Raw genomic sequence first — 67,454 nt, 5'->3', positions numbered from 1 at the left:
TAAGAAATACTTCAGAGAGCAGCTGCACATCGAGAGTACTAACAGGAGGTGAGGACATGAACTTTGTTTTAATGACAGCCAAAAAGGAACAATACCTTTGAAGCTTAAAAAGGCTATGTACTAACTCACTTTCTACTCTTTTTAAGTTTTGATAATGCTTTATAACACAAGTCAGACTTGAAACCCCACAAGAACACATCACAATACATTTCCTATTTAAGGCATTTACAAAAATTAAAACTCAAGTCTATTAATAGACATTGAACTAACACTACAAATAAGCTGCTGCTACAAAAAAAACAAGTTTATAAACATCCATTCCTTTCGGAGCACCCGTAAGTTAAACTTGATATAAGCACAGTCAAAAAATTCTTGGCTTGATGCCCATCCACACCACTCACTGGTGCACTTGCTGCCACAGAGCTGCTGTTCTGACACAGTTTGCAAAGAGAAGCATCAGCTGCAAACCCAGTACAGTCCAAGGAGTGACACGGTGATCTGGATACAGATACAAACATGCTGAATGTCTTTACTCCCATCCTGCAGCACTAAAAATCTCTTGGGGCACACAGGGCTAGTTTAGGGACTAGTTAAAGGCTTCACAATCTGGTCCAAAAGTGTAATGGAGACAGATCTCAGATACCACTGTAGCTTCAAAATCCAACACTTTTTTTACTGTGGATACTCCCACCCCCTGTTAGGGACAATGCACATCAGGTGCCAACAATATTTTAAGTATGAAAACCACAGGGTTTTAGTCACTTTTCCCCTGCAAGCACTTTCTCCAGTTACCATAAGCATATCAGGCAGGAGAGAACCCCTGCGAGCGCTTTCTCCAGTTACCAGAAGCCTATCAGGCAGGAGAGAACCCACATCACTTCACAGGGCAAAACGTGCCAACCAAACTGCAGAACTGCTTCCCAAATGCCCAGCACAGCCTCCAGTTAGGGTGAGCACACAGGCTCTCAACACCGAACCGTGAGCATCATCTGTTGGTGGAGCTGCACAACTGCAGGCAAGGACTTTTAAGTCAACATACTGGCAGATAGGAAAAGAATGGCAATGATCTGGTTAAAACAGCTGAGTTTTTGAATTAGCTATGGATCTATAACATGCACTAGTGAAGGTGGTATTTAATACCTAAGGTGAATTTGTACCTTATTTCCGTTTAACTGTTCTATTCTTGGACTCTAAGCTATCAACATTTACTGGTGTTCACACCAGTGCCAAAATACCACCAGTGTAACAGAGAAAGATGCAGCACTCCTACTTCAGGCTGGTTGTGAGGGGGTTTGTTATTATTGGTTGGGTTTGCTGGGTTTTTAATTACTTCATATGCCATTTCATATAGATCCAAAGCATTAAGCAGTTCCAGTCAGAAGAAAATATTAAAAGCAATTTCAGCAAGACTAGGAAACCTACATGGAAAATAATATCCTCACCCGTTTATTGTTGATTTTACCACTTGGTAACGCGGCTGTTTGGAACTCAGTGTGAATACAATGAGGGTTTGCAGAAAATCACACACCAGTATTTTTTTCACATGTATCAAACACATCTGAAGTTTAAAATTTGTGTGCCTTGACTCGCTCCTCATTTTATAATGCCTCTGTAGGTTTGTCCATTGTCACTGATCCGATAAGAGTCCCACTCAGTCTCTCCAGTCAGGTGACAGACAAATTCAAAAGGTGTAGATTTCCCAAAGACGGTCTTCTCTGTAGTGCATTGTGCTAGTGCATTCAACCAGTGTGTCAGTGTTCAACCAGACAAGCTCGGGGTTGGTTGGTTGTTGGTTTTTAACTACACAATACAGAAATATAATTTTACATGTAGCTTTGCATGCCTTATGGCTGCTTTGCCCTACTATAGGACAGTGCAATAAATACAAATATATGCACACTAAAAAAGATTTAACTGCCGTGATCTACATCTCCTTTATGAGTACAAATTTACCTAGTCAACAATATGACAAATTTAGCAGAAAAAGTGGCAATGGCAGTAATATTCTACTACAAAAACAAGGCTAGAAGCAAAGTGTTCTCAAGCTACAGAAAACTTGCTACCTCCTAATATATGATGTAGGGCCCAGTTCTGCCAAGTGCAGAGTCATGATCAGTAGATTGCATCAGAACATGCTTTTCCCCCCATTTAACAATGAATACTTCTACAATTTATTTGGTTTTGATAACTGTTTATAAATAGCACACTATAATGACTATTAAACTATACAGCAACATGACATTTATAGCCTAATCCTGAATACAAAGTTCAAAGAACATGACTACAAAGGCCAGAGAGCAAATGTCATCAACTAAAAGCATTTCCACTTCAGAATTTATTGAATGTTCTCTTACACAAACACTTCTCGATCGTGAAACCAGAGGAACAGGATTTCCTACTCCCTCTCTGCCCCAGTAGTAATTTAGCCACACATCACCCTTATAAATTAGTGATGGATTTTAACAGGTAGCCCCTTGGGGCTATATATTTTATATACTTTATATATATGCACATTTACTTTGAATTCTATGTAAAAGTTGAAAAAATGTTTGAAAGAAAAACTCAGAATATATCACAGCATTTTCAGCGAAAAAAATACAAATTAGTTTTATAACGACTATTCAATTTATCAAACTTTTTTTTTTTTCTGAAGTATTGACCTTTAATTATGTACACATTACAGGAAATAAAACTTTGTCCACAAACATTCTCTAAGATGACAGTTATCAATAAAATGATAGAATAATAGCAGGAAGAATATTAAACAAATGGGGGTGATCAATTTCTGCTTCTAAAAAGTAAAAAGTCACCATATAATTAAGTACAAAAACCTGCATTGAATGACAACTGCTGGTGTAGTAACTTGATCAGGTATGGAGACCAAGAGTATAGTAAAGCCCTATGGTAATATTTCTGTAGCATTTCCACTTGGTATGTATATACTAAATGTTGGCAAAGTTTCTGTAGCATTATCTTATACAAACATAGGAGTCCTCAGTCTGCTGCATAAAAGGGAACAAGTGTGTTTTAATTCTCCTGAAATGCACCTGAAATCCAGAGTGTCACTTACAAACTGCATAATGAAACTTTTCTTCAGAAAAATATCTGTTTGGCATCTCCAGGGCTCTGTTCCATTGGACAATAGGGGCATTTTAATCTGGGGACAAAGACAACGTGTTAGAATTGGGGCAATGTGTGACAACAGAGCATTAAAGGTATTGAGTTTTCCCCCTGTAGCATGAAACAACTGCACTCTTTAAGCCACAACACTTTACTCAGCTCCACTGAAAGTCACCTTTAGCTGAGAGAGGACTTACCATGCTTTTCCTTCTAGTTATAATCTTCTTCATCTTTCACCCACAAGCCCTTGAATTATTAGATTAATTATAAAGAGCAATTTCTTTGTAGTTATAATTTCTACTTCTGTATTCGCTTGTTGCATTTTAGAATCACAGAATGGTTTGGGTTGGAAGGGACCTTAAGGACCATCTCATTCCAACCCTGCTGCCATGGGCAGGGACACCTTCCATTAGACCAGGTTGCCTGGGGCCCCATCCAGCCTGGCCTTGCAGTGATTTTAAATCAGCTGGTAGCTTTCACTGTGACTTCCTCAATATCCAGTTCATTTTAGTCCCTGGTTCCCAAAATGCTGTCATTTTCCAACCCACTTAGATCAGCTCTGGCAGGCTATAACTGAAGGATCTCCCTGTTGAGGTCTCCACTGATACAATCGTACCTGCTTACAATATTTTTTCTTTTTAAACAAATAGGGTTTTTTTGAAGCATCGATCCATTTTACCCCCCATCTCATACATTTGGGTACTTTACTTTCTCCCCCCACCCCAAGTTAATACTGTCAGAGCTGTGCTGTCACTAAAGCTGGTCAATGAAAGCATCAGGACTGAGTGATCAGGGACAGGAACAATGTAGCAGAAACTTTACTGCTTAAAATGGCTAAAGTCACCCAAAGTCACCCACAAAGGCATCCCTTAAGGCTTTTCTAACAGGGCACAGAATGCAAACATCACTTGATATTTTCATTCATAGCCTCACTTACTTTCACACTGGATTTCCCAGAATGACTTACAGCTCTAAATTAAGCTGACAGCCTCCACAGAAGCTGTATATATTCAATCCAAATAACCACTGTTCTTCCTCAAGAAAATCTGTATAGCTTTCTCTCTCCCATTTCCTGCTTCCCAAAAGCCTGAAGCACCCCACGGATATCTAAGGAGGAGTATTTCCACAGTTATAATCCCCCTCCTTGCTCAATTACTAAGCCATATTTCCCCCAGAGGTTTGATTTTATTTTTTAAGAGATTTTTCATGCATTACTAACCTTGTTCCTAAGGAAAAGCTGTGTGTAAAGCCTTCCAGTTTGAATTTAAGACAACACAACGGTGGTTACAATGTGAAAAATTACTCTGCTCACTGCATTCCTTCACGCAAGCTCACTTTCAACAACATCAGAGGGTTTATTATGCTTTTCTCCAGTGCATCAGCCCAGCTTATCCAGCTTTTAAGCCATTCTCCAAGATTAACAGGCTTCCACCAATAACATAATTATGGACTCAGTTTTCCCAAAACACAGTATTCTAGTTTTAAGATTAGTCCTTGTGTATATGTTGCTTGAAATAAAAGAATGGTACTTACTTGCTGCCATTAAACATTTTATTCAAAGCATCTCTTGATATAATATGACCACAGACTAATTTCATAGGTGGATTATTATCTGTTGTTTGCTGACGAAGAATGGGACAGGCAAATATTGAATGATACCAGCACTTTTTACCGAGGTCCACTTCAATCTGTGAAAGAAATTAACACAAAAATTTATCTTGGGAAATTTGATTTCCAGATAATTATTCCTTTAGGTCACGGCCCTTACTTAACAGATTTCACAATTCAGCTGTAAAAGCAATAAAATCCATTGTGTGGATGCCTGACAATTTCCCAGCCAAAAATATTTAATTGTGATCTTAAAATGGTGATTTATGTTGGGGATGGGGAGTAACAGCAAAACAGCATATTCTGCCAAGGGACAAGTCCAAATTTTGTTGCAGATCTATACCCTGGCAGGAAAACTGAGCTGGTGACCCAACAAGACTTTCTGGAAATTACTGGCTAGGAAATAAAATGTCACTTATAGATTTCATTTTAGGGGGAAATTTAAAAAGAGAAAAAACCCTTGGATCGACTCTGTTCATGTCCTACAGCTTCTTGAAAGGCTCTGCCAACACCTTCATGTCATGTAAATAATAAAGTGTATCAGAATCACTAATTTCCAGTGCCAACACAGAAGATACTTGTGCAGCACAACTCTTGCCATAAGGACAAAATTATTTCAGAAAGGGACATGTAACAGAGAAGAACAGGCCTGTGGCTTCAGTAATTAACAGGGAACTGCAAAAATTACAGCTTGTGTACCTAAAGCACCTGGCTCTGACCAGTCCTCTGTTCCAAAAGCTTAACCTTCAACAAAACCTGACACTGTGACCTTTTCATGCTACTTAATCTGTCTTTGCACCATGAAAGTAAAGTTTCCCACCCCCATACTGCCTTAGCAGAACACACTAGAGACCCTTCAGTTTAGAAAATGCAAGGAGACACACGTGTATTATTAACTTATTTGCATGGGACACCAATCTTTTTCCAAATGCTCCCTAGCTATTCATTCCTGGCTGGACAGCACAGCAGAAATCTGCCACACTTGGAGGTTACACTCTCAGCATTACAGAAAACACAGCTGGGAGAAAACTCAGCACTCATCCATACTCTATAAATGAATCTCTTCCAGCTGCAGTCGAAGGGGCTAACTCAGTTCATGCCCAGTTTGCACTAAATAAGTTTCCTTTCCAATTCAGGAGCAGGTCACTGGAGAGCTGCACTCGCTCGGTAAGAGCTATAAAGGGAAACGGGGGTTTCATAACAACTGAACTTCATTTCAACTGATATAAATGAGACGTGCTGGAAGCATAATGCACTGGATCCCAATTCCCATGTCCCCAGATGCAGCACTAATTCTTTCATCTCCTGTCTGCCTGATAAAGAGCCAGTGCAATGCAAGCTCTGGACTGAGCTCAAGCCTAGCTAGGGGAAGTGAATGTTTCTCTGTGGGATCTATTTTCTTTCCAGTTATACAGAAACATCTCCGGGTAAGTGGAAGGTGAGAGCATCATTTTCTTTAAGGTCATTTATCAAAGAGCTTTGCAATGCAAAAGGGGGATAACAAGGGAAAGGGGGAGCAGCAAACAAAACTGAGAGGTACAAACCTGACAGACAAAAAGAATGGAGACAAAAACAAGAAACAACCTTCACGGCTACACTGAGAGGTCACCAAGAAACTGCAACCAAACCCGGACTTTGCAACAGATAGGAATCTAAACCTGAGGGTCTCTGAGGAGAGGGGGCCAGTAGAAGTATACAAACTGTAAGAGAAAAGTGCAGGGGAAGGGGACTGGGAAGCAACAGCTGGAAAAGGGTGTAAAAGGGGCTAGAAGGGCCATGCTGTGATTGAGGACCCAGGGGCACGTGTTTACCTTTGAATCTGGAGTTTGTGCTTTTACTGGTGAATGTCAATCATTTCCAGCCAAGGAGAAGGAAGGGATCTGGGCTGACTGTACTTGTGTTTTGTGCAAGTCCTGTGTGGGAGCTGCTGAGGGCAGTGCTGTGTCTGCGGCAGCCTGTGCGGCCAGTTGGGTCAGTGTCTGGGTGTGTGGGGGTATCTGTGAGCCCCAGGGCCCTGGGAAGCAGAGAGCCACAAGCCCCAGAGCTGCTGGAGGTGGTGGCCACATAAAACATCCCATAACATGCAGCACAAAAGAAACCTGAGAACAGCATTTTGCTGTCAGAAACCTGCCCTGGGACAGCTCAGCATCAACTCACCGGGAGTTCGTCCTTCTGGTTCCAAACCCCTGTGCACTGCCTTTGCTCAATAACTGCCTTGATATTAATTAGAGCTGGTAATGCTACACAACCTGCTGAAAAACTGCAGAAAAAGGACACATTACTACAAGGTGCATGTTAGGAGACCATTTTTCACATTTCTACTTTAAAGGTTAACTGGAACACACGGGTTTTCTATTTTTTCATTCACATTTTGTTCTTCTTGGAGGGAGCTTAGAAGTATAGACAAGCAAGAGTTTTGGGGCAGGTTATCAGTTATCCTGTATTTTAGGCTGGGGCCCTCAGGTACTACATTCTGGACAGAAAACAACAGTTAATCGCTACTCTTATAATTAATTGATTTCTTCTACCACCTACTTTGATTTTGAGCTGTACATGAAGAAGACATCACGTTAGTTTGGTTGCTCTCAGCTATGGTAGAGTATGTGGAGCCTAAGAGTTTCCATGTAACCCACGCATACACACAACCCATAATCCTTTAATCACACATAATTACCATGTAAAGAAACATGTCTTTCCACATTTACCTTAAACCATGAAAAGAAATGTAGAAAAAACAGGTAGGTAAGGGAAGGAAGGAAACCAGGGCTTGTGACAAGAACAGCAGTATAAAACTGCCCAAAGTCTGTGTCCCAACAACCAGTTCAGCCTTCTCTGGGATTTACCCACTACCAGAATTTAGCACATTATTTGGAAATACTTCAGTGTGTTACAAAAGAAAGTATGACACAGTTTCCACAAGTTAACAGATGATTTGATGGGTTTAAGTCTAATGACAGTACTGCAAATCACCAGCAACAGAAACAGGATTTGACCTTGGTATCAGCCTGCTCTGTTTGTTTGGCAGATTATTTTACTCTTTGTGCAAGTTTTATTGTCTACATAAGTCATGCCCTTCCTCTGCCTGAAATCTGTGGATCTCTTGCCTAAGCTAAAATATATATATAGATATATGTATAAATAAATTATATATCTCATCTCCAACTGGCCATTTTAACCCTTACACTTTGCTTTTTTGTTATTTCAGCCCTGAGTGTAACTTGTGTTAACCCTGTGAAAAGTTTAGACAAATAGTATCTGTGTGAAAACATCTCTGAATAGTCCTTTCAGAGTATAAAAACTCAAGTAAATAGTAAATTCAAATTCCTGTAGTTCTTCAAGACCCTGAACCACAACCTCCATAACACAAGAGTTTTTCCACTCTCTCCACACAGTAACTCAGACCATGAGGCCTGTACAGGATTAGATAAATACTGGAGAAGCCAATCAGCATTAAAAAAGTGCCCACTACTAATGTTTTAGTAAGCAAAGTATTTTATAGCAGGGATTTCACTTCAAGCTTGTTTAATTCCTAAAGGATCTGCAGCACTCCAAGGTCACACCAATTTAGAACAGTCTTGTTTATGATAAGAGCATCAATACCACCTATACAGTAAATACATTTCAGCACAATCAATTCCACACCAGGAGCAGAGCAAATGTCCAACCACTCCAAACATCAGTAACAGGGATTTTCCACTTCACCGAAAATCTCTTGGCCATTTGCACTGAAAACTGCATTGCAGCACCAAAGCATGAGCAATGAAAATCTAAAGGACTGCTGCTAACTTGAATGAAACCAGAGGAAGATGAAAGTAAAAACCAGAGATTTAAGCTCTAGATACATCTAAAACTCTCAAACTGAAACTTGAAAATTTATTGTAGAAAAACAATTAGTCTGAAGTGCTCCCTTTGTTGTTTCTGTTGTATTTTGTGACAGGTACAAACAGGAAAAGCAGAAGGCTAACAATTTAAGAGCTCTAAACCAAGCACAGAAGTCTAACAACAGTGAATGGAAACGGGGGGAAAAAAAACAAAACAAAAAAACAAACAAACAAACAAAAAAAGAGGAAGCAGTGAAGCTTCTGCTAAGTACCAAATCCAGCCTAGAAAGATACATATAAATTATTTTCACTTTAACATCTGAAATGAAAATGAGAACATCAGGGGAGTGTATTGGGGGGATTGACATGCAAAGGCTAAATAGCAGCTGATCTGTTTTATCTGCAGAGAAGCTCCAAAGAGATTAGGTTGGGTTTTCTTCGTATTTCCAAGCCTCCTACAGATTTGCATTTTGTCAGATTAGCTACTGAGCTTAAAAGTGCCTCTTTCTTCTTTGTAAATGAGGCCCAGCAGACAATTTAGAAATTTTAGCAGCTGAAACCACAACATAGCTCTTAAGCATTCTTCTAAGAAGACCAATAATGTGTGGATTAAAAACCAAAATTATCAAATGCTGATGTAATCATGGCCACGTTTTTGGGGTTGTTTTTCAGTTAAACAGCAGGGAGAGTTCTCACACATTTGCTGTGGGAATAACTGGCTGATTGCCATCCTCATCTTTCGCACTTATGTCTGAACTATGGAAGATAAATTTCACCCAGGAATGCTTCCTCTTGAGCTGCAGTGGTGCAGGGTGAAGCCCAGCACACAGGAACCTCTGGTTATTAATCTTTGCAGATACCCTGTATTTAATGTAAGCTAGATGAGACTACTTAAGAGCCACTTCTTTTGTCCTTAACAAGAAATAGGAACCAAACCACAAAGTACCTGGTCTCAAAAGCAAGAGAAAAGCAGCATACCTAACACTGAGAGGGGATTCAACTGAGAGGCCCAGGAGAGCACAGGCATCCCTTGTGAAGATGTCACAGATGTCAGCCCACTGGTTTGCATCCAAGAGGTGAACGTACGGGGAGTTCTCGATGCCTTGCCGCAGGTACACCAGGCTGCCCATCAGAACCTGGATATCTGGGAGGGACCAGGAACAGCAGAGTTTGTGCAACAAACAAAAGCTTGTGGCTCCAGCTTTCACATGGAAAACAGGCAGATACACCGGATCAACAGCACACAGCCTCACCTCTACAAAACACAATTACAGCCACCACTGCCAGGAGAGCTCTGCTCCACTAAGGACTGACTGGGGAGTTGCCAGGGTGTGCTGCCTGGGAATTTGCTTCTAGCAGGTTTAATTTTTTTTGTAAGCTTTCTGACACACACAGTACCCTAAAAAATATGCTTTAATGGATTCAGCTTGAGATGGTTCATTTAATTCACATGTTCTCCATTTTCCAAAAGTTTAATTTCTCTTTGTATTACCCCATGCAGCAGAAAATAGCAGATGACTATTCCAAGAACATTCCTCTGCATTTTTAGCACTTTACTCTGGCAGCAGGCCTATTCTGGATGTAATCTACATTTTATTTGAAGAGTCAAAAACCTTAAATTTACGCAAATGTGCAAACATTCAGATATTATTTTTGTGCCCTCTTGAAGAAAAAAAAAAGAGGATAACTCAAAATGTAAGGATTTGGGTTATACATGTTAAATACAAAAAGAAGAAGCCTTTAACAAGCTGAAAATAATGGAGTAAAACATATTTGGAACATGATTTATATCTTACTACAAAGTGCCATATCCCAGTGCTTTAAATCCCCTTAATGTGACCAAAAATTTACCTTTCTGATGATTTAGGGCGAACGGCTGGAAGTTTTTCGCATACTGAAGTGCTTCTCTTTGATTTGCTGTTCCACCCATCAATAAACTAATGAAATATAATCTGTGCAGTTTAAATTCCAACGAACTGTTCTGTGCCATGAGCATCTCTCTGTTGGATACCGCCCACCTGGAAGAAGCGAGGAGGTACAATGGGACATGACACGAGAGTAATTAAGTGTCAGCCCACACCACATGAAATCATTGCAATTATCTATTATCTACCATCTATTTCAAGGAAAGTGTGACTGTTCCCTGAACTTCTGAGAGCCTCTACAGAGCACAGAAAATGACAAGGCCCTTTACAAGTAATGGAGCTACACAGGGTGCCCAAAATGTGGACGATGTTAATTCTGGTGCTGCTGTAGAGGTTAAGCACTGCAAAATTCAACATTCGCTGGCTGAAAGACAAGACTAAATTAGGCACAATATAAGGCAGAAATAGCTCAAGTCTATTGTATTTCAATTAATAGCACTCTGAATCTTAACAATTACTGACAGTTCTTCAGCTGCATGTCGAGAAGTTTGACCAAGAACATTTTCCAACATCCTCATTCACTAAACATGTTGTCCAAGCCACTATGTTTGTGTGTGTGCATCTGTTGCCCTGGAGAGGGGAATTGCATCTACAGGATCTCCAAGACCGACATTATCAAGATCCCACAGTGGGGGAAAGAAAATCAGTTTTAATATCATACTTTACCCTGCTTAAACTTTGCTTTCTGTGCTATTTTCAACTTGGACAACAGAAATATTTTTCACGTTCCGTCTCTCATTCACCATGACAACACTCATGTTTGGCTGCTAAATAACATGAAAGAATTCTTAAACATACATAGAGTAAGAGGAACTAAAATTTTCAAAGCATTTTATACAAGTTTTTTATTATTTAGAATTTATCCATCCCTTTCTTGGTTTTTTGGAAGGTTTTTCTGGTGCTGGCTTTTTTTCCTTTAATTCAAATTAGACGGGCCTAAATCAATCCAATCTTTCTCTTAAGAACCTCAAGTTTCAATGGTCTCCAGTACATCTGTTTCTCATTAGTGTTAATTAGTTCTACTATTTTCACTGTGGAGGCCCTATTAAGCAAAAAGCTTTTCACTTTTTAGCAAGGAAGTGAGGAAGCCTCTGTTCCTTAAAAAAAACAGGGTATGTGAGGCTTCTTTTCAATCAATACTAAAATGAGAAAATTTAGTATTCTTACAGTATTGGGAAGGCTTTCAAAGCAAGTCAGCCTTCTGCATTAGGATGTAGCATTAATGAGCAAGTATCCACTTTCAGTTTGTTGTGGTGGAAGTATCAGGAGTCTGACTTCACTGTCAAGGCTTTGTAAAGACACAGTAACCTTTCAGTCAGAAACAGTGACAAATGGAGCCTTTGAACTAAGAACAAGCCCTACTGTCCCCAGTTTCAGGCAGTTTCAGTTGAGCAGCCCCAGAATCTCCACCAGGAGGGAGGAGCACACTCACTAACCATGGGTGGTGGGTGGGTTTTGGGGTGGTTTCCTAAGTTTGGGGATTTTTTAAATTGTATTTTATGATCAGTGTGCACAGTTTAAACAGGATATAGTGGCAATAAAGTTCAATCCCAGCTACAAAAGCAAGAGCCTGAAGTTTAGGCTCTGAAGTTTTTTATGAAAACCATAGACTAATAAGTAGATGAAGGACAAAAAGCTATTATAAATAAACACTAAGACTAGTCCCACAGTGCCCTCAATGAGATATTAATCTCTATTGCATCAAAAGAGCCTCCATCCTCTCCCTGCCAATATTTGCACCCACATGACAGAGTACTTCATCTTGCTGAGGTCGAGTCTATTTTTCCAAATTAGCTTTTAGGCAGGCTTTCCATTTTTAGTTATTTGAGTGGCAGCACAGATTTGTATCAAAAGAAAGCAACCACAGAGGCAAGGCCTGAGGTGCTCGGTCTGGGACATGCTGTTCCTGTTTCCAACAGAAAAACAAAAAAACCAGCAAGGGAGGTTTAAAACACTCAACCCACATATTCTCAATGAATGTCCAAAATTATTAGCAATCACATCACCTGTCTTTCTACCTCCTCTCAAAATGACACTCTGAGTGTTTTCACTTCTGAGACTCAAATCCATCTGAATTTTTTTTAAGTTTACACTATACTTTGCAAACCAAAAGTACACAGAACTCTCTTCAGCTCCCACATGGGATTTAGATGCTAAAATTAGTTTAACAAACCCTAGTAAAGACTAAATTTAGATCATACTCCAAGGACCCAGCAAATACCAGAACCTGTGCACCTTGGTGTTTACAGGCAGAAAAAAAAGCACCTCTTTCCCAAATTACAGCCAAAGCTTTGAAACCTCCAAGTCATTTCCACCAGGACCTCACCTGGGCTCTGAAGGGCCAGAATACACCCAGAAAAATAACTATGGATTTCCTTTTCCCATCACCAAATCAGAGTGAGAAAAGTCACTGGAAATTAATGGGATCTTGCAGGCATACAGAGATTACACATTTTAGAGTGCAGGGCCACACCAGGCATCTACAAAAGCACACCCCACAAGGGAAAACAAAAAAGTTATGGCCAGTTGCATTCTATTGAATCTGAAAGGTCGTATTTTTAAGCATTGAAATTTGTACGAGAAAGAAAACCTGGACAACAAAAACAGTTAGGGTCTTTGAAACACAAATACTAATTTCTATCACCTCAGCAGGGCTTTGAAAGCCTTTTTGAAAAGTCATTAATCTGACAACTACCTTCCCGTGGCAGTGACCAGGAGCTACCTGTGTTTGTTTGGTTTCCAGCACCGAGTTAAGCTGAGCACAAGCACAGAGTGCTGGCAGAGCCAGAGAGACTGGTTATCTTTTAATCTCAACCTTTCACAACTTTGCATGGATAAAACCTGCTACACTCCATTTTCTGGTTCAGGAGACTGTAATTAACCAGCCTTGTGTGACACTTTGCTTCAACACCACTGTCAGCAGCCTGACTCTGCAATGGGCCCATCTGGGACTGCTTGATGCACCCCTGAAGCTTTATTTACTAATGCCAATTTTAGCCCAAGGAGCACAATGCCACTGTCTCTCTCTGTCACAGGGAGGCCATTCACACAGGAGCAGTTTCCATCCCTCCTCCTGTACAGTCATGTGTGCTAGGAAATAAAAAGGGAAATACCTTCACAAGCATCAGCAGTTCTGTGGGCAGTTAAGGCATGGGTTACCTCCTAAACCAGAGAGGTTAAACCGTGACATTTTGTCACATGTTGACCATCCTCCCCAAGAGCCATGGTTTTTACATCAACAGCACCACTATAAATAAGGCCCCTGTGTGCCCAGCAGCAGCTAAGAGAGGCAGACAGCTTTTGCACTGTCCAGTTTAAACAGAATAAACATTATACACAGAAATAAGATGGGGAAGGAGCAGACCAACACACAAACTGTGCTGACAATACACCCTATTGTCTGCCCATTCAGCTGGCAAATAAAAATTCCTTTGAGGGACAACCATGCCTTGTCCTTTGTTTGAAAAATATTAAATAAATTGCAGAAACTACAAGATACAACTCAGTAGCAACAAGTAAGGCCTAAAGCACTCCAAACTGGAGCTGAAACGAATTTAGAGATTTCAAGAGAACAGACATAACAGCAAGTTACTGTTCCTCAGGGATTATCCTTTACAACAGCTCTGTTATTATTTGAACTACATGAGATACGTGGTGTAGCTGACAGTAAATCTTGTTTCAGTTGTAACACCAGTGCTGTTTCCCTTCAATTAGCCAATTCAACAGCAATAAACCACCCCAGCTTTCCACCTGTGTAACTAGATTCAAAGACCAACTATTTAGGTCAAACTTTGCATGACCCAGAGGCATTACCCAGGATTTAGTCAATGAACACCAGGGTTTGAATATCAGAGTGTCCCCGAACTTAGTTTAGATGCCAGTTAAGTGCTCAATTGACACACCCATGTTGCTTCATGTTAAAGGGAAAAGAAAATGTTGTTAATATGAAAACGTACTTAAGTGAACAATGCAAAAAATTCTATCTCAAGTATATGATTTATGCTCTGGAATGAAAAACAAATTTTAAATTTGTTTTGGTTTCACTGTTTGTATTTTTAAAAGGTCACTTTAAAGTTGGTTAGGTTGTTTTGTTTGGTTGGTTGTTTCTTGTGTTTTGATTTTTTTTTCTTACTTTTGAGACCAATCTTACAAGAGTTTAAAAAAAAACAGGATGAGGGGGTTTCAGGGGGATTCTTACTGTTTTTTTCAGGAGGAATCCCACTAACAAGTGTCACTGTCAGCCACAGGCTCTTCCCACCCTCTGGTCCCTTGTCTGGAAAGGGAGGGTGACTGGAGGACAAGAGAGAACTTTGATCCCAAGTCAGGTTCTGCTCACCCCAAAGCCTTCATGGTACCCAACATCTTTACAAAGTGCTGGTATCCTTCACAATGGGACCTTTTAAAAGGTTCACTAATGATTCAATAAAAGGCCAAGCACCATCACTGGCAGACAACTTTTCTTCCATGTGATGTTTCTACCTTAAATCAGCACCACAAATGATTAAGTGAATCCTTAATCTAAGAAAGAGACCCTCAGTTAAGCACTTCCTATGGGGAGTGACACAGAGGGGATGGAAAAGGAAAGGTCCCCTCAGTAACTACCCCTCTCAAAGGACAAGCAGGGACACATCAGAATATACTAAAGTGAGTATTGAAAGTGAAAAACTGAAGAACTGCTGAAAAAGTGATGAGAAAAAAAGAGTAAACTCACTCTAGTGCAGGTCTCAAAACTCTAACTTTTAATGCTTCCAATATTCGATTTAACTCCACAAATGGTTCTTTTTGACTTTGATCTATTGATAGACCAGATTCCTGAAAAAAAAAAAAAAAGGTGCTTTTTAGTTAAAGCATGAAAAACAATGGGTTTTCTGACAGTTTAAATATTCACCTGAAACATTCAAATAAGGAAGCTAAACACAAAGCTAACACAGTGGACAACCTTCAGCATCCACACTTATCATTACCTGACAAAGCTCCTCAGCTACATCCAGCATTCCCTGCCGGAAGAAGTGCTCCACCATCACCTCATTGAGGATTCTCTGGCTGTCAGCCTGCCAGCACCCATCTATCCCCACACTGCTGATGTCCGAGTCAAAATTCTGAAACACACAAATTAACAGTTAATATGCTGGAACAAATCATCCCACATCATTTTTCTTTAATTATGCAGGACACCTGAGTCTCCACCCTGATGCCTTGTGCCTATGACTCAATTGGCCCTCTATTATCTCCAAAGGGTAATAAATATATGTCAGCTTCCTTCCTTACCTCCTGTGTAGGAAGAAGAAGAAATCTTTTAGCTTGCTCATTTCAAGTCTGAATATTATTCACTACAAGGAATTACACCAACAAATTACAAGTCTAGCTAGAAAGTTAGAACTCTATTTAACTAAGAAAGGGGTTTCCAGCCCATGATGCATTTCTAAAGGAAGCATCTGCAGAAAAGGCTTTTTCCACATGTGAAAACTGAAGACATATAGAGAATAGAAGATAAAATCACACTAGAATCAAAGCACCATTATCAATGCATCTCTGTTACTACAGCACACCAAATTACAAGCAAAAGCTTTAACCCAATAATTTTTTACATAGCTGGGTGGTAGACTGAAAAAGCAAAAGTTACTTCTCCCCACACCCAAACAGTGAAACTGAAATCTCTGAAGACCTCAACATCCCAACAACAGGATGAGCTTTGAAGGTCCAAGAGGTCTTTTTTAGATCCAACCCAGATGATCCCAGTGCCATGTATTTTTAGGCCAGTGGCCTACGGACATATTCCAGGAATAACTAAAGATACTGTCACGCTGACTCCTTGGTAACACTTGGCACTGCTTGGCACTTTGCCTCTTGGCAGCAGGAGAACAACATTTATTCTAATCCAAGATATAAAGTAGGATTTTTAACTGCTAACATGTTTTATGATCAGGGCAAACAGGTTAATTTTAATAAAAATCCACTGCTTAAAACAAACCTCTTGCAAAATAAAGAGTCTAGAAGTCAGTGCATTGCTTGCTGCCTGATCTGATGACTACGGATCTCCCTCAAGGACCTTCAGAAATCAGAATTTCAGCGAAAATAGCAGTGATTCAGCTGTGGCTATGTGAGGATCCACAGCCCTGCACAACATGGGAACACCAACCTCACACAAACACAGGCTTCTGTCACAGCAGGCAGGGTAGATAACACCCAACTGGTACCAGCTATCTTCCCATGCAGAGCTCAGCTTCACACTGCACCTTCCTGTTACTCACCACTTACTAATTTCCTTCATCAGCACCCCTTTGATGCTCCTCTTTGTCATCATGAGAAAGGTGCATCCCTGCACACACAGCTCCAAAGCCACTTCTCCCTTCAGGGCTCCCAGCAAACTTCCAGTAAAACATTAACCTTACTCTACCAAACTGTCTCTTCCATCCTTCTGAGATGGTGGAGCAAGGTGAGCATTTAAATTATTGCCATTGATTCATGTCTCACATTTAACAACATTTTCACTTGGGTGTCTTAACCTGTAAACTCCTTGTCATGCTGTTCATCTCTAAGCTGTATCTTGAAAAACTTAAGCATCCTGAAGACTAATACTGTTCTTATTTGTGCCACCATTTGAATCCTTAAAGGTTCACCACCATTTGCTGACTCTGGTCTCAGTGTCCCACCACCAGCAGCAGGTAACACAAACTCACCAACAAAGCACTAAAGTTGTCTCACAACTATGAGAGACAAGATTCAGAATGCACAAGCTTGCTTTTATTACCCAGCTTCCAGGGTGGAGATCATCAGTAATCTAAAAATAATCGACTTTAAGTTATTCTTCATGCAATTCCAAGTGCCAGCAACGATACAACCCCCTAAGCAGAAACTATCCTTCTGGGCAGTTACCAACCATTAAAGCTGCACCTATGCCTCAAACACCATCACGTCATTCTTAGTGCTTGGGGGCAGAGGGGGTGTAACTAATCAGCTCCGTGCTCTCACAAAATGCTCATTTTCTTCTGAAACAGCAAACCTTGTAAATCTTTACAAAACCTCACCGTTAGATCTTTTCAAGTCACATAAAAGAAGTTACCAAGTTCCATCATATAACCTGAGGACCTCGGTCATTCTCTGACCATCCCAGTCTTGACCATGTTCTCATTTCAATAATTTTTTTTTTAGTTTCTTTTAAACGATTCTGAGGTCTGTATTATATGTGGGATTCTACAGCTCTGCCTCCTCTGGATCCCGAGAAGTTTCAGAAACTGACTGCACAGATTACAGTGAGTGACTGCCACATGTCAGAACAAATTATCACTTGCCTTTGGCTTATATATTTCACAACTGTCACGCGTACAGGATCTGCTGGTGACTGCAACCCTCAGTTTTGTTTTGTAAATGCTAACAGTATGCTAACTGACAGCATGTGGGGTTAGATAAGATTTCAAAAGTTAAAAGAACTTCTGGAAGTTAAAAACTCCAGAAAGCTTAAAACCCAAAAACCACAAAATAACGCCAAGTGTCAGTTAGTGTTCCTGAGAAACACATCTTTTTTAAAAGCTTAACTAGCAAGCCTATGGCCAAAATGTAGAGTATTATGTGCTAAATACACCAATGATACAATGTACAGCACATTACCAATAGTTGCTAGAATGTGATAACTTCAAGATGCTCACAAACACAGGATGGACCTTTTTAACCAACATACAACTCTCCATGTCATTCATAACAGGATACAAAGAAGGATGATGATTAAGGACAGTTCCATTCCTCAGTTACTCAGGTGAGATTATTTTGTGTGTTCCTCCCTTCTGAATTCTTACCCAAAATACAAATAAAACATTTGTTTACCTTCTCTATTCAATCTGTTTACATGTAAGATAAAGCTCAACTTGCAAGGACTCTGTATTTATGTAGCCCCATTTTTCAAAGCAACACAAATTATGTTCAGCAAAGGTTTTTAGTGTTTCATATACAAGTTTTTACATGAAACAAACACTAACTTAGGCAAAAGTTTGCTTTCCCAAAACAAAGACTGGATTAAAATGTTGGCCTTATAACAGATACAAAATTCAAGGGGAAAATGGAAGGAACTTCACTCTGCTTACTTTCCTAAATGAAGGCATTTAACCAGTACTCAGACAGATTGCTGCTAGAGGGAAAACATTTACCAGCCCATCAAATATACTTTGAGATGAATTCAAACCATTCTAGAGGAGTGACTGATTGACAGGGACGATGCTGAGTCTTGCTGAACAACGGCGACATGATGAGTTCTGGAAGCAGAGCAACTGCTAGTACAATACAGAAAAAACTGGATGCAAACACTTCCTTTCAAAGGAGAAAATGCTCTTGGATCATGGATCAGAAGCATGGAATCCACATAGAACTACCACAAAAAAAGGTTTAGCTTATTAGATAAACTTTCCAAGCAACACACAATGCTCTGGCTTTTCAGACTTTAATGTACTTGACGCCAAATTTGAACTTCATTTTGCTCTAAGGGTTTCTGTTCTCAGAGTGGACTCTGCAGGCAGACAAGTCTAGGGCCCATCCAAGTTTGCAAGCAATTACTACAGTAACTTAAAAACTGACCAGACTAAACTTTTTATGTAGGTATAACCCTGCCTCCATACGTGAAAAAAAGAAATTTACCTGAAACTGCCACAAGCAGATAATACAGAAAGTTCTTTCACAATCCATGCTTGCTAAATAGGAAGTCTATTGATTCTACATGCAACAACAGCTACCATTTGGCTGTGTCACATGAAACTGGTACCAGTATTAGCATGTTTCCCAGTCTCAAACCAGGCCATTTATGTGTGCCTGAGCATGCACAGTTAGTAAGACCATAAGCAGTGTTTTGGAGATGTTCATCTGTCTGTAAAGTAAGTGAGGACTTACATGGGACAGAAACAAAACTCCAGTCTCATGAATCAAGGCAAGGGCTGTACTTCCTTAAATTCTACTGACTGTTTTATTTTGGAAGCAGCAGTATTTTGACCAGGATGTGTTGAGAATCAATTCACTACATCAATTACACTTAATTACTTCTATTGGTTTAAGCTTAAGTATATTATGGTGAAGGGACAGGGGAGGGCAATTCCAGTTTGGGAACTGGGTGCCAACAAAGACTTTGCTGGCAGGTTGTAAGCATGTTTTCCAGTAGCACAGGGAAATTGCATTAAGTAGATATGAAAGATTTGCTTCAAATGTTACCGTTCAGGGAAATGCTGAATTCCACCTGAATTTAAACATTACACATATTCATCTGACAAACAGGTCAAGACTTTGGTGTATATTTTAAAGTAGTCCCCTTAAGGTACTACCTTTGGGGAAAACTAATAAAATTCAAACTATTGGCATTAAAAAAAAAAAAAAAAGTTCTACCAAGCACATATTCAAGGAGACAATCCTAACTTGTGCTCTGAACTTCATGGAACTACATCCTTTGTTACAAGCAGAACTGGGTACTTGTGCAGTTCCCAATTTTTAATTTTTTAATGCAAGCACCACAGACAGTAACTGACATTGAAAATCCAGAGGAACAAGCACACTGCACACAGCCAGTTGAGCTCATTTTTGAAGACCTCACTGAAACAGCCTGACACTCAACAGGAACAGAGAATATTAATGGGATCCTTTCTACTATTTTACCAAGCCACATATTTGAAATTTTAAAAATGCTTTTATTTACATCTATTCTTTTTCAAATAAAAAAGGTAGATAAACTTAAAACAGTGGGACAGAATACTGGAAAAACTATTCCCATGACAACTGAAACAGCAATTTGGAAATTAGACTCAAGCCTAAGCTTCACTAAGCTTGCAAGTGTTTTCTTTGGCTTATAAGAAATAACATTACCAATTTCCACTGAACACTTACACCCTCTCCATACAACCTGGGGCTGTTCCACATCAGAGGATTTAAATGGAGAAAGTATGGCTAAACCTGAAAGTGTATTTGTACAAAGTCCACTTGCTAAAGTAGAATTGGAAAGTTTAAAAACTTAGGACAAGATTACATAGATTTATTTCAGGCTTCAAGCTGGTAATAAGGATGGAATTTTACTCTAGTTAATTGGTTTAGATACAGCAGCAAGGATTTGAGACAGATGCATCCTTAAGCTTTGGATAACAGTGACATGGATTAAAGCTAATAGTACAAAGTTTGAACTCTCCATGATGGTCAGTCAGATAAAAACAAAAAATGTAAGTTTTGTGGACGTTCTGCCCAACAATGCAGCATTATGTACTTTGTTTCTTCATCACATTATTGTTACATTATGCTTTAGCAGATTATCATTACTAGCAAAGTTTAAATGAGATTCCCAAAGGATAAATCAGTGCTGTGTAATGCTGCAGATGTCTTTGTCCTGGTGAACATTATCTTCCTTAATAAGATAATAAGGTACACCTCAAACCAAATGTTTAGACCCTGTCAAGAGTCATGTTCTGATGTGAAGCTATCACAAAATGTCCATAAAAGCAAGTACCAGACTCCCTGAATACAGAACTATTTTTATATAAGAACAGAGATGGAGAAAAGCATGGCCTGAAAGTATACATGTAGCACCACTTCAGTATAATTTCAAAGAACTGTTAATATTTACCTAAAAATAGTTACAAAAATATTCATGTCCAGTTATAGTTGAACTGGAATTCATATGTCTCATATGTAAAGCACCAAAGATAAGCTGCCCTACCTTATGATTTATTACAGCACAGACATAGACTGAGATGCTGAATCCACTCTCTTCACATTAAGAATACTGTCACAAAATTAACCCCCAAAACCAGTAACATCCCTGAAATAGGTACAAAATGCCTTTCTTAAAAAATTCTCTGGTCTTACAGAACCACTGAATGTTTTAGATTGGACCTTAAAGATATCTTGTTCCAACCCCCTGCTATGGGCAGAGACTTTCCATTGGACCAGACTGCTCAAAATCCCATCCACACTGGCCTTGAACACTTCCAGGGATGGGGCAGCCACTTACACTGCAAAATGGCACTTCTGAGTTACCTGCTATGGACAATTAACTAGAAATACATATAAAAACCCCACAGTGTTTCTTACTGAGGCAGACATCGAAGCAAACATTTTGCTAAATTGATAACACACAAAATATTTCTAAGTCCTGTAGCATCTATAGGGTATGTTCTGTAAGAAATTAGGAGATTTGAGCTGTCCCAGAAGGACTAGGCTGAGTTTCTGCAGTGACTTCTGAAAGCAAATACTGTGCAGCCCACTGGCTCGCCTTTGCTTCTGTAGTTGGCAGAAGATTTAGTTAAGACTAATTGTAGCAAAAATTCAAACTTTGGAGAGCAGAGCACACACCACACGTGTGCTATAATGTGATAATGCAGTCAAATCACAAAATAAATACCTTATCAATGGCTTTTCCAACTCGGGATACACTGCTGTGAATATCTTTATGATCCGAGGCCAGTTTTTGGACTGTGTCTTTTATTCTTTTACAACACTGGGTCATAACAAGTGAAATCGTCCCCGACAAGTCCCCATCTTGATCTAGACAAAAGAGAGGAAAATTACCAACTTTGTTACAAACAAATGGTAATATTAAATCTCTTAGTATGCAACAATATAAAAAGACAAAAAGTGGTATTAAAAGAAAGAAATGCAATCTAGAGAGTATTTGCAAAGCAAGACCAGCTTAACTGGAGGCAGGTGTACAGGAATTCACCTGTGTGAGAACTCTCCTGTGGAACTAGGAATCCAGCTGGGTGCACAGTAACATTGAACAAGTGCAACACTTTAAAAAATTAATGTAAAGTTCTCATGTGTCTCAGTCACAGCAGATGAATAAACATCTCAAGAAACACTCAGTTCACAAATCTCTCAGGATGTAACAGAAGGATACTGAAGCTACCACAGGATCAGTTTTACCCAAAGGTACATGGGAACATCCTGTTCAACAAGGTACCAGCAAAATAAGGGTGCAAGCAAAATGTGGATTAATGATGGCCCAATTAATTCTTGCCCCCACAAGCCACCCACTGCTATTGGACTCTGTGTTTGAGCTGTATGAAACTTTTGCTTCCTGACTTGTGGCAGTAGCTCTGAACAGTCTCCAATTCCCCTCATTAGATGAGAAGTAGTCTGTGGAGGACCTGTGGACCTTGTTATGAGATTTATTGTCTAGAAACTGTGACATTTCTTAGCTGATGTCCAACAGGTTCAGTGCTGTATGACCTATTCTGTGAACAAAATAATAAACAGGACAGGCTTACAGGCCCCTGACCACATCACAGCACTTCACAGCTAACACCCTTTGTGCCTTGATTCAAACATCACTCAGAAGCTCGAGTCAGGAAAGAAAATTACTTTTCTTTTTTTTTGAGCTTTATTCTGGTCCTTTCTTCCTGCTTTTGATTTAAAAATACAAGAAAAATCTCCTTTCCAGTCTTACCTCTGAAGGTCTCTCCTTTCTCAAAGTTCATTCTACATGAAGAATTTTTCCTTTAGGGACACAGACTTAGCAGCCTTCCACTGCATGGGAAGGCTACTTTAAGTGGGAGAGCAGCTCAGAAATGTCTCCCTAATATTCCAGACCCAAAATCTTCATGTGAAAAAAACAAAGCCACCAAAATATCTCTGTAGAAGAAGGATTTTATAGAAAACGTATTCGCTCTTTAAGTTTGTTCCTTTTTCATTTCATATTTTAAAACATCTTTGGTTTCAGCAGCATGTTAAGAGCCCAGCTTCTGGAGAGAGCAAAGGAAATCCAGAAAAAACTGCAATCATAGGGAGTAGATAATAATTTCACAGCCACTTTTTCTAGGCACCTTCTGAAGGCTGCTGCTGACACTGTTAGACACTGAGCCACCTCCCTCTGACCAGCAAACTGCTGCTGTCCAGCCCCACAAGCCCCAGCTGAGGAAGCTTCAACAGCGTCTTTCCAACAGCCATAGGTTTTAAGAAAGAAAATAAGCTTTACCCTGCTTTTTCCTCCCTCCAGTCCCATGAAGCCAAGGATCCTCTCCTGGGCAAAAGGCTAATGGGGCTCTGTATTTTTTTTCTAGTGGATGACTGAGGAATAGTAGGACTGAAACAGTCACTGCAGTGATTCTGTGCATCCCAAATTAAAATCAAAAATTCCACTCAGCTACTCAAAAAGTTCATCTCCCAAAACTATTTCAAGAATAATCATTATTTCTTAGTTGCTATTTAATTTTTTTGACAAACACTTAAAATAACATGAAGGATCTTCAACTGTCTCGTGAATTTTGCTATGGCAAAATGACCAGCCAGAGATTATGCAACAAGCAAAATGGATATACTCATTCCCCAACAAAGAGAGGCTAAAATGCACTTTCTGAAAGCCATTAAGATAAAACCCAAACAACCCACATGGGTGCCTGCTTTTACCCCAAGCAAATAAGTGAATTACTGACCCCTGACACTGTAGCAAAACCCCAACTCCAGGAAAGCAATGAAAATGTCTACAGAGGAAAAGCCATCAGAGCTGTAAAAGGTTTCTCCTCTGCACTCCTCTCTTTCAGCTCCAATCAAACTATGAGCTACTTGCACTAAATCAGCAGGAGAAAGCCTGCAGCCATCCCTGCTGGTAATTCAGGGTTCACAGGACACCACAGCCCCACAGCTTCTGTGTGCGCACAGTCACAATTAAAAAAAAATTTAAATATATTGGCCCACAAACACTGAGCACAGAGTAGAGTCCAATGCCAAGTTTACTCAGCCAGACACACTTATACCACTGAAGAATATGCAATCCTTGGCTGCTCCAGAAGGACAGATATATTAAGGGAATAGAGAAGAAAAACAAACTTTGTCTTCCATTCACAGGCCTGAGCATAGGGCTGGTCTGTCCTTAGGCTTTAACATGAAAGCAGCTTAAGTTTTAGAGACTGTGTGAGGGAAGGAAAAGAAAACCAGTTTAGAGGTTACAGCAGTTTCTAATAGTTTCTTTTTCTCCACCCACTTCCTTTTTATATCCACTGCCTATTTAAGGTCTTTTCATACATCATTGCTCTCAGATCTTGTCCTACAGCATTAACCTCTTCTTCAGCTCTGAGGGCCTTCATTTCTCTTTCTTTTTTTTCCTTCATTACATTCAAGAGCCTATTTCTGCAGTTCATATCCCTGAATTAGGGTTCCATATTAAGATGTCTGGCTGCTTTCAATCACATACATTTCAAAAATCCTGAAGATAGTGTATAAAAGCTGAAAATACCTGTTCTTTTTAGAAAGTTATAAATAACATGTTAGAGAAAATAGCAACAAATTTGGTCCCTATGAAGCCAGCTCACCCTCAGATGCCAAAACTGAGGAGTCTGAGAGTGCACTAACAATGTATTGGCTTCATTCTAAAGCATTTACTCAAAGAAAGTTCAATTTAGGATGTGCTCTCTGTGACAGCATCACTTGGTAAGCACTGAAAATATGTCCAAAGCCTTCACTGGAGAGTGCCAAAAACTGCTGACCCAAGCCTGGATGGAAAACCCAAAGAGGACCCTGAAGGAATCACACACTGGAACCTTCTACATTTATTACAAAGAGAGTAAAAGCTCTGGATCTTCAACAGGAATCTCACAATCAAACCTTTACAGCCCAACAAAGACCAACACAAGCATGAGGGTCACACGCACAGCTCTCCAGGCAAGGTCAGCATCTCAGTTTGTGAAGACACATATTTTAGTGACTGCCCTCAATGCCCAAGCCCAGACTGTTTTAAACAGCACAAATAACAGTACTGAAACACAGTTCAGAACAATGTCAAAAAGACCAAGCCTTATTTCATCCCAAATAAACACCTCACAATTGGAATTCACTGTTTGCTCTCTATAGAAACTGCTGGGTACACACAGAGCAGCTCCAGCACACTCGTGCTTGTGTTCCTGGAATTATCCACACTACTGAGTGAGCTTTGCACCTGTATTTACACAGGACCACGGCAAACACATTTTTCCTCGACCCAAACAAAAACAAATGCAGAGCAGCAGCACAGTTGCTCTCAAGTTTGGTCTCAGGAGCCTGCAAGTTCCTATTTTTAATCCCTGAGCCATCACTCGCTTCCTGCATGGCCTTGGGTAAATCACTTCAGCTGCCTCTCCGTTCCCTCCCACTCCATCAATAAACACGGCACTACCTCCATCTCCGGGATTTCGCAAGGTTTAAAGGCCCCGTGTTTACAGCCCTCGCAGCTGCCCAGCATCAGCTGTGGCACAGAGACAAGGCTTGTTTACCTCCTGCTAAGCGCGGCTTTACCCCGATCACCGCCAAACCCAGCCACAGCAAAGGAACGCAAAGGGACACAGGAAAAGAGAGACAAAAAAAAGAAAAGAAATAGGGGCAGAGAATGGAGCAGGGAAAGCAAACAGGTCAGCTCTGCCATATTCCCACTGTCTTTCCCCTGGGGTGACCAACCCCTTTGTAACCCAACATAAAGAGTTATGAACACACTGACCAGGGTCACGCCAGACCTGCTGACCAGGAACAAACAAACCTCTCCAGCAGCACACACGAGGCAGGAGAGGCCCGCCAGGGCCGACAGCGATCACAGACTCACGGAATATGCTGAGTTGGAAGGGTCCCACCAGAATCATCGAGTCCGGCTCCTGGCCCTGTACAGGACACCCCCAACAATCCCACCCTGTGCCTGAGAGCTTTGTCCAAACACTTCTTGAACTCTGCCAGCCTTGGTGCTGCGACCACTTCCCTGAGGAGCCTTTACAGTGCCCAACCACTCTCTGGGTGAAAAACCTTTTTCTGATATCCAATCTAAACCTCCCCTGCTCCCACCTTTTGAATCTTCCCTGCCAACAACGCCCCCAAAGCTCCGGGGGCCGAGGGGGAAGACCCCCGGCTCAACCCCCAGCACAGAACCCTCAAGCTGGGGGGGTCCCTGGAGCAAGGACTCTCCTTAGGGGGGTTCCCAGCCCACAAAGGCCAAAGTTTTGGGGGGTGTCCAGCCCACATCGCCCCAAATTTTGGGCTTCCCCTCCCCGGGAGGAGGAGCGGGGCAGCGTCCCCTCGGCAGAGGGGGGCGCGGGGGGGGGGGAAGGGGGGGTCTCCACGTACTCTCGGTCTGCAGGATCTCCCTGCGCAGCCCTCCCGCGTACTGGATCAGCTCCTCCAGGCTGCGCTCGCAGAGCTGCCCGTATCCCGAGAACTTCTGCAGCACCTTCTCCAGCTCCCGCTCCACCGTCACGCACTGGTCCATCGCGCCCGGGCCGCGCTCCTCCTCCTCCTCCTCCTGCTCCTGCTCCTCCTGCTGCCCCGCGCCCGGGCCCCCCGCGCCGCCCGGGCCCCCCGCCAGCCCCGGCCCTCGGGCGGCCCCGGCCCCGCTCCCGCGCGGCACCGTCGCCTCGGGCCGCCGCACTTCCGCGCAGGCAGCGCCGCAGACACGCAGGGGCCTCGCAGCGCTCCGCGCAGGCAGCGCCGCGGACGCCTCAGCCAGGGACCTTCGCGTAACGCAGGGCGGAGCGGCGATTTTCAGTCAGGCGGCGCGGCGGGCACCTCTGGCCCCCCCGCCGGCGGGGGTGGGCGGGTCGCTTTTCCCGGTGTCCCGGTGGGATCAGGAAGCGTTTCCCGGTCAGGTGGCGCGTGGGAGTTAGCCTGGGGAAGGGGTATCCGGCGGGTGTTGCGGATCAGGCAGAGAGGTGGGCAGCTAAGCGCAGGGGCCTGAGGGCACTGTTGCCATGGCGACACCGAGGCCTGAAGAGGCGCCGGGCCCGGGGAGGCCTCGGGGGGGGAAAATGTTGGGGTCGCTCCTTCGGTTTTTGATTCTTAGGGCCGTGGGGTGGGTGTGGTGTCATCGCTGAGGTGGCCCCCGGGTGGTGTCCGGGGCACAAAGGGTTCTCTCCCAGCCCCGTTGTGGGGGTGGCGTTTCGCAGCTGCCGCAAACATCGCAGAAGTAACGCCGAGCAGCGGCTCTAAGCAGCGCCAGGGCTGAGTTAAGAAGCCCGGCGAGCCGAAAATGAAGTATTTAACCTGTCTTTGGGTTGTTAACTGGTCGGTAAACTTCTGCTGGGGTTTGTGTTGGCCAGCAGACTGAAGTGCATTGCACTGGCAGCGGCTTATGAAAATGTGCTCAAAGAGATGCCTCAGATCGAATTCCACTTGGTTAACACCAGCTCCAGGCGAATTCAGAGGAGACCACCAAGTTGATGAGAGGATGAATTTTCTCACTTCTGTGAGAAAAGGTTGAGAAAATTCGGATTGCTCAGCCTGGAAGAGAGAAGGCTTTGGGGTGACCTAATTGTGTCATTCCAGTACCTGAAGGGCACTTACAGGAAAGATGGGGCAAGAGTATTGACAAGGGCATGTAGTGTCAGGACAAGGGGGAATGGCTTCAAACTAAAAGAGAGTGGGTTTAGATGGGATATTAGGAAAAAAATTCTTTACTGTGAGGGTGGGGAGGCACTGGAACAGACTGCCCAGGGAAGTTGTGGATGCCCCATCCCTGGGAGAATTCAAGGCCAGGCTGGATGGGTCTCTGAGTAACCTGGATTAGTGGAAGGTGTCCCTGTGTATGGCAGGGGGTTCAAACTAAATGGTCTTCAAGGTCTCTTCCACCTCAAACCATGCTGTGATTTTATGATGATGAACTTCGGTATTGGAAGGCAGTAGCACAGGACACACAGGACTCTGTGTTTTTGTGTAGCACAGTACAAGTAAAGCTCCTAATAAATTTGGACAGAGTTGACTGGAAAACCAGCATTTGGTCTGAGCCTGGGGCAGTGTTGCTTCGTCTGTGTCCACTTTGTTGGGCAGGATGGGAAAATCAAGAGTTCTGTATTCTCATAAGAACACGTAATTTGTGTGATGCTTACACTCAGAAATTGGTCAGATTTCGGCCCAAATTGCTGCTTTTCTATGTGTTTTTGCTCTTTATGTAATCACAAATTATGCTTAAACACAAGCACTATCTTTGGTTTCATAGATCATCAGCACAGGGGTTTAATTTGTGAAGTTCTCCAATGCTGTGGGCTCCTTGGTCATCTCAGCACACTCAAGCAAGGTCTCCTTATTTATTTATTTTGGACATTAAACAGAGCTTATCTTCTCCAAGGGGACAACAAATAGTTTTTCACTAGTGCAAAAACAGAAAATGCAAACTGCCTAGGAAAAAAGTGTCTTTATTTGAAGCTTTAATTAATCTATTCTGCTCCTGTAGGTTGGTTTGTCCCGGCTGATGTCCGTTTTTGTGCCGTTAATCACTGTGTGTTTATAGGCAAATCAGATTCCCGCAGGGGGTGACCATCAGATGCAGCTGTGGCTGCAGAAAGCCCTGATCACCTGCCGGGGTGTCACAGCTGACCCTGAACTGGGGTTGGGCTTCAGAACTTCCTGGCGTCCTGTCCAACCTGAATTCCTGTGTGAATCACCAGCAGATCACCGGGACTGCCTCACCCTAAGGGCAGGGGGTGGAACTGGATGGTCTTTGAGGTCCCTCCCAACCCAAACCGTGCCAGGATTCCGTGGTTAAACAGCCAGGGCTTTAGCTGAGCTGTCAGTAGTGGTCACTATGTTACAGATCCTCACCTCTGTTAAATCTACTTCCCATTGGCCACTAGTACATAGCAGGAAACATCTGATTTAAAATTCCTCTGCCTAGAATGCAATAATGTCTGGGCTGCTGCCATCTTGCCATCTTATAAAAGCTTCTTCGTTTTATTTAATATCAGATTACACGGAGGCACAGTTTCGTATCACACCTGAAAACATGTTGAGATGCACCCATGTTGATAAAGAAGCCCATCAAGGATTTCTGTGTTAGTGAATTCCCAGAAATTCACAGAATCATAGAATATCCTGAGTTGGAAGGGACCCACAAGGATCATCGAGGTCCAATTCTTGTCATCGAAGTAAATTGTATTTACAGAGTTGGCTCTTGGGAAAACTGTCTTTCAGGTTGTTTGAATACTAGTTTGCTGAACTCTTACCTTGAAAAACTAATAAAAAAGGTGTGACGTTATTTTAACATGGTAAAGGATTGAATTACAATTTTCAATTCTCTGTTTTACTGATTTCAAAATGACAGTACTTATGTTCCCCACAGAAGTCTGGAAAGCGGATTATTGTCCGTATTCCCAGGCTGCACGGTCAGCAACTGCTCATAGGAAAGGATGGGGGAGGAGAGGGAATCCTTGCCATTTATCAAGGGGCAGCAGATAAAAAGACTGCAGGTTTGGCTGTCTGACAGGGAAAGGTGGCTGTCCCAGTTCTCAGCATTTGGGCTCATTAGCTCCTAAATGATAGTAAAATAGTTTTGCTGCCAAAATTATTTAAAAGCAGATCCTTGCTTTGGGCTTTTGTTTAAAGGTGGAATTTATATTCTCCATTCTCTTCACATTTGTAATATTTGCTCTGTGAGCATAGGACTGACTGACTAATGACTGTTTAATGCTGTTAATTAAGTAGTGTTAACCCTGGGGTCTTTAAAAATACCAGCACGTGTCATCTTTGTGTTCAGCCCAAATTAATTTCAATTCACTGTTAAGATATTTAGATTTTCCAGATAATTAAAACTCCCCGAAAGATTGTTTGCAGGTGACATGTCAAAGACATTGTAGTTGCAACTGGAAACCAAAGGACAGCTACATCTAGAAAACAGAACATTTTCTGGAAAGGTCATCTTGGTGCATCAGATATGTGGAGATGGGGAGGGAAAAGAGGACCAGAGGGCCTGGGAGAGGTGCTGGATCCATTTAGGTTTGCTCTGCCAGACCTCTGGTCAGCTCATGACCTGCAGCTCCTGGTTGTACCCACCCCTCACCCGGGTGCTTCAGTGTTGGCAGCTGCTTTGTTTTGGGTTGCATTTGGGGATTTTGAATACTGGCTTAAAATATCATTTGTACTTTCCTGAAACGACTCCAGGGCTTCTTGAGTTCTGGCAGATGATTGGCTTTGTCTCTGCAGGGGCCTCATTTAGTTCAGCCCATGAGCACTCGGAAATGACACACTGGTGACAGCCTCCCCAGCAGCTGGTGTTGCAAATAGTTCAGCTGTGAGTGTAGTAATTGTTGTGAGGTGCCTTCCTGCGGGGGAAAGCGAGGGCATCCCCGAAGAAATTACAGGGGAGAAACACAAGGATCTACTGGAGTAGGGTCTGAGGTGCTCATGTAAAAAAACCAAAACAAAAACTAAACCAAAACAAACAAAAAACCCCAACCCAACCATGCTTTCCAACTAAATATACAAAGTTCTTCTTCAAACTCCCACCCATCACTTCACACGGGTGGGAGTTACTTCACACTCACTTGAAACAAAAGGTAGAGAAAAGGCAAGTTCTTGTATGTGTGACAAAAGAAAGGGGCCTTCACAAAGCTTCTGAAAAAGAACCCGGTTCCTGGGGCACTTCAGGGCTCAGAGCCTGCCTGAGGCCCCCTGACAGGTGATGGGAAATGCCTATTTTATTGACTGTCCCCTGGCTCCACCAGCTGCAGGGACAAAGCCACTCCCTTGGTTTTTGCCAAGGGCAAAGGATTCATTTTATTGATGCTTTGCTACCTGCTCATTAGGGAGATGGGCCCTGGCTTTGGCAGGGGAACTTCCCCAGGCTGCAGTGGCTGTGGAGGAAGAGAAGAGCACTTGACCCGGCCTCTGTGAGCCCCTCCACCTCTGGTACCTTCTGTCCCACCTGGACCTGCCACCCGAGGCTCACTGCAAACCCAGCAGAGCTGCCAAAATCCCTTTGTATTTAACCAAGCAACACCAGCAGATACAACGTTTGCAGTCCACTTTTATGTTTTCCAGATAAAAATGTTGAAGAATAAAGTTGTATATGACTCCCAGTGGAAGAGCACAACATTTACCAGCCCATAAGGGCTTTGAGAGCAGCTACATCTGCAATCCCTCCACTCTTCCCTTTTCAAGAACTAAAATGAGCCCATTCTTGAAGAACACAGTGTCACGATTTTCTTCTGAAAGAGGCTGTGGTGGCTGTGTCACAGAACGAGCTGAACCTGGATTGTTGAAATTTTTTTCCCTTTTAAATCATATCAGCACACTGAGAAACCTGTAAATGTGTTTTAAAGGCTCTGAGGAGTACAGTGATTTAAATGCTTTTTTCCAGATCAATATTAGTGTGCCTTTTTGAAAATTGATAGTACAGAATTACAGCGTGTACACTCTGGGGAGTTCTCAGTGTTTTTAAAATTAAGCTGTGCTATTTTTGTGCTCATCTGTGTGAGCTGCCAATTTTCATGCAAATTATGGATTCTTAAAATAACTAAACATACAAAAGCAACGTTGAGTTTCCTTCAGAGGAGAGCCTTCATCTCAACGCAGCAGCTTGATTTTAGTACGGGTTTTGTAGCAGGCTAAATTGTATCTTTGCAGGCCAACATTTCTGGTACAGCCCGGGATGGTTCTTCTTGGATCCACTTCAGCGGGGATCCACGCTGTGCTCCAAAATGCTTCCAATGTGAGCACGGATCCAACCTAAAGCTTTATCCGAAGTCGGGGTGCAGCTCACCTTTGGCTGTCGCTTTGGCACAAGCTCTCAGCGCCTTTGTGCCTTTGGCTGTCGCTTTGGCACAAGCTCTCAGCGCTCGAGTGCCAAGGCAAAGCTGCAGAGTCCGAGTTCCGAGCCGTGCAGATGAATCTCGCTGTGGAATTTGCTTTCGCGTCAGCCAGGGGCTGGGAGCGGGGCTGGCGTGCAGGAATGAGGAGCGGAGGGATCATCCCTACACCCAGCAGCCCGAATCCAAATAAACTCTGTCCACTAAGCTGCCCTAAAACTGCCCGAACACATCGGCCCTGCAAATATCGGCCCCTAGTTCTGGCTCTGTAAATATTTTTCTTCTCATGAAAAGTGCCGGCCGGGTCGGATCCTGCCCTCTCCCTCCCCGATATCCGAGGTATTTATATGTTATTTTTCTCGCAGCAAGCACAGCCGCAGGGTCCAAAGTTGCAGCCGGGGGCAGGGACGCGACCGCCCCCCGAGCCCGCTGATGCGGGGTCGGGCCGCAGTGCTGAATCACGGCGGGGGAGAAGGAGAAGAAGGGGAAGGGGAAAAGGGGAAGGGGGAAAAGGGGAAAAAGGGGCAGGGGGGCGGTGCCGGCTGCTCACGTCACTGTTATGTCTCCGCGGCTCCGCCGGGGCGGGGACAGCGACAGCGGCGGGCGGGAGGCGGGGGGGCCGCGGCCCCGCTCCCCTGACAGCCCCCGCTCCCCTCCCTCCCTCCCCAGCCCGGCCTCCGGCTCGGCGTTCCCGGGAAGATGTGGGTGAAGCTGTGCTGTTTGCTGCTCTACTTCCTGGCGCTCTTCGTGCTGGCCCGGGTGTTCGAGGCCGTGGCGTGGTACGAGAGCGGCTTCCTCGCCACGCAGCTGGTGGACCCGGTGGCGCTGAGCTTCAGGAAGCTGCGGACCATCCTGGAGTGCCGCGGGCTGGGGCACTCGGGGCTGCCCGAGAAGAAGGATGTGCGGGAGCTGGTGGAGAAGTCAGGTACGCGGAGCTCCCCGTGACCCGGGGGGACGAACGGAGGTCGGTGCCCGGCCACCCCCGCGTGGGCTCTGGCCGCCCTTGATGGAGACCCGGGCGCTGCTTCCCTTCGCAGCGCGGGTTTGGGGAGCGAGCTGGCTCCCCCCAGCAAGGGGGTCCATGGAGGGAGGCCGGGGACCTCGGGGGGTGAGGGTCAAAGCCCGGCGGCGTTGTGAGCCCGAGCGGGCTGCGCCGAGGGAAAGGCCTGCGCTGGACGGGGCACCAGCAGCGGCCCTTCCCTCCCCTTCGCCGGGAGTTCCGCTGCGGGCGGTCGGGTCAGTGCGGGTGGCACAGATGGGAGCGAATGTCGTCTGCCGTGAAAAAGGAGGGGGAGAGACTCCAAATAGCTGCGGCAGGCTACTGTTTACGGCTGGGGCCAGCTTGGTCCCGTGTATTCCCACCCGTTTGCTGGGTTTATTACAGGTACGGCTATCAAGATGGGCCTCAAGGAAAGCGATGATTTCATAGCTGAGGAGCAGAATGGATGGGTACCCAAGGTTGAGGTGGTTTTATACAAGGGGAGCAGAACTAGTTCCTGCATACAAAAAACAGCTTGGAAAAAGGCAGGGAGGCATTTCGGAAGTAAGGAGAACCAGGTGAAGGAGGTGGACTTCTTGGGGGTGATGAACAGCAAGGGATGGAGAGCAGTGGAGATGTAAGAATGGCAGAAGTGTCCTGAAAGTAAGGATGCTGCCTGGAGCAGTCGGAGGGAGCTGGCCCCAAGGACTGGGAGATGGGGCTGATGTAATAGCTGTAGTGCCAGCCAAGCAGGAAAATGTGCGTAGCTGCTTTTAAATCAATGATGGAAGGGCTGCTGATCCAGGAGAGAGAGAAATCCCAGCGATGAGGATAGGCAGTGAGGGTCTCTAATGTCTGGACAGAGAGGGAGAAGGATTTAGAAAGATGTAGTGCCTGCCATATAACCTTAAAAATTCTAGTTTAAATAATTGATATTAATCCTGGGCATTTAAATCTAATTTGCTGTTACTGTTCATTGTTTATTTATGTTTTTATGTTGTTTATTGGCTTTGCTGCTCCAACAGTAAAAAGCATTAGGCACTTTCACTTTTGTTTCCAATCACTTTCACTCCTTGGCTGTCAGGTACTTTCATGATGTCATGATGTTTGGGTTGCATATGCTGCAGGGAAGTGCTTAACTCCAAACAAACTGTATTAACTAACTTCTTCAAATGTCATGGAAACACTTCTCATACCAACAGGCTTTGCAGCATTTTTCCGTGGTTGTGTTTTGGTGGTTGTTTTTCCTCTAAATTTTATGAATATTTTTGCAAACCCCTCAAGGGTTTCAGCTGTTACACTTATTTTTATATTTTTAAGGAAACTGGTTTTGGACAAGACTTCATTTCTTAAAGCTTAGTAGATTAGTTACTAGAATGCTGGTTGTCATTAACAGTGTTTGTAATGATTGTGAAACAAAGCATGAGAAGGAAATGAGATTGCGAAGGAATCATAATCAAATGATTTTACTGTGAGCTCTTTACATCGCTGCAACTGGAGTTCATGGGAACTTTTCCCAACTGTGCAAACAGAAGCCAACAGCTAAACTGCCTGAGATTTTTACTTTACACTGGGTTTTGGTCCAAAATTAATGATTGACATTTTGGAAGTCTGTTTGAATTATCAGTGTTAAGAAGTTGCTTGCTGCAAAATTGCAAGCCTGTGAAATGAAAGCAAAGATGTATCAACTAAAATTGCTCTCAACCACTGAATGTTGTTATTTGCAGAGAATGAACCTTAGATGTTTTTATTCCTTTGTGTGCTCATGCGTGTGGTACATCTGTGTAATCAGAAACAGAGCATTTGTGTCTTCTGTGGTCTTACTGAAGTCAATTTGTTCATAGTCACGTCACCAGAGGTAAAGTAACAACTTTAGCTACCTTTGTACTGAAAAGGTTCTCTGAGCAATCATTCAAATATAGTTAGTTAAGCTGTTACTAGAATTCATGAAGTAATCTTTCTCCAGTGCTATTTTAGTTGAATTTCTCCAATTGTCTCTTTTTCAGGAGACCTCATGGAAGGAGAGCTTTATTCAGCTCTCAAAGAGGAAGAGGCCTCTGAATCAGTTTCCAGTACAAACTTCAGTGGTGAAATGCATTTCTATGAGCTTGTAGAAGACACGAAAGATGGGATCTGGCTGGTACAGGTATATAAATTTTATTGTTTATTTTTGTATATTTATCACATCCAAAATGTGTTTCAAAGGAGGAGTTTATGAGGGCAGTTAACTAGTTGTAAAAATGTGTAACAAAGAGATGGTGACAAAGATAAACTTCATCTGGGAGATGAGGAATAAAAGAATAAAACAAGAAAGGCTGGAAATGCCAGAGTTCCTATACAGACAGGAAGAAATAAAAGCCTGTTATTCTTTAGATTGCTTTTTGAAAAGCAGGCACTTTAGAACCAGAAAACAAGTGAAGCAGCACACACTGAAGTACACAGAGTATGTGAGTCCTTGGCCCTGGGATTGTAAGAGCCTGTGTAATGTGTGAAGTAGGTGCATTAGTACAGATGCTCCCAGCTGGTACAGGCTCCTGGTGCTGCTCTTCCTTTTGGCTGCATTACATGCTCAGACCCAACCAGTTTAAGTTTCTGCTTGTCTGAGGGGTTAGAGCACTTGTAAAATCTCTGTTGGCTCTTCACAAAGGCAGGAAGGATCTCAGTCTGCTAAATTCCCAGACTAGCAGACTGCTTCTACAACATATTCCAGTGGCTTAAAGTTAACTTTCTCCCAAACATTTTGGGCCCAGCAATTTTAGAGCACGCTTCCCTATGGCTGCATGAGAACAAGAGATCATTTAGGAAAATAAAGACAGACTTTTTCCAATAGGATTCTGAAGCAATTAATCATCATTCCTGAGAACATAAGTAGCCTAGACCAAAATGTAGAAATTATTTTCCTGTGTCAACTTCTCTGTTGATAAGAGAGTGTTTTTAAGTCATAAGTTCCCTGCTAACAGCCACATCAGGTGAATCCCCCACCAGGCAATTAATTGTTCCATTGACAGCTCCTACCTGGTTTGTCTGGTCTCACTTCATGTTTTCTCTTTAACAGCAAGTCATTAAATCTTGATAATCTATTTATTAGACCTGCACTGTCACCACATCAGATCTCACCCCAAAATAGACAAGAGGACAGATTATCTTCAGACTTGAAATGGCATTTGTGTTTTTGGAAAGATGTATTTGGAGTTTATTGAATCTGAGTTTGTGGTTTAAATCATACAGGAGGGCAGAGAGAGAGTGTTGAAATGAAGTTTACATGTCCCCAAGCTAGTTGACAAATACAAGCATGAATATGCTGTGAAAAACCTTCCCTCCTCCCCGTGCAGTGCCAAAGGGTGAAATATGATAGTTCTCTGTTGTCTGTTGCTTGCAGAATTTTACTTGTAATATATTTTCCACTAGCATCCTAATAGCAGGTCAGATAGGCTGTGTTTTGATATCTCTAGTGTGATGAATGTTGTCATCATTCTGGGAATATTTGCACAGCTATTCAGTTGGTCACAATAGCTGTGGAAAAAAAAATAGTGGAATTTACTGAATAATTTACTCGCTGAACACTATTTGTCTGTTTCTCTACAATAAAAACCACAAGACTTGTCTAATTTCTATTTTTCATTCTTGCTTTTCAAGTTTTCATCACTTTGGAGTTTTCATTTGCTCCATTCCCCACCACAACTCCTGTCTGGATAACTCCCATGCTGGATTCTTTATGTCCTTTTCACAGGTTTTCCCACACTCTTTTCTTAGACCTCATCCCTGCAGAGCTAGTTTTTACCATCACTTCCCAGTTCTAACTCTTGATTCCCTCCCTTGCCCATCCTCCTTTGCCATTAGGAATCCTGTGGAAACTTTCCAGCTAATTAACCAGCTCAATGCTCGTGAGGATGCCTTATGGTTGGGTTTGGTGACCATGGGCAAGGTTGGAGATTCCCCTGCTGTGTTGCTGCTGGCTGGGAAGCAGAAAAGATCTCCAGATCCTTTTCAGTATCCTGAGCCCTGAATCCCCGTTCTGTGGGGCTGCTGGAAAGGAGCAGAGGGAGAGGAGCAGTTCTGGCTCAGCTGGCACAGTGGCTGTCGCTTGAGTTGGTTTGAACACTGTGATGATGTATGAGAGGACTGAGACTTTGAAGATGATTTTTATTTTCCAGTGCATATAAATGAAATTTCTGGTGTGGTACAGGCTGAGAATGTGACAGCCATCACTGCAGAGAATCAAAAGGAAAAAAGAGGAAAGGATTACTATTTTTTTCTATGTTTGACAAAAATTGAGGTGTGAATTTATTATTTAGAGTCAGCAAGATGAATTCCTTGAAGAAAGTGAAAGTCAGTACACAAGGAATCAGTGTTTTGTGGCTTTGTTTCTTTATTTTCTGGAAATCCACATGCAAAGCATCCTGGTTCAGTGGGAATTTGTTTACCAGTGTGGCTGTTCACAGGTCCCGTGTGGCTTCCGTAGAGGCACAGACAGCAGCACGTTCTTTCTCCTATTAGCTCATGATCTCATCACCTTTCCTTTTATGCCATTCTTGCTTGTCAGCTGCTGTTGTGCAGTTCTTTGGCTGGCAAGGAAGGGTGACTGGTAGTTTCTGGAGCTGCTTCTCTTGTTGGTTAGAAGAGAAACATGCCTTACTTTTCCAGGCTCTGGTTGGTCTCTAGAAGCCTGTCACATCCAACAGTATTGTAGTTATTATGGCTTTTGAAAAGGATCTACAGATAAAAATCCTCTTTGAATGAAGTTAAAATCTAAATGAATGTGTATTTTTTATTTTAAAAGTCTCTGCTGTAACATAGTGGCAGAGAGAAGTAAAGGGAACTTTCTTCCTGGCATTGAAGTATGAGGACAGACATTTTGATTGTGTCTGGTAGAGGTGCAAAGGCCGTTATTATGGATATAAAATTCTGCAGTCTGTTCTGCGTCTCAGTTTCTAGTTCAAGTGGTGTAGTCACAGGGCAAGGGATATGCCTGCAGTGTTTTGGTGCTGATGGTTTGTTCTTTCTTTTGCTTGCATGTAGGATGAATAATTTTCATAGTTATTTCCCTTTTGAGTTTTACCAGGTGATCAGCTGTTTTACCAGATCAGCTGTTTTTGCTAGAAGGAAACAAAGTAGAAACACTCAATCTTTCAAAACACATCATTCAGTATTTGTGTCTTTTCCAATAGCCCTTCAGGATCATTTACCACAGGATACCTGATTTTAAGTTTCAGTTTTCTTCTTGAGAGGCTTCATATCCAGTCAAGGGTGCATGATACCATCAGCTGGAATGTAATAGTCCTTGTATTGCCTGTGTGTCTGTGTTAATTCATTGCAGAAGCTCATTTATTCTCAACCTCTGACTTAAATGAGAGCTTAACTGACTGTCCAGATCAGTGCATAGATCACCTCACCTCCCTTGAGAAACTACACATAATTTTGAGGTGGTTAATTTTTGCGTGCTATGATGGATGTAGTCTTTGTCTATTTTAACGTGATTTCTCACAATCTCTTTCTCAGTTAAGAAAGGCAAAAAATCTTCAGATATCTTCAGTCCATATGGGTGGATTCTGAATGAGTTGTGAATTCTTAGGAAAGAGAGTCTAAGTGGAAATTCAGTTCCATCAACACATTGTCAAATAATAAACAGAAAGTGAGATGTCTCAGAGTTAACAGAAGTGCAGACATTCATGTAGAAACCTACTGACATTATGCGGAATAAGTGAGCTTTTTTCCAAGTTTCTAATAAGTAAATTACCCATCCATTTATACTTAATTGTATTTTTACTTCTATTTTATCTATAGAAGCAGAGTTTGCAGCATAGCTGTTGATGAGAAAGGGTTCTGTGACTAGAGTGTTTGAAACTTTTTATCTTTGTGGATCCCTAAAAATCTTCCAGGGCATGCATGGAATCTTTACAGTAATACTGAGTTTCCTCTGCTCTTTTACCCTCTGCAAGCACTGTAGCAGAGTTCATGGGTGTCTCAAACTGGAAACCACTGGACCAAACAGACAATTCTCATGTTTATACATCCTTACCAGGTCATTAAATCAGTTAGAAATCAGTTTTGTCTTTGGCAAAACTACACAGTTTTTTTCCAATTCAAATGTCTGTATTCCCTTACGTGGAGAGTGACTTGCTGAGGCAGGGTGAGGACTGACTGCTCCTGAGAGAACTACCTGTATGTGTGTATGTGCAGCAGGGAATGGTGTCTCTTATTTAATGGGTTTTGTTCTTGCTGGTGGTTTGAAGTCTGTCACGGTGCCCTAGTGTCCAGAGTTGAGAATCACTTGAAGTTGTCCTCATGGCTGAGCTGTAAAACCAAGTTTTGACTGTGCGTTCAAACTTGTGTGCTGTTGGTATGAGCAGGTGTGCCTGACACTTGCCATCCCAGCTAGAATTGGTTAAAATAATGAGAGCTGGAGTACATGAGGTGTTTGTTCTGCATTTGCCCATCTCTGGCTCATTGTCATGCCTTGTGATATTCGAGCACTTTTAGTTGTGAGTGAACTTCAAAACTTACTGAGAACAAATCTCGTTCCTGTGACCTGCTTTGAAATTTCTGCATGCCTGTCTGAAAGAAATTGAACAAAATCTGATTTAAATGCACAGAAACAGGAGAATGCTCAAGTGAGGTCATTATCATGCCATGCTCAAGTACTTCAGGGGTACCAGAAGAGGAGTCTGTCTTTGCATATTGCATTGCTACAGCAAACTCTAACATCAGCTGTTTCCTCAAGTCTCCTCAATTTCAGTCATATTTTCACTTGTATTTTAGGAATCTATGTTTCATAAAATAATCTTTTAAAATTAGTGATACCTTAGTGATACCTGGAAATTAAGGAGTAGCTGGATTGATGATGGTTATAAAGTAGCTATTGCAATACTGATGCACCTACCCAATACACGTTGGGTTTAGATTAGGCAAGAGAGGCAAAGTGCTTTGCTGACTTAGTCCTGTTTTTCCAAATGTTTGTATCTTTCTGGCTCCAGGATATTTGCTCTTAAAGTCTACTCTTTAATATCATAACTATGACTACTTTAACATATAGATCAAAAAAATTTTATTTTTCTAATTTACTAATTTTTCTAATTACTTTCTTGATTTAACTCTTTGGGAATAATTCTGTGTAATTCAATGTCATGAGAACTCTTCCAATGCAAAAGCTCCCTATTCAACTGTCTTTTGAAATCAGGATCTCAGCATTTTCAGTCTTACAGAGATGGTAATTCAGACCCTGCAGTCAGAGCCAATCCTCTGGCCTGGGTTAGGTGTGGGTTAGGGAGCAGATCCATTCTGTGATGTGCAGTTGTTGAGAAGCAGGGTTACTGTGATCCTATTGGATTCCCTTAACCTATTAAGATGATTAATGGATTAATTGAGTTACCCTCATTGTCTTACTTGTCACTCTGACATGTGATATGTCACAGATTGTGAACATCGCTAATAATAAGCAAAGCTGGAAGGATTTGTGCTTCTCCAAACGTGGTGTTTGTTTCCCAGCTGTGTTAGCTGATCTCCTAAAAGGTACCTTCTATGAGCTTGGGCTTTATTTCTGTAACAGTAAATAGAGTGTATGATTGAAAAGGATCTTTTTGATGAGCTAGTTCAGCTTTCTGCTGCACTGCAGAATATGTGTTTAGAAAATATCTTGCTGTCTCTTTTACACTGTAAGTTGTTAAAATACTCCTGTTGACTGTTTTCTTCTTGGAAATGTGTGTCTGACTTCTGCTTGGCTGTATTCAGGGCTAATTTGTTCGTATTGGGCATAAATTGACATTGCCCTTTAGTTTCACTGAGTCCTGATGTCAACCCCACTCCTCCCAGTAAGTGAGGTCAATCAACCAGTTTGTTTTGTAAGGTGTGATATATCCTGGGCTTTGCTTGTTTTGCAGCCAGTTAATATTGATGGCTCGTGTTTTCTTGTGGAGCAACTGATAGCCCCAAGCGTTTCTTGCCATCGCTGTTTCTAACTGATGAACTCCCCAAGTGTCCTGTTCATTACTGAATTCAATTTCATGTGTGACACTCTGCATTACAAGATTTGTGCAGCTCTTCCTGCATGGTGTTATAATCCTCTTTCCCACATAGATGTGCTTCTCAGTTTTATGTCTTCTACAAATGGCTTTGGGAGACTTCAAGTTCCCACAGGAAGGGCATTAATGGGAATATATGCTGAACTGAGCTCTAAGGTAAATCTATTAAGATGTCTGTTAGCACCTTTCTGGCATTTTGATGTCTTTTTGCTGTAGCCGATTTCTTGCTCACTTTAAAACTTTTTTTTTTTTTTTACTTACTATAAAAGCCTAACTGCAGTTCTCATGTAAATTTTCCATGTGGCATAATACATGATACAAACTACAAACAGGCTACTACATTCCCTTTTTCTCTTGAAGCTTTGTTCTTTTCCGTCAGGGAAGGTATCTCTCAATCAGGAATGATGTATCTTTAGTAATTGCATGCTGGAAAAGGGTAGAAAATGCCATTGTCTCTGCATCCCTAAAATTTCTTCTACACTTTTGCATCCTATTGAAATCAAACTGGTGGGATTTTTTTTTTTTTCATTTGCTCTTTAAATATAGCTACAAACTTGTTATTGTCCTGTCAAAATGTGAATTGTTCTGACAGGGTTTTGTAAGAATTTTTCACAGGTTCACCTGTGATCCTGTGTGCTTGTGCTGCAGTTCTGGAATGGAGATTTCCTGCTTACTCTGATTTAAGTGCATTAAGTTACTTGAGTTCTGCTTTCACCTTCAGGTTGATACAGTTTCTTCCCATTAATTTGCTAACTGGTCCATGGCCAGCTGCCTCCCCTTCACAAAAAACTGAGTCACAGCATTAATTTAACTTTAAAAAGAAAATTATCTTACATTTCTATCCTGTCTTCATTGTTTGGTGATCCTGATGCTTCTCCCCCTGTTCTATTCTTATTCATATGACTGAAGAACCTTTTGGTACAACTTTTAATAGTCTTTGTATGGTCTAACTGGAATAGCTCATTTTTGCTTACTTTTTTTTTCCTTGCATATCTTCCTTTGATAGCTCTTCCTTTTGACCTTTTTTCAATCTTTTTAGATTGTCAAACTATTTCTAACCTCTCTTTGGAAGTGATTGCTAGGAAGAAGTAAAGGACTTGACAACCTTTTTTTCTTCCTTACTTGAAATATAAAATTCTGATAGCTTTAACACCATGGGCTTGAAGAACTTCCATGTTCAAATTCCCAGTCTCCTCAGTCACAGGTTTTTAAGCTAAATTTCTTAACTTACCAAAATTCACACTTCTTAAATAAAATCTGTTACAAGTGTTTGCAGGTTATTTTTAATTTAAACTGAAGTACATTTTGATTGCTTAACCTGCAGTATTTTCTTGGACTCCCTCATGCACAGAGGTGGTGACTGCTTTCCAAAATACAAAGCCTTGCCTCGGCTTGGTGAACTCCCAGTGCTGTAAGTGGGTGTTGTCTGCAAGGAGCAGCTGCAATGGACATGTTTATTTGGGTTTTTTTTTCCATAATGACATAAAAAAGCATGAGCCCAAAATATTTTACAAAGCTTCAGTGTGCAAAACCATAGTAGGGTTCCTCTATGTAGTTACAAAATACAGACTGCTACTTAGGTCATTGTTCTTCAATATAAATAACTTTCTCCAAGAGGAAAGTCTTTTTCATAGGAAAGGAATTAAGCTGGTGTTAAAAATTCCACCAGTACAGGCAGATGACAGTAAAATAAAATGGTGACTGTAATAATGGCAACAAATTTTTGTCTTGACACTTAAAGTGAATGTTGTGGTGCCAGGCAGAAGGAAGAGTGAGCAGGATCTATCCTCCTGCACACAACATTAAAATTCTGTCATTACTGTTTTGGAACATGCACACAAGAGTTTTGGAAGAAGCCAATCTCTGAGTAGTTGTACCAAGGAGTAATTCAGTCACAAGTTTTACCTCTGTGCTTACTAATATAGTAGTTCCTTGCCATGTTGGATGCATTTATCATGCCATAGTAGCTCCGAGGATATTCTGGCTTTAAGGTGTCCTTAGGAATTTGGTCTCTCTTGATTGAAATGTATAAAAGGAAGAAGTTTAAAATATCCAAGGCTTCAGTTACATTGGGTGATTAAAGAAGCTTCAGTAATACAGCAGATTTCCCAGCCGGTTGTCTCGGTGCATGATGGTTACATTTATCTAATGAAAAAGGGGTTTCTATGTGATGTGTATGTTTTGAGAATAACTTGAAGGATTCTTACCTAGATGTTCACCTCTAGTGTTATTTAAATATTTTGGGTTTAGTGGAATGGGAATGTAATCTGTGACTTCAGTTTGTTTCCCAATGTTCTGCTTGGTGAATTCTTCTATTTTAAGATTCTGCGAGGCTGCTACTTAGCACAAAGCAGATAATACGTACGAGTCTCAAAGGCTGGACTCGCTTTCTAGGTTGAATCTCAGCATGTCCACAGAGAACTGTTAATCATGGTGACAGCCCAACTTCCAGGGGCAAGCTGACATTTGAGGTTATTAAGTCAGAAAACGATTGGAATAAGTTTACGGGCGAGTAAACAAATATCTAACAAATGGAAGTTTCAAGATTTAATTTAAAAATATATTTTAAGTGGCTGCCAGTCAGCCTGCAGAAGCATGTGAGGCATTTCTAAAATAGAAAATGTGACGGCTCATGGAATAGTGCATGATCAGTCATGTCATTCAAAATTACCTGTCAGCTGCAGGAAGGCAGGGTTTTCTTTTCCTTGTGGGTTTTTTTTCCCCTCCCTGTACAGTTATAAGTCAGAGGATGAATGCTGCTTCTTTGTCATCTGTGTCAGCAGAAGCTTACGGCGAGGTAACCTGAAGTATGACTTTAATATACTGGGTTAGAACAAATTAACCCTTGGGATAGATCACAGCAAATGATCATCCTGAAATGGCAGATGGGACACTGGAGTTGGTGGAACAGTCACATAAAGTTACAGAGTGAGTCACGGGCAAAGCTAGAAAGGAGTCAAGATTCTTAGGGATTAGCTGGGAGTTTAATCAGTAGTTTCCACTGCTCAGGAATGGCTGTTGGCAGTTTAATCTGGTACCAGGTACATGCATTCCCACTCGTTCTACTTGCTCTGAGACAACATTTATTTGGTATGTTGTAACTTTTGAGGGAGAATTGAAATGAAATAATGGTCTTTTTATTTATTGCAAAGAAGAGGAACCTGCTGCATCCCTTTCCTTTCTCCCCTACTGTCAACTGGTTAATGATAGTTTTGTTATTTTACCACAAAGTGGTAAAGTTTTTGTTAACTACCACTGATTTTAGTATCTTTACATGTACTTAATATGATGATGCACTTCTGTCTCTCTGTAGAAACCACATTTCTGTCTTAGAGCTCACTTGCCAAAGACATTTACCATGATTCCCAGTTGTACATTCCTACTCTGTGTCCTAACAGAAGGGGAAAGAGTATCAAGCATGACTGTCTCTGTTTTCTTGAAACTTGATCTTCATTTCAGGAACCAAACTGACTAATATTGTGATACTAAACTAATACTTCTTTTTGGCAATAGGTCATAGCAAATGACAGAAGCCCACTGGTGGGTAAAGTCCACTGGGAGAAAATGGTGAAGAAAGTCTCAAGATTCGGCATACGTACTGGCACTTTTAACTGTTCCAGTGACCCCAGGTATATCCTTAAAGGATTATCTAAATCCCAAGAATATCTTAAGGCTCAGCTGTGTTCTGGCAGCAGGGCTTGCTGTGTTGTAAAAGTAGCTGTGACAGAAGGTGGCTTTATTCATGTTTTTATCTCTCCTAAAGTCTGCTCAGAATGCTCCATTACATTATTTATCAGCTCTGCAGCTTCCTAAAGCGTTGTGTGGGAAATGCATGATTAGACTGTGGAGAGCATAATACCGCAGTGGAGAGGAATGAACAGAAGAGTTTGGCCTTCCAGTCCAGGCATTCAGGGACAGGAATTGTGCTTGCTTAGGACAAAGCCAAATATATCAGTTTTAGAGTTGTTATATCACCATCTGGAAGGGGGAAGCACAGGTTAGCATGAACCTTGCATACAGTGCCTGCCTCCCAGAATTACTGACAAATCCTGTTCCCTGACAAATGTATGTTTATATATAAATTGGCACACACCCTTGGACAACACACAGTGTGCTGTGCAAGAGTCACTGTGTTTGCATATGATTTCGAACAAGGAAGAAGAGCAGAGCCAAAGAAGCTATTAATAATTCTCTGCTGCTGTAAAAAGAGGCGCTTTTTTTTAACATTTTGTTGGAGGCGTTTGCTTTACATGACAGGAGACTTTGTCTAGAATTCCAGTGGCATGTATGGATACGCACATCTTATAAAGCTTAAGTCCTAAATGTTTACAGAAATCTCAATGTTAATCATAAGAGGAAATTCTTAGGCTTTGTAGTGCTTATGCAAAATTATCTTGTATAATCAAAACTCGGTATTTGAACATCTTAAAAATTTGGCAGTGTTTCTCTTTGCATAGCTCCTAAGTAGCCTTAATGTTCTGATCAAATACTATGTTTTAAATTAATTCATTTTTTTTAATGTTTTGTCAGAAAGAAGTGTTTTGTCAGGTAAACCCATGTGAATAGATTTCATCAGGTTGCAACTCAAATTCAGAAGAGTACTGCATGCTGCAGTAATCGGGATACCTTCATTAGCAGGGCTCCTTCTAAAAATGCTGCATTCAGATTCTCTGGGAAGGGGAATTGTAATTGTCTAAATACATGTTGACAGACCAAAACGAGAGAGGATGTAGGTAAGATGGCTGGTGAATGGAGGCTGGTGGTCCCCAATGTGCAGCGTTGTCAGAGGTAGTTTGTGTGCCTGTTGGCTCTGTCATATTTTGATTGTTGAAGCTTGCCGGATATTTCCTTAAAGGAGGACTAGATAATTTGGTTAGTGATATTGGTAGGAAAGATGCATGAGAGAAGGGATCTTGTGAGTCAGCAGATTAATCTCAAGAGTTACTGGGCTCTGGACCATGGGTCAGGGTTCAGCCATGAAGAGCCTCTTCTTTTAGGTATGGATTTGGGGTTCATCCCATCTTCCTGCCAGACAGGATTATTTTTTTAGCCCAAATCATCCAGCAGTATTTGTCTGCTTCCCGCTCCGCTGGTTTTGTGGCCAGCTCTCTCACCTCACCCCTTAGCCTGTCTGCATCCTGCCAAAATGGTCCCAGTAGGAAGTGGCACTTGCGAGCTTCATTAAAGGAACTGCGAACAGACCAGTGTCTGCTCAACTTCACCCCACGGCTGTTTAGCAAAACCAGGATGGAAGGAATCACTGGGAAAGCTGTGGGATATTGAGTTACACTGGAGTGGTTTTCTTCTTGGCTGGAAGGCCAAGGAAAAGTAGCTTCTAATACTAAAGCTTTAAAGTAAAGAGTCAGCTTGTGTATTATTCAAATCCAGTTACAAAGCATGAATGGCTCCATGGCTTTGTTTTCTTTAATGACCTGTGAAAATTAACACTATTTCTCTTCCTGTTTTATGAATACATAATCTCTTTATAATATTCCTGTAAAATATAAACATATGGTAAGAATAAATATGCTTTGCCAGAGAATATTGGGTGCCCTTATTTCCTGCTATGATATTGTAAGGTTTCCCAGGTGCTCAGCATGTCTCATTTTTGGGCTTAGAATAGAAATGTAAGGACTCAGTTCTGGGGCTATGAAACTGTAATCTAACCTGCTGTTTTCTTTGTAGATACTGCAAGAGGAGGGGTTGGCTGAAATCCACCCTCATTATGTCGGTTCCACAAACCAGTACCTCCAAGGGAAAAGTCATGCTTAAGGAATACAGCGGGCGCAAGATTGAAGTGGAGCACATTTTCAAATGGATCACGGCCCACGCTGCCTCTCGGATCAAAACCATCTACAACTCAGAACATCTGAAAGAAGAATGGAACAAAAGTGACCAGTACCGAGTGAAAATTTACCTATTTGCCAACCTCGACCAGCCTCCAGCGTTCTTCTCTGCACTAAGTGTAAAGTTTACTGGAAGAGTAGAGTTTATTTTTGTGAACGTGGAAAAGTGGGACAATAAAAGTTACATGGCAGAAATCGGTATCTACAAGACACCATCGTACATACTTAGGACTCCTGAGGGGATTTACAGGTATGGAAATAACACTGGTGAATTTATATCACTACGTGCCATGGATTCCTTTTTGCGCTCATTGCAACCAGAAGTTAATGATTTATTTGTTTTAAGTTTAGTTTTGGTTAATCTGATGGCTTGGATGGACCTGTTTATTACACAAGGTGCCACTATAAAGCGTTTTGTGGTTCTTATAAGCACTTTAGGGACGTACAATTCACTATTAATTATTTCCTGGCTGCCAGTGTTAGGTTTTTTGCAACTACCCTACTTAGACAGCTTTTATGAGTACAGTTTAAAACTCTTCAGGTACTCTAACACAACTACTTTGGCTTCTTGGGTGAGGGCTGATTGGATGTTCTACTCTTCGCATCCAGCCCTCTTCCTCAGCACATACCTTGGCCATGGTTTACTAATTGATTACTTTGAGAAGAAGCGAAGACGCAATAACAACACGGATGAAGTAAACGCTAACAATCTGGAGTGGCTGTCGAGCCTGTGGGACTGGTACACCAGCTACTTGTTTCATCCCATTGCTTCTTTTCAACATTTCCCTTTTGACTCAGATTGGGATGAAGACCCAGATTTGTTCTTGGAGCGGTTGGCCTTCCCTGATCTCTGGCTTCACCCTCTGATACCAACTGATTATATAAAAAACTTACCCATGTGGAGGTTTCAATGCCTCGGCACCCATTCTGATGAGGAAATGCTGGAAACCTTTCCAGACAGCGAAAGTGACTCTGACAGTGAAAACAAAGAGGTCTTCAGTAGCGACAGAGAAGTCTCGGAGGACGATGAGCTGAGCACGTTTCACAGGTGCAGTGAAGGAGAGCGTCGCTGCGGCGTCGAGACCTGTTTGTGTGCCAGTCAGTATTGTCACCATGAGCCATCTGAACGCAAAGCCAGGTCCTACGGCTCGTACAGCTCCACAGGTGACATGGAGCCAGACTGGTCCGCCTGGCCCTCCGACATGTTGCACTGTACGGAATGTGTGGTGTGTCTAGAAAATTTTGCAAAGGGCTGCCTGCTGATGGGCTTGCCGTGCGGCCATGTGTTCCACCAGAATTGCATCGTGATGTGGCTGGCGGGCGGGCGACACTGCTGCCCCGTCTGCAGGTGGGCGTCCTACAAAAAGAAGCAGCCATACATACACCCGCAGCCTTTGTCGAGTGAGCCCCCGTCTTAGCTGTGTGCCCATGTCCTTTGTAAGCTTTCAGGATATTACTGCTTGCCTTTTAAATGTTAGTCACTTAAAAGATTACGTGGTTTGAAGTTTTAGTTTAAATGTTAGTGCAGTGAACTAAAATATACATGATGCTAACGTTAATGACAGAATCATTTGGTTGCCTTGTATGTTGAACTGAATGCAAACTTACCGTACAATAACTTGTCCTCTTCAACATCTGGAAACTTGATGCTGTTTTTGTAAGCACAAAAATCAAGCCTACACGAGAAGCGTATTCCAGCAAACGTTTACAAGTTAGGATGTGGGTGAAATTGAAATTCTAATCGGAGACAATTGCTTAATTTAAGTGTTTCTTATTTTAGAGTCTGTTCTGGACATCTTTGTTGAATAATGTATGTTGTAAGACAGTACCATTTAAAAAGAAATTGATGAAATAAATTATTTTAAAAGGAGATTTGTAATGTTAATTGTTTTGATAAATATTTTTTGTGTATGGTTACGGATGTCTTGCTGGCCTGATTTATCTGTGAAGACAATAAAAATATAACACAACTTTTGTGACTAATAAATCATCTCCTAGGGCTGCAGGAATTTAGTGCTCTGAGCCACTAGCCAAGGAGAAGGCAATGGTGTTTCACTGGGAACTACTTCCTTCATAAGTCTGCTGTGTTGATGTGCTTCTCTGCTTGATCAGTGGTTTTCCAGTTGATTACAAGCTGCTTTTCCAGATGGAGACCCTCTTCTACCAGCTGTCTCTCCAGCACCCTCATCTGCAGACATCTAGGGAGACTTTAGGATAGCTCCCTCTACAGCCTCAAAGTAAACTGTCTTGAAGGAGCAGAATATTGTCATGCAGTGACAAAAGTGGTTCATAATGGTAAAAAGTGCCAGCTTCCAGCTGTGCTGGTATTCTGAAGTGATTTCTGGTTTCTCTGATAGTTCTTTGGTGCCGTAAAAAAATGAGTCTGTTGTTTTCTTTATATTTTAATATGAAGCTCTGATTTTGGTTGTACCTTTCAGAAATCATCTGGCTGAAAATAGAGAGGAACTGTTGGTTGGAAAGAAAAAGGTGGTGGGGGGGGGAAGAGCAGGAGATTATATGAGTAGAGGAAAAGGCTAAACTAGAAAGATATTTTCTATTGTCTTGTTTCATTTCTTTCCTAAATCTTGCCTATGTGATATGAAAGGAAAATAATGACATAAATATGAGGATAATAGGAAATACAAACACAGTTCCCTGTTGCAGTTAAAACCATCTCCCTCTGTCTTTATAGATTTGTGAGGCTGGTGCTCACAGAGCTGCTGGCATTTTTTTATCTGTCCAGGGTACCTGGGCACACTCTTGTTTATAAACAAATGTTTCACAGCTCTGTCACCAGGTGTGTTCCCAAGAGGATCTTCATGTAATTAGCAGAAGAGCTGTTTTTAATTTACTGAGTCCTTTTTCCTCTCTCATTTCCTTTTTCCCGTGGCAGTACTGAAGCAGAGAGGTTCAAGGGGCACAATATCAGCAACTCTCCTGTGGTCCAGAAAGTCATTTTCATTCCAGTTGAGACCTGCCAGTACATGCCCTGTCTCTGTCATTACAGCCTCAGCAGAGCAGTGGAGAGGCATAATGAGGGCAAAGATCATTTCTGCTTCCAATTTGTGCAGCACTGTGGCATATGTGCTTGTCATGAGCAGCTGAAATCCACATTGTTTCAGGATTGTTTTGAAACCTGCACTGAGGCCAAGGCAATGGAGAAGTTTTGTGAGTGTAGATAAGGCTGTAGCTGAGGTGCTGACACACAAGCGAGGTGTTGTATCACAGCCCGCTGTAGCCTTTCGCTGGTACCTCGGCAATTTGCCAAACGCTGTGAGTGCTAAGCTGGAGTAATGCCGTGTCCTTGGAGCACTGAGTGCTTGTGGAGCGCACCTCTGCTGCTGAAGGCTGACCTCACCCTCACTCACGGCCCCAGCAGCTCTGCCTCTGTGCCCGGGGTCAGCCTTGTTTGCAAACCTTTGTGCACACCTGTTTCAGCTGAAGACTTGTTTTAATGGTCTCAGTTGCTCTACTCATCCAGTTCTTTTGATGGATGACCCAAACTGCTGTTTAATTAGCAGGAGGGCCACCGAGGGCACATCCATAGGAGCAGGTAATTATGACCAGTAGGTAGCTGTGGCAGAAGGTTTGGTCCCCTCGTGTCTGGGTTTATATAAATTGTTGTGGTTCAGTTCCCAGCAACGCATCTGTTACAGAATCTTGAGCAGCTGGCACAGTGTATTGGGAGTCCCATCAGGACAGAAAAAGCAGTTGGATGTGTTTATTTTATGAAATGCTCGTGTCAGTTGCAGCAGAAGCATCCAAGTAACGTTGTTTTCTACCGAGTGCAGGATCTCAGACAGCCCTTCCTCACACGTTGGCAGTTGAACATCCGGAGAACGGAGCAAAGGAGCAAAGACTGTGCCTGTAGCAGGGTCAGCAGTTTCGCTGCTCACATGTTTTGCCTCGCAGGGCTGGGTTGTGCTAGTACTTGTGAAGTGTCTTAACTGAGATGCTAAACATTCCTAAAGTGGTGTTTTATTCTCTGATGCCTCGTGCCTGGAAGCTAGAGACCAATTGTAAACAGAAAATGTCAAAACACTTGAGGTGAGGGTATTAATTTATTTGTTAGGTTTAATAAAGGCGATGGATGTTTTGTGCTGCTATTACAAAGGATGAATTTAAATAATCTCTGAAGCTCTTTGCCGCTCTTGATTTCACCAATTATTGTTTTATTAACACTGGCTTTCCCACTGCTGGTGCTCAGTCCAAAATGACAGCTCTCCTTTCCAAAGCTTGTTTAGATCTTTGTTCTGCATTAGATTTTGGAGGGAAAGATAACAAAAAGTGAAACTGTACATTTTTTAACTGTCATTAAAATGTCTGTCTCCAGTAATTAAATAATGAGGGTAAGCATAACTGTAAGGTATTAAGAGTTAGATTAAGTTAATAGCACCTTTTCCTTCCTAAACTTTTGCACTCTGGGCGTCACTGATTTATTTCTAGCGCTCACAGTCTCAGATTGCGCACCGGGGTGTGAAGAGATGGAATGACTCGCTGGAGCTCCAGCGGAGCAGCTCCAAGCTGTCCCTTCATTTCAGCCAGGTGACCCTGCGGAGAGGAGGGTGAAGATGAGCCAGGCCTGGCTGGTGGGATTTCTCCGAAACAGACCCGGCAGCTGGGGACGAGGTGGGCACCGGCTTGTACGGGCTTTGCCCTCGGTGTCCTGCGGGCCGTCCCAGGGGAAAGAGCGGAGTGGGAGTCAGCCCTTGCACCAACAGGTCATCGAGGTGCTGGGGTCCCAGAGAAGGGAGCGGAGCTGGGGAAGGGTTTGGAGCACAGGTGGGATAAGGAGCAGCTGAGGGAGCTGGGGGTAGCTCCGCCTGGAGAAAAGGAATCTCAGGGGAGACCTTATTGCTCTTTACAGCTCCCTGACAGGAGGGTGCAGCCAGGTGGGGGTCAGGCTCTGCTCCCGGGAAACCAGCGACAGGACGAGAGGACGGAATTTAAAGCTGGACCAGCGGAGGTTGCGCTTTAGGAGGAACTTCTTCACAGAAACGGTGACTGGACATTGGAATGGGCTGCCCAGGGCAATGGTGGAGTTAACAAACCCCGGAGGTGTTTTAAGGAAAGACTGGATGTGGCACTCAGTGCCATGTCGGTGTTCGGTCATGGTTGCACTCGATTATCTCAGAAGCCTTTTCCAACCTAACTGACCCTGTGAATGGGTTACCAACACGCCCAGTGCGAGAAACCGAGCGCTCCGTCCGCCACCAGCGCCCGCCCCGCCCCGCTGTCCTCAGAGCCTTCCCGCCCCTCCCGCGCGAGGCGGGGCCGCGCGCAGCGCCACGTGACCGGCGGGACGCCGCGAGGGGCGGGGCGAGGCGCTCGGGCACCGCCCCCAAGCGGAGGGGGCGGGGTCTGAGGTGCCGGTGGCGCGTGCGCAGTGCGGTCTCCGCCCGGCCCGGCCGAGGGGAACCCGGAAGTGCCGGGCGGTGCGGCCGCCATGGGGCTGTTCGGGAAGACCCCCGAGAAGCCGCCCAAGGAGCTGGTGAGGGGCCGGAGCCGCCACGGCGGGGCTGGGGTGCGGCGGGGGCCGGAAGCTTGCGGGGGGATTGGCGGCAGGGCCGTGTGGCGTTGCTATGGCGTCGGGCGGGGACTGCGGAGGGGCCGGGCTGGCCCTGGCCCCGGCCCCGGCCCTGGCTACACCGGGCCCTGGCTACAACTGGCCCGGGACCGGGCGTGTGGAGACAACACCGTCCAGTATCTGAAGGGGCCTACAGAGAAGCCGGAGAGGGGCTCTTTGTCAGGAACTGGAGTGACGGGACAAGGGGGAATGGGTGCAAGTTGATAGAGGGGAAGTTTAGGTTAGATACTGAGAAGAAATTCTTCCCTGTGAGGGTGATGAGGCCCTGGCACAGGTTGCCCAGAGAAGCTGTGGCTGTCCCATCCCTGGAAGTGTTCAAGGCCAGGTTGGATAAGGCGTCGAGCAGCCTGGTCTAGTGGAAGGTGTCCCTGCCGATGGCAGGGGAGGTTGGAGCTATATGGCCTTAAAGTCCCTTCCAACTCCTTAATATTCTATGATTCTAGCTTCTCTTGCAGATATAGCCTTAAAATCAGGAAATAGTAGCTGAAATATTGGGACTTGGAGGGGGAAGGTGAGTCTATAGACAAACTGTGTGTTTCTACGAACAGCTTTCTGATGTCACAGTGAAATGAAGTAATGAAGACACTGGTGAATTTCACTTTTGCCTTTCATAAGTAGCTACTAATGTGTTAGTGAAAAAGTCTGCTCTTTGGGGAGAGGAAGATCAAGTACATTAGAGGTACTGGAAAAGCAGCAGGAAGAAGGATGACAGGCACACAAGTTGAAGGCTTAGACAAGCTGTGGATGTTCACAGGTCTCCCCTGGTGCTTTGTAGCTGCTGAGTCTGAGGGGAGCAGGTTGCAGTTGTTTCTTGTCAGGTGAGAGAATCAGATGAGGAACGTACCTTTGGGAGTGTCCTTTCCTTTCCTGCTCTGCCTGTGTCTGAGCATTCTGTGGGCTGGGTCAGTCTCCTGTGTTCCTGAGTGTGGTACAGGAGACCACAGGGAGAGCTGGGGTTGGGGACTGCTGCTCTCAGGGCTGGGGTAACACATCAGACAGCTGCCTAACCCACACATGTGGTTGTGCTGCACTGAGGAGTTCCTGCCTCGTGTCTGAGGGCTGCTCTTTTGCCTTCCCTAACTGATGAACTTGTCATGTTTTCCAGTAGCACAATGTCTGTTGGTCATCTTGGAGCTCTTGGAGGATGGTGCCATCCACCTTGAACCTTCTTTTTCGTGGTGCACAGCAACAGGACAAGGAGCAAGGGCCATAAACTAAACCACAATAATTTCCACCTCTACATGAGGAAGAACTTCTTCACGCTGAGAGTGGCAGAGCCCTGGAATAGCTGCCTAGGGAGGTTGTGGAGTCTTCCTCTCTGGGGACATTCCAAACACACCTGGACACGTTCCTGTGTCACCTGCTCTGGGTGACCCTGCCTTGGCAGGGGGTTTGGACTGGATGATCTCCAGAGATCCCTTCCTAACCCAGGGATTCTGTGATTCTTTGCAGAAAACCCTGTCCAGGCTCTATGGAACAGGTGTAGGGAGAGGTGACGTGAGTCTCTGAGGGCTGCAGGCTGGCATGGTGACTTCACAGGCCATAACAGTGATATTGAGAAACCCATTAATAGTAAAAAATTCCTTTCCTCCTGTACCTAACTGCAGCTTTAGAAGGAAGAAAAAGTAGTTCCTAGCTGATGGGGAAACAGCACCGCTTATCTTGTGTCTGCCAGCAGCTGTGCACAAGATACAGTCCCTGAGCAGGGCTGGAAGGAGCCATCCAAGCACTGCAGAACGTGGATAATGATGGGGAGAGGTTGAGATTTTGTGATGGCAATGTTTTGCCCTCAGTTCATTTGTCTGCCCACTCTGCTGATGTGAGATAATTTATTTATGATCAATGCAAGGCAAACATCTTCAGTGCTTGTGAAGAGCTGGTGATGCATTCCAGTCTGTCTAAAACTGGGGATTTATTATACTTTTAATGCCATGTCTGGATCGTTTGAACTTTAAAAGTGGGTTTTCCTCCAGTATAGTCTGAGTTGGCTCTTTTCAGCTGAGTGCGTTGCTGGCTGACTCTGGTGTGATGCAGGGCTGTGAGAGTGATGGTTTTGTTTAGATCAGGAGTGGAAGCAGAATAGCTTCATCAGCATGGAGTTGTGCTCAGGGTAATTGTCTTTGCTCAGCTGGACCACATACTCCTGTTCCCAGCACTGCTGCCTTGTGCCATGGTTTGTATCCATGTCCCTGTGTCCTGTGTGAGATGGGCAGTGTGGCTTCTTTGCAGCTTAACATATTGCTGTCTCATGTAGCTGGGAGCATGGAGTAGCCTGGATGAGAGTCAATGGGATTTCCTCCTCCTCTTACACAAAACAGGAGATGAGTTGGGAACACCAGGGAAGGTGTAAGCACCCAGCTCTGCCTTTAGGACTGTTGTGTCAAGCAGCTGATTCCTGTCAATGCTAGGGATGAGCTGTGAGAGTTTTCAGCTATCAGAGTTGGCAGGGATTGATGACAACACACAACCAGTCTTGATTTAATGGTGTCTTTGTGCTGGGTTGTGCATCCCAGAGACAGAAGCTGGAAATCCTGCTGTGGTTCATTTGACAGTTGCTGATTGTGCTTGTACGTGAAGGCTTGTTGTGTGTCCATTTGTTCTAGAATACAAGTTGTAGAGCAAATCTCTGGTAGCTGTTGCATCTGAGACAGGACAGTTGGCCAGCCAGAGCTCTCTCATGTTTTACTTCAGTCTCTTCCCCCTGCTTTTTTCCCTCTCATGTAGCCCATACTCAAAAAAGGAACCTTCTTAGCTTTCTGTCAGGGTGAGGAATGACTCTCCAGGACAATATTTCCTCTGCTCTGAAGAACAAGAGGGGAGGCTGCAGTCAGTCCTGCAAGGGTTTGGGTTTTTTTCCCCTGTAAAACCAGGATTTAACTAAAGGTACAGGAGCTTTATGAAACCTCTTAGAAACTTCTGCACCAATGCAGGGCTTTGGGTTGTTTGTGGGGGTTTTTAAGCTGATTTTGTGCTTGGGCACCTCAAATGGTGGCTGTTGTCTGCAGTCAAAACATGGTCTTGTTCCCCATGACCAAGAGAATGTCCTCTGAGACTGGTAAAAGTCTAAATGTGTTGCTCTGCTGGGCTTGTGCACTGAAGAGGGCTTGCTTTACAAGTTTTCAGTGCACAAGTTCTCTTCACTCTGCTTCCCTAGAGGGGTGGTCTTTTAGGTCTGTTAATAAACTTCTTTATATTCTTTTAAGTTTTGTGCCTGCTTTGCTTTCTCCTAATTCTTATCTCACAGAAGGAAAATAAGTAAGTAATGGATGTTTTGAACCGAACCACTACATCAGGGCAAGTGGAGCTCCCCACCTCCTGGGTGAGCCAGATGATCTGGAACAGAGAGATCTTGGCAAGTGCCAGGAGGGAGCTGTCAGAGGAGTGGCTGTGTTTGAACCCCAGCAGAGGCAGGGGAAGGGAAGCTGGAGGGCAGAGGGACCTGAGCAAGTGGGAGGAATGTAGCAGGAACCTCATGATGTTGAGCAATGCAAGACTGTGCAGGTGAGACAACCATCCCTGCACGCAGGGATGTGCAGCCTGGGGCTGGCTGGGCACCAGCTCTGCAGGAAAGGATCTGATTTCCCATGGATAATAAACATGAATTCCCAGTGCACCTTTGCAGCAATGAAGGCAAATGGGGCTGTGTTAGGAAGCTGTAGTCACAGTGTTGAGCATTCAGTCACTGTGCTACTCAGTATTAAAGAGGCCACATCTGCAGAACAGTGTCCCAGTGTGGGCACCCAGTTCAGGAAGGATCTCAGCAAACTGGGGAAGTGTGGCAGAGGGCCATCAGGATGGTGGAGGGCTGGAGCCCTTGATGCAGGAGGAGTGGCTTAGGGAACTGGGCTCATTTTGGCTTGGAGAAGAGAAGGGGTTTTTTTGAGGTGTCTTCAGTGATAGGAGAGGTGCTGCAGCCACAGCTAGCCGGAGGAGAGTTTTGAATTGGACATGAAAGGCCAGCTTGGATGGAGCTCTGAGCAATCTGGTTTAGTGGAAGGTGGCCTCACCAACAGCAGGACATAGATGGTTTTTAAGGTCCCTTCCAACCCAAACTGTTCCAGGATTCTGTGAGGAAAGATCTTCCTCACAGGAGTAATTTAAGTGCAGTTGCTCAGAGTGGCTGTGAAGTCTCTGCCCTCAAACAGTATCAAAACTCAGTGGATGAGGCCCTGAACAACCTGTCTGAAGTCTGAACTTGATCCTGCTTTGAGTAAGGGTTGTCTTGGAGACCTCCTGGGGATCCTCCTGACTGACATGGGCAGTAGCATTCTTGGTGCTGTCATCCTGTGCCAAAGTCTGTCCCTTCTGCTGAAATTCCCCGTGGCAAGTTCACTCAGTACAGTGACATGGCTGTGATGTGGGAAGTTAGCGAGGCACTGAGCATCTGACTCACAAATCACATCATGGAGTCATTGAAGAGTTTTCAGTTGGAAGGGATCTGTGAAGGTCCTGCTTGTCTGAGCATTAAGAGCAGTGCAGTAATTGGTGGTATCTCTGCAATGTTTTGGGGTTTTATTATTTGAATAATGAAGTATTTTAACATCGCTCATAACTTAAAGCTTGTGCATTTTGAAGTGCTGCTTTGATACTGAATGTTTAAGTTACATGCAAATATAAAAGCATAGTTTTAAAGATGGAATTTCAAGTAACTCTCTCTTTCTCTTTTTAAGGTCAATGAATGGTCCTTGAAGATAAGGAAAGAAATGAGAGTGATTGATAGACAGATCAGAGGTTTGTACTTGTGTCTCATTTTTTGTTTTTACTCTCCCTGTCTGCCTTCAAGTTTTTTTTGCTTTAATTGAGGTAGGCTGTGAAATTTGATAACCTGGGGTAGTCTATCACGTTTGGAATAAAGGAAGATGAATGTGATCCTGGGGCCAGACTTAGTCTGTGTTACAAAATGATGTCGCTGTGAAGTTATCCAAGTAAAATTTTCAAAAGAACATGAATATTTCATGCTCCCAGTAAGACATAATGCTCTTAAATCCCTTTGGATAACATGTATTAGACTTATTATCCAGAATTTCACCCACATTGATTTAATAAGTAGTATCAGTATGGTATATAATTCCACATGTAGGAAGTTCCACTGGTATTCACTGGTGTGAAAGTGCACAACCCAAGCAAAAGTAGCTTGCTGTCAGCTTGGGAAAATTACAAACAGAAGAGAGGAAGGGAAAAAAAGAAGTATTTTCGCAGCAGGTGGGTGTTTTGCTATTAAATGATGAGCATTACACTGCTGAATGTGTCTTGAAAAGCAGAGGAGCTCCTTTTTATTGAACTGCTGTTAGTTCAGAATTTCTTCTGCCTGCCTTCCCTGACCCTGAAAATAGGTCTGGGTCTAGGTTTTGTTTTCCCCTTCTTTATCTTCTACCCTGTCCCTGGGATTTGTCCAGGGGATGTGCTGGTGAAGGATATTTTGTGTCAGCATCTGGTTACTAGGCACATGCCTGTTTTGTCCTCCCTTCCCTATTCCTCTTCAGCCCTGTGCCTCTGGAGTAACCTGACAGGGTTTGTGTCTTCTCCCTCCCATAGACTCGTGTGATTTGGTTGGAGAAGGTTGCTTGTGCAGTACAAGGTCTGTCCTTGTCTCTAATACGAGGAACAGAGTTTATGTCTTTCCCAGGAAAACCGATGTACAGGAATGTGAATTCTTTTGCTTTCTCCAGGAAACTTTGTGTGGCTGTATCAGGCACAGAGGAACTGCAACTCTGATCTTACTAGCAAAATATGTTTTACAGGTTGCATCTTCCACAGGAACAAAATACCCACATGTTCACTACTGATGTTTCTTGAAATTTCAGGTTTCTGTTAACTTTTTACATGCCATAATACTTTTAATGGCCTATACAGATACTAGGTTACATGGTAGTGTGATATTTTGATGTGGATGCAAATCTAATTATTTTAGCAGTTCTAAGCATGTCTGTATTTCAGAGTCCTACATTCAGAGAAATACAGTTCAGCACTAACCACCAACCATCTGCTATTCTGATAATTCCCCTTAAAATAAACTAGAGAATATCTTTGTGCCAGGATTTCACATTTTACCAAGTGTCACCTATGGAAATGCGTGGTTCTGCTGGACACTTCCCAGGCTAGCAGGCTGCTCCTGAAGGATAACAGCCACCTACCACTGAAGGTTTTCTCAAAAATTACTTGCTGTAGTTGGATTCTGCTGTGCTTTCTCCTTTCAGCTGAGCCTTACACAGGAAATCCCTGCAATCTTTAAGGATGCTAAGCTGGAACCTGCCTTAGTTTCCTTGGGGAAGGCTGTGCTAGATGTGTTTGGACAAGGCAACGCTAGATCCACCTGGGATGAACTGAGTGGGCTTGGATCACTGGAACACTTGGCTTGCCTGGTCAGCGCAGTTACTAAAATAGCAACACAGTTTGAAACCATCTGTTGTTGGACTCTTGCTGCTCTAGTGATTTCTCTTTGGGGTAGGTTGTTTTTCAGGGCTTGGAAGGTTTGGAGAAATGAAAGGTATCCTTGTTAGTTCAGAATTAAATTTTTTGAGTTGATAGAGTTGGAGTAATACAGTAACTTTGTGTTTTGCTGAGCATTCAAGTCCCTCTCACATGTGCTTGGGCTGCTTTGTGCCTCTTGTGCTTGATAGTGCTGTAGAGAGACTGGGGAAGTGACTTTGGCTTCCTTGAGGAGTGTAGCTGGCACTGACCTTCAAAGATGGAGCTGGCTGTTCTCTCATACTTGTGCCGCTGATCTCATACTCAGCAGTTGGTCATGCCAGTGAAAGCGTTCACTCGAGTACAGGCTGCCCTACACTAGACTGAGTGTAGCAGCACAATGCTTGTGGTTGTTTTCAGCCTGACAAAGTGAATGCTGTAATTCCTCACTACTGCTGGAGTTCTTCTGGTGCTTTCTGTTTCCTGCTGGAGCACTTCAGCTCTTTCTTACCTGCTCTGATATGCTGTGATTTGGCTCAGTCCCATGTCTGACATACAAATGTCTTCAAGTTCATGGTATTTCTGAAAATAATAGTGGGGAAGCAGCAAGGGTATGTTTTTCTGATTATGATCCTACAGCTTTCTGCCAGTCCTTTGAGGTGAAGACCCCAGTGAATGATAGTGAGAGAATAACTGGTCTTGAGTACAGAGTTCATTAACTCCCACCTGAGAAGCTGTGTTGAAGTCTCCAAGTCAGCCTGTGCCAGAAAGTGTGTGTTGATGCCTTTGTTTTTATAAAAGGGCAGCTTCTTATTCTTCCAATGTGTAACCTTGTCTGGCATAAATCAAGAAGACTCAAAACTAAATTTGAACTGAGGCTTTCCTTGAAATAATTGCTCTTGTGGTCATTTCAATCAACTCTTTGCAGGAAGGTGAGGCTAATCCTTATTATCTGAATTCTTTATTTACTTTAGGATCATTTTTCTTGTGGACTCTTAGATCCACATTTCATCAGTGGTTGATGTATTGCTGAGTCTGGAAAAGGAAGGAGGTTGATATTGTCCCTGCTTATTCTTGCAGTTTTTGCTCTGGACTTTTTGGAGTACCTGGCTCCTGCTGTTCACAGCCAGTGTTACCTGGCAGGGCAGAACTGTGAACAATCTCATCAGATTTGCTGGAGAAACCAATGGTATTTAAGGAGGCCTATTTAGTGTTTAATATTTCAAATCCAACCAACTCTTTGGTGCTCGTGCTTAGTTCAGTATTCCTGCTTCAGCACACTCTTAAAAAACAGCTATTGAACAAAGCTGGATGCCAGGAGAGTTTGAACAGGATGTTTTAAATTGGATGTATATTTTGTATATATATATTTATATCAGGCCAGTTTAATAGTCAGGAAGTTATTTTGAAGTTGTAAATCAAATCATCCTCTCAGAGTGCTTTGTTCTTATGAGACTTTTTTTGCTTTGTAAGCTCTTAGTCAGCTCAGCATCATGGACATTCTCAGACAGTCCTTTAGAGTACTCTTGACTGCAAAGGCAATTACAGAGCTGGATGTTCAGTAATGAGAATTTTCCTATTAAGATTTAGCTGAATTAATCAACTGACACGTAAATCAGCCTAGAACAAGGTCTTTCAGTAGCAAAGGGAATCTGAAATCAAGCAGAAACAATTCTTTGCATTGGAAACATACCCCAACAAATGACTAATTTCTCTTCCATATTCTTGGGAGTTCACCACTATTTGCTGTGTTTTTCTGTACTCCAGATATCCAGAGGGAGGAGGAGAAGGTGAAGAGGTCAATAAAGGATGCTGCCAAAAAGAATCAGAGAGATGTGTGTGTGATCTTGGCAAAGGAGCTGATCCGCTCTCGGAGGGCCGTAAGCAAACTCTATGCATCCAAAGCTCACATGAACTCTGTTCTCATGGGGATGAAGAACCAGCTTGGTAAGAACAAATTCTGGGCCCAAGCACAATGACTGCTCTGACAGTAGAGGTGAGATCTGAGGTTTCCTTGTCCAGAACCAAAGTCAAATGCAGGCAGAGCTTGAATGTGGAAGCAGCCGTGTTCTTGTGAAAGGCAGCTGATTCCAGTGGGCTTCAGGAACCTGGGAAGATCCTCCCATAGCAAGCCCAGAGCTGTGAGGCTGCTGCAGTTCTACCCCCTAATCCCAGCAGGCACATGCACCCACATGTGCCCCCAAAAGCAGAGCCTTTGCCCCCACCCCATAAACACACACAGCTTTCACAGACACATGAACAGCTCCATCCTGCTCTTCCTCTTCAGCTGATGAGGACTGAGGTGCACTAGTAGAACACATATGTACACAGTAGATGGGTTGTTCCACGAGCTGCTCTCAGATGCCTTGTTTAAGATGGCCAGATATCTGAAACTTGGCCCCAGATTTGCTCTGACTGAGGTGCTGGTACCTGGTCCTGCAGCCCCCTGAGGTTTGTGTATTCCCTGATCCACTTTGATCCTTCCCCAAACTACCTTTGGTCATTCCCCTAAAATTCAGTTATTTCCCCATAAAATTTAATTATTAAATCCTGTAATCCACCTAAAAGATCTATCAAAAGTTTTCCCTGTATCCAAACATGCTCTTTCCCCTTACATCCCTGTAAGGGAAAAGAGCATGTATCCCTGTAGGCAATAACCCCCCTCAGCCTGCGGGATGTTCTGAGGCTGTTTGCCCACTGCCCTCTCTGGATGGGTGTCCCACCCTGGGCTCTGAAGTAGTCAGGGAGCTCCCAGTTTTAGTTTCTTGGAGCTCCTGCCCCTCACTGTTGCCTGCATCCTTGCTGGTTCCCTGTTTCCTCTGACAAGCTGCTCAGCAGATGATCTAACACCTCTCCTCAGAGCCTGAGGGTTGCAGTGATGTGAGAATCACATGCTCTGAAACTGAACTCACAGCAGTTTGGAGCACTTTCTTAGTCCTAAACAGTTTGAATGCATTCCTAATATCTCTGTATCCTTTTGGAGCCTGTGTCACTGATTTTGACAGGATCTGTCACAGGAGTAGAATTCCCTTTACCTTGTAGATGGTTGTTTCTCTAGCAAGAGTCTGGGGGCATTTACCAATACCTACATGGGGGTGGGGGAGTAGTGTTTGATTTTCTTGGTGTGGATGAATCCTTTTGCGCCTTGGCTTAACACCCATGTTCTGTAAACCCTCCTTGGTCCTTTGTGTTCCTCCAGAACCAGTATATTTCCCTCACTCCTTATCCACATCAGAAATCTGTTGTAATAGACTTCCTGCAGTGTTTTCCATAGCTGGAAACATTCCAGCCAATAACAGGCACAACTGAAAGCTTTAAAGACAGGAGAAGACTTGGTGGAGGTCAACATGCTGCTGAAATGTCAAAGCATTTGCTCCACCCCAGCATAATCCAAGTAGACTTTGACACTGGATGAATGATAAATCAGGAGTCACATTGTGAACTTTAAGTGTAATTTTGTGACAGTTCAAATGTGGTTCCCCATGGAAAGGGAAGTAAGACTATCCGTGCAGCTTGAGGTGTCTCTTAAAAGGAAAAACTCAAAACAGCCTCCTCCTTATTACCACTGCCAGCATCTTCATCTTCCTGGGAATGTTCTGATACACTTAGATAGGAAACATGAAGGAACCTAGAATTCAGTCTGGGGTCTGTAGTAACCTGAGAAATGACCACTCAAGGCAAGGTTTCTGTTAGTTTGTTAAAAGTGTAAGGCTCTTAAAAGAAATTATTAAAGTGAAAAATAATATGTGCTGTACCTTCATTTTGCTTCGTTAAGGAGTGACCATTTTATATACAAACAGGTAAGTTCTCCATGTCCAGGAAACTGCAAAGTTAGATGGCAGAATTTAAAAAACTTCACAGTACCATTAATTACTGCTTTTTGATCTTGGTATATTGATACATATGAGGAGAGCTTATAAGTTACATTATGAGAATAGCCTCTGGAAAGAGTATTGTTAAATTCAGTTTAAACAAGCTTATTTTCAGCTTATCTTTTTCAGTATTAATGTTGTAGCTTACTCTTTGCTTGGAAGCTATTGCAGCAGATCTTCTGCCAGGGTTAGCTTCCAGTACCTGGTGTCAGGCAGGAGGTCCCTGGTTTCAGCACTCACTGCAGCTCTGCTGCTGAAACCCTCAGAACACCTCTGGCTGCTGAGGGGCCGGGCAGGAGCAACTCAGGCCTCTCTCTCCCTGTCTTCAATGAACTGGGTGCAGGTGGTTGAAATCTCTCTGCAGACCACCTGCCTTGCTCATTGTGCAGGACCCATAGCTTTGCTGTAACTGTGCCTTTTTGAACATGGGTTCAAGTTGGGCTTTCCCAGGAATTTAGTCAGGAATGAAGAAGTGGAATCCCCATTTCTTTTTAAAATTGAATTGTCTAAATGTAAACAAATTTGCATGTAGGGAGGATGTAATTTCTCTGCTTTCAGCAGTGCATGGATTGTTCAAACTGTTCTGTGCCTCTCCTTCACAGCTGTCCTCAGAGTAGCAGGTTCATTGCAGAAGAGCACAGAAGTCATGAAAGCTATGCAAAATCTAGTAAAAATCCCAGAAATCCAAGCAACGATGAGGGACTTGTCCAAAGAGATGATGAAGGTAAGATCTGGCACATAAATCAGACCTGGGTGAACATGATGTGGTTGTTACTGAGCTGTGCAATTGCTTGGGTGGCCTCTTTGTCAGAGGGCTTGTGTGACCTCAGGACATTCCACGACACTGTGGCCAGTCTGATACTGGTGACACAAAGAGTTTTAAACCTAACAGCAAAAAGCTCTTAGACAAACATTCTTAATAACAATTTTGAGTCAAAATTGGGAACATACTGGGAATTTATTTGCCATAGACATGTTCAAAGAAACAACAATTTTCAGGCATTTATATACACTATAACATCCAAGATTTTTTTATAGACACTCGAAAAATCTGCCCAATTTACTGCATCATGGTAGAGGTGTTTTGTTTCTTTTAATTACTACCAGAACATCTCATCTGTCTTTCTTTAATGGATAACCCAAGTTTTATTCAGCTAAACAGTGCTTTATTAAATTTGCTGTCCTGGTTAGACAATTACTATTGATTAAGTTTTTTGGGGTGTACAAGCCTATGAAGTGTCTCCCTTACTGCACCTGCAGTGTATTAATCAAATTTTCTGGGGTGTATAGGCCTTTGACTCCTTAACTCTCTCAAGATACCATTCTTGTTCCATGACATCTAATTCACCTCTAGTTATATAATAACCATTAAACAATTCTTTATTGAATTTTGTTCTTCAGCTATTAAGTTCTCTAAAGGGTCCATGGAGTTCCTTTCTGCAGGTGCAGTGAGGTAATTTCTCAGGGTTTTCTACTGGCACTGAGCCAACACAGATCTAAATCAAAACCAGCCAAAATAACGCAATCAAACATTCCTTAACTAGTTAAACACAGTTCCTTACAAAATTTTTAAAGAATCACAAAACTCCTGGCTAATTGAGATATAACTCACTGTCACTGGGTTTGAAGCATCTAGCTCAGTGTCTCCATGTGATGGGAGCACTCTGATTTGAAAGTATACAAAGTCTCCTGTTATGACCATTACATTTTCAACAACTAAAGTTGTTTTGCTTTTTCCCTTCTGACCACTCTAGACTGCTTAGTTCAAATAAGTTTATTTCTAAATAATTTTGCTATTGTGCACCACCATGGTTTGGCCATATCTAGGTTGCAGGGCCTGCAAAGGAATGTTTTCAAATGCAGACAGACAAAAACCCCAGCTGTGTCAAAGAGCAGTTTTACAGTGTGCTACACAATTCATGCTGCATGACTGAAATTTACACTTGTATTTCACATGCTTGGAGCAGGCTGGCTTCTTGGTTTAGATGTGCAACAACAATAAATAACCACGGATTTGTAGAATGGTTTGGGTTGGAAAGGATCTTAAAGATCATGTAATTCCAGCCCCCCTGCCATGGACAGGGACACCTTCCACTAAACCAGGTTGCTCAGAGCCCCATCCAACCTCAACTTGAACACTGCCAGGGATTGGGCATCTGCAGCTTCTCTGGGGAACCTGTTCCAGTGTCTCACCACCCTCACAGGGAAGAATTTCTTCCTAATATGTAACCTAAATCTCTCCTCTTTTAGTTTAAGTAACTTGAGGTTTTCAAAGTGAGAACAGATGCCTTTAATCCCCAGTTTTCTTCCTGCTTTTCCAGGGCACCAGCTGTAGAGATACATCCTTACACTGTGGGGTCTGTTGGCCGCCCTTGTGCAACAGCCTCCATTGGGAAAGCTGCAGCAGGGGGTTGTTACATGCCTGGATAGGCAAAACCTCATCTCCCAAGCAGGAAATGGGTCCTCTTACTCTGCTGTTTCCAAGGGCATCACAAGCTGCCTTGTTGTTTTCTGCTAGGCTGGAATTATAGAGGAAATGCTGGAGGACACCTTTGAAGGCCTGGAGGATCAGGAGGAGATGGAAGAGGAAGCAGAGGCGGAAATTGACAAAATCCTTTTTGAAATTACAGCTGGTGAGTTTGTGGGTGCTGCTGAGAGCCCTGCTCTGTTCAATAAGATGCAGGAACTGAAATCTTCATCTCTTCTGACTGCACTGCACTCTCGCAGTGGCATCTCTTCCTTTGGTGATGGGCAGAGAGCTCTGATGAACTGGTTTCTCAGGGAATACTGGCTGAGAAGGCCAGTGGGGCTCAGCAAGGCAGAACTAATGTCCATCAGCTGCTGTCTGTGCAGTTATGTAATTGAGGCTCCAACAGATCTGTGTTTGGCTGTGCAGTGAATTGTCTAAACAAGGTGAAACTTATATGATTGACTAGGTACTGTTATTAATGAAGCCAAGAAATAAACTCAGCTGCACTGCCTTGATTTATAAGCTGTGTTTTGAGTCCTGGCAGTAACATGCTGTATCCTGTTTGGGGGAAAAAACCCAAAACAAACACTAAAACCCTCTTAAAACCAAAACCTCAACTTCTGCCTTCCAGCTCATGAAGTAATGATCTACTGGTTCAGTTATTTGACTTGGAGAATGCTTAGAATGCTCCTTTCACCTGGATTGCTTGTGATGTGGTGTGACAAAAACAATACCAGGGCTGCATTCAGCTGTACAACGCTGGAAGTGCAGCTTGAAATTGCAGGTCCCTGCTGGCACCTTGTGCCCAGCACCTGGCACATTGTCCTCTCCTTTCTCACATCCTAATTTGCTTTTTCCATCCCTTTTCCTGGGAGCTCCCCTCCTCCCAGGCAGGCAGTGGGAGCTCTGAGGCAAGCAGCAGGGCTTGGGGGGGAGCTTCCTCCCAGAAGGGAAGGAGTGCAGAGGCTCAGAGGGGCTAGCAGGTCAGTGCTGCTGGGCAGCCAACGGCCCCGGGCTGGCCCTGTCACAGCTCAGGGGTGTGACCTCCAGGAGAAGTGACTGGTTGGGTTATCTTAGATGTCCCTGAAAGCCACTAATTATTAAATGCAGACCTAACACACCCTAACGAGCCTGTTTGTTGTTGCAGGGGCCTTGGGTAAAGCACCCAGTAAAGTGACAGATGCTCTGCCAGAGCCTGAGCCCATGGGAGCAGCTGCTGCTGCTGCTGTGGATGAGGAGGAGGACATCGAAGCGATGCAGTCACGGTTGGCGACCCTGCGGAGTTAGGGCCAGGATGGATGTGTACAGTTGGCTTTATTTTATTCTGTCCTACCTTCAAAATGCAAAACTTAACTGTATTCTCACTTATGTAATATATATATATTTTTTTTCTTCCTGAGGATTTTATTCTCCAAGAAACTACTGTAATATACTTCTTGGGGAGTGCAGTCTCTGCCAGTTTTCTGTGGTGATATGGCAAGGGTGGTGTCATGTTATGTATTTTTAGATACAAAGTCCTGAAATATATTCTCATCTTCAAGCAGCATTTTTCCCTAACAGGCACTTTGGTTTAATCTGCTACCAAAAACCTCCAGCACTGTCAGATCTGTGTTTTCCTGAATCACTACAAATTTTATTAAAGCTGCTTCTAACAGTCACTGCCATGCAGCAGTTTAGTTTGCATCACTTCGGCCTCTGTCACAAACAATACCCACCTCTAACACCTCCCTTTTGGTTTTGTAACACGTTTCTTTAGCACATTTAGCGCCTTCACTGCATAGTTAAAGAGAAGATTTCAGTCAGTTCCAGCTCTGTATCATCACAGGAGAGCCTGTCTTAGCCAAGGCTGTGGCACAGCAAGAGCAGCAGTGGGAGGGGTGGCCCTGGCTCACCAGACCTGGCAAAGCTTCCCCAGACCCTGTGGCCATGTCAAGGCCTCACTGCTGCTCCAATAGCACATTTCAGGGTCAAAAAAGAGCTGTGTCTCCTCCCAAGGAAAAGCTTCAGGGAAAACAGATGTCACAGCTCACAAAAGGCAGTTTGCAAACCAAAAAATTCTGACCCAAACCTGTCACTGCCACAGGCACCTCCCAGGTAAAGGGCAGAGCTCTTAAGTTTAAGGAAGACTTACCAAAAGCAATCTAAAGTCTCTAAATAATTGTATCCCAACAGCAAGGGTAGAAAAACACACAAGGTACACAGAGAGCTGGATGGGGGGCCAAGCACTGTTCACCTTCATGCTCAGGGAGGCAAAGTATCCCCAAGGCTGTGCAATTCAAGTGTTCCATCTCCACCCCAAATGCAACACAAAAACAGGC

General features: G+C 43.2%; 3 protein-coding genes across 6 annotated transcripts; 2 read left to right on the top strand and 1 right to left on the bottom strand.

The window, feature by feature from the left end:
• Positions 1 to 1,419: 1,419 nt before the first annotated feature.
• Positions 1,420 to 26,864, bottom strand: RMND5A (required for meiotic nuclear division 5 homolog A). 2 transcript variants are annotated; one of them, XM_069014722.1, is made up of 9 exons: positions 26,510 to 26,864; positions 21,834 to 21,976; positions 15,439 to 15,573; positions 15,186 to 15,286; positions 10,401 to 10,567; positions 9,528 to 9,693; positions 6,886 to 6,988; positions 4,654 to 4,808; positions 1,420 to 3,157 (listed from the first exon to the last, which is right to left on the bottom strand). In XM_069014722.1, exons 1-9 carry the CDS (start codon positions 26,649 to 26,651, stop codon positions 3,094 to 3,096), a joined length of 1,176 nt encoding a protein of 391 aa, XP_068870823.1. In that variant the 5' UTR covers positions 26,652 to 26,864; the 3' UTR covers positions 1,420 to 3,093. The 2 variants fall into 2 exon arrangements, with proteins under 2 accessions (XP_068870823.1, XP_068870824.1); XM_069014723.1 differs by lacking the exon at positions 26,510 to 26,864 and adding an exon at positions 22,878 to 23,142.
• A 5,020-nt stretch (positions 26,865 to 31,884) lies between these two features.
• On the top strand, positions 31,885 to 48,769 carry RNF103 (ring finger protein 103). 2 transcript variants are annotated; one of them, XM_069014707.1, is made up of 4 exons: positions 32,570 to 32,881; positions 34,942 to 35,081; positions 44,467 to 44,582; positions 46,639 to 48,769. In XM_069014707.1, the coding sequence occupies exons 1-4, from the start codon at positions 32,656 to 32,658 to the stop codon at positions 48,215 to 48,217; spliced, it is 2,061 nt and encodes a 686-aa protein (XP_068870808.1). In that variant the 5' UTR covers positions 32,570 to 32,655; the 3' UTR covers positions 48,218 to 48,769. The 2 variants fall into 2 exon arrangements, with proteins under 2 accessions (XP_068870809.1, XP_068870808.1); XM_069014708.1 differs by lacking the exon at positions 44,467 to 44,582 and having other exon boundaries at positions 31,885 to 32,881; positions 46,639 to 46,811.
• Positions 48,770 to 52,183: 3,414 nt separating this feature from the next.
• CHMP3 (charged multivesicular body protein 3) lies at positions 52,184 to 66,794 on the top strand. Of its 2 annotated transcripts, XM_069014721.1 has the most exons (7): positions 52,208 to 52,290; positions 52,830 to 52,897; positions 57,057 to 57,117; positions 60,562 to 60,741; positions 63,269 to 63,390; positions 65,185 to 65,299; positions 66,284 to 66,794. In XM_069014721.1, exons 3-7 carry the CDS (start codon positions 57,090 to 57,092, stop codon positions 66,421 to 66,423), a joined length of 585 nt encoding a protein of 194 aa, XP_068870822.1. In that variant the 5' UTR covers positions 52,208 to 52,290; positions 52,830 to 52,897; positions 57,057 to 57,089; the 3' UTR covers positions 66,424 to 66,794. The 2 variants fall into 2 exon arrangements, with proteins under 2 accessions (XP_068870821.1, XP_068870822.1); XM_069014720.1 differs by lacking the exon at positions 52,830 to 52,897 and having other exon boundaries at positions 52,184 to 52,290.
• The last annotated feature ends 660 nt before the right edge of the window (positions 66,795 to 67,454 follow it).

This window comes from Aphelocoma coerulescens, chromosome 4 (genome assembly GCF_041296385.1).
Source record: "Aphelocoma coerulescens isolate FSJ_1873_10779 chromosome 4, UR_Acoe_1.0, whole genome shotgun sequence".
NCBI lineage: Eukaryota > Metazoa > Chordata > Aves > Passeriformes > Corvidae > Aphelocoma > Aphelocoma coerulescens.
The sequence above is the reverse complement of the archived record's forward strand: the minus strand, read 5'-3'. Positions and strand labels throughout refer to the sequence as shown.

Excerpts from the sequence above, each read along its gene's own strand:
- RMND5A (XM_069014722.1), bottom strand. The coding sequence starts at position 26,651 with ATGGACCAGTGCGTGACGGTGGAGCGGGAGCTGGAGAAGGTGCTGCAG. Across the intron at positions 15,574-21,833 it reads TTGGAAAAGCCATTGATAAG|AATTTTGACTCGGACATCAG; the intron begins GTATTTATTTTG and ends TGTGTGTTTCAG. Across the intron at positions 9,694-10,400 it reads CGCCCTAAATCATCAGAAAG|ATATCCAGGTTCTGATGGGC; the intron begins GTAAATTTTTGG and ends GGTCCCTCCCAG.
- RNF103 (XM_069014707.1), top strand. The coding sequence starts at position 32,656 with ATGTGGGTGAAGCTGTGCTGTTTGCTGCTCTACTTCCTGGCGCTCTTC. Across the intron at positions 35,082-44,466 it reads ATGGGATCTGGCTGGTACAG|GTCATAGCAAATGACAGAAG; the intron begins GTATATAAATTT and ends TTTTGGCAATAG. Across the intron at positions 44,583-46,638 it reads AACTGTTCCAGTGACCCCAG|ATACTGCAAGAGGAGGGGTT; the intron begins GTATATCCTTAA and ends TTTTCTTTGTAG.
- CHMP3 (XM_069014720.1), top strand. The coding sequence starts at position 52,246 with ATGGGGCTGTTCGGGAAGACCCCCGAGAAGCCGCCCAAGGAGCTG. Across the intron at positions 52,291-57,056 it reads AGAAGCCGCCCAAGGAGCTG|GTCAATGAATGGTCCTTGAA; the intron begins GTGAGGGGCCGG and ends TCTCTTTTTAAG. Across the intron at positions 60,742-63,268 it reads GGGGATGAAGAACCAGCTTG|CTGTCCTCAGAGTAGCAGGT; the intron begins GTAAGAACAAAT and ends TCTCCTTCACAG.